Here is a 71,076-nt window from a genome sequence, read left to right on the forward strand (position 1 = left end):
ACAGAGTGGAGAATGTGAGTCATGCTTTGAAAAAGGAGGAAGTTTGGTTTTTGTTGGCACCATTTTTTAATACAGAGAGAAAATGATACGGCTGTAGTGCCGTGTTTGCCTTAAGCATTTGTGAATAACATTGTCTATGCCTTAGAGAAACGTTTCCAAAACAGAAAAGGAAGAGCTTTTAGGTTACAACTGTTAATCCTTATGCCTCAGTGGTAAGGAATCTAGGAGAAGTCTAGCAGAAAATGTGTACTGTCATGAAAAACTGCTAAAGTACCCTAAAATAAAAGGCTGCACTTGGAAGACTGCTGATCTGGGGTGGGGAGTGGGAGGAAAATGCAAGAAGGTGAGGTAATACTCATGTGTGTGATGGGGACACTTGCACAAGGCTGTTGTTTTGCCTTAAGAATAATAAACCTCCATGAACCAGCACAAAGGTAGAATCTACTGGTGAAGTATTCCCATATTCTGGAACTTGCTGGGGTCTGTGGTTACTGTGCATCTGTCTCCAAGCCCCTGGGATAACTAGTGGGACAAGAGATAAGTTACTCTTATCTCATGTTAAAAGCATGGCGTAGAAGTAGTTTTTCTGCCTGGCCGATAAGTATAATGGAGTTTAAATTTTAAGTGATTAGAGTTACCTTTCAACGTAACTGTTGAAAACATCACTATGTGAGAAAGCCACTCTGCAGGGTGACCTGGAAAGGCTGCAAGAGTGGGGTAACAAGAACTTACGGAGTTCAACAAGGACAAGTGCCAGGTCTTGCACCTGAGTAAACCCAGTCCTGGAGTGCAGCAAAGGCTGGGATCTGCCCTGGGAGCAGCTCTGCGGAAAGGGACCTCTGGGTCCTGGTGGACAGCAGCTCAGTATGAGTAAGTGTGCAGCTGCTGCAGAGAAATCCAATGGGATGCTGGGGAACATCAACAAGGGCATCACCAGCAGGGATAAAGATGTGATTATCCTGCTGTACTCAGTGCTCATCAGGCCACAGCTGGAATACCGTGTTCAGTTTTGGTCCCCACTGTACAAAAAAGATGAGAGGTTCAGAAAAGGGCCACAAAGATGATTCAAGGACTCTGAAGTCGTGTGAAAGGCTGAAAGAGCTGGGGCTGTTCAGCCTTGAGGTCCCTTCCAACCCGGAATTCCATGATTCTGTGAAAACCTAATTTAAATGGGAACAAGTGCTGGGGACAGTGAGATGAAAGAGGGAGCAGCAGAGAGCCAGTATAAGGGAAGAATAAAAGCCTTTGGCTTGGTTTGCCTAGCAAAATAGAAGCTCTATTTCCAACTCATCAGAAAAGAAAGCAGGAAGAAAAATGTAGGTAGAAGTCCAAAAATGACAATTACAAGCTCTTTAAAGAGTTCACTGAGCGATCAAAGAGCCACAATTTAAAAATCAAGAGAGCAAATACATTGCCAGTTCCTGGTTTATGAGAGGACTGGAGAGAGTGATTCACAATGAAACATGAATAGCCAAAATGGGGAAAGCAGGAAATAAGAGTGTTGGCATAAATGAGACGTTATGAGAAGCAGAGTAGTTATTGGAAGTGAAGCACATCAAAGAAAATCCATAGCTGGCAAGACTAAATCCCAGCAAACCTTAGTAATAGTACAGACACATTACTAGATGGACATGATTAAAATGTCAATAAAGATGCAGAAGTGTCCATTGAACACTTATGTTCTATGTTTGCAAAGAAGCAGGAGGATATGTGGGAGGATTACTTAACAGTGATGTGATAAATTTCAGTCCATTAGTAACCAGTGAAGCTCTTCTAGGGATAACTGTGGCCAAGTGGCTCTGAAATAGCTGCCCTTGTCTGTTGACATTCATCTTCAGTAAACTCTGATATAGCAGGGCAATTCTATAAAGCTAAAAGGTGCCAGGTTGATACCCGTCTTCAGTTGTATGGTATGCAACCACTTCCTGGCTAAATACCAAAAGAAATTATATATGGCTCATTAAAGAATTAGTAATGCCAGTCAGAGGTCTAACAGAAATCTCATTTCATGTTTCATGAAGACACCAAAGAATTCCATTTCCTCTGGAAGGTGTAATAAACTGTTTAAAGGATTTTGACATAGGACTGCCACATAAAGCAGTCAGATGCAAAGCCACACAGCTTAGGTATGCATGTGTATACAGCGGAAGAAAAGCATCGTGTTGTGTGTTCTCTAATGGCCTACAGTCAGCCTTTGCCCCTTTGCAAAGGGAAGGCATCCCTAGGGATATACTGGAGCCTTCTTGACTGCTGGAGACAGATGAACACAGCACCCTCATCTCCACATTCTGAAATGCAATGCAGAAAAGAATGGAAAAGGGGAGGGACATAAAGATGTAATTTAAGCACTGGAGGAGATGCCTTAGAATAGGCACTGAAGAGTTTGTAACTTATTTAGTTATAAAGAAGATAAAGGTATGGCTTGATAAACAACCTGTAAGGGGTGAATACTGACACAAAAGCTCAAGGTAGCACCACAAGTCAGGGCATGATCCATTGCAGGCTACAGGCTGCTGATGTGGACAACAGCCAGCCTTGGTGATGGGATGCAATGGAGCAGCCTCTCCTGCTCCCCAAAGCAAAGGGGATAATGGTAACTGCTCGAAAGGGGGGAATACCTCCTGAAGGATGCAGAGGTGTCACCTGCCGGATAAAGGAAATCATAATCTGTGAATACATCGAGGGAACATGAGTTGAATATACCACAGATAGATTTCAAGGTTGCTGCAACATCTGGCCAACAAGCCGGGGAAGGTGTTCTTGGGCGTACCAGTCACCATGCTGTGTCACATAGAATCAGCCAGGCTGGAAAAGCCCTTTAAGCTCATCCAGTCCAACCACTGGCCAGCACTGCCAAGGTCACCACTAGCACATGGCACTGAGGGCCTCGTTTCCACGGTGTGTGAACACTTGCAGGGACGGTGACTGCAGCCCTGCCCTGGGCAGCCTGTTCCAATGCCTGAGCACCCTCTGGGGAAGGAATTGTTCCTCAGCTCCACCTAAACCTGCCCTGGTGCAACTTGAGGCCGTTTCCTCTTGTCCCATCCCTTGTTCCTTGGGAGCACAGCCCAGCCCCTCCTGGCTCCATCCTCCTGTCAGGCACTTGTAGGAAGCCATCAGGTCCCCCCTGAGCCTTCTCTTCTCCAGAGTGAACCCCCCAGGTCCCTCAGCCGTTCCCCATCACACTTGTGCTCCAGGCCTTGCACCAGCTCCGTGCCCTTCTCTGGCCCCGCTCCAGCACCTCAATGTCTGTCTGGTAGCGAGGGGACTCAGCCACGCTGCTCCTCACTGGAGCCAGAGCAGGCGGGGCAGCCATTACCTGGGGAACGAGCTCCTGAGGGGAACCTTTCCTGAAGGGGTCACGGCTCAGCTGGAGGAGGTGCTTTAAGCAACATAAACCACCGCGGTCTGGAGAAGGTGCCCCATGGGCACCCCAGTGGAACCTGTCCGTGTCCGTTCAGCCTCACACACGCGGGTCTCGGCCCCGGTTCCCTCAGGACGAGCTCCGCCGTTCCCGCCCGACAAGCCCATTCCCTACGGGGGGGGCAGTTTACCCGTCCTCTCCCGCCTCCCCCCCGTCCTGCGCGCCGGGTGGTACGCGCCGCTAGCCTAGCCCCGCCCCGCCGGCGCGGAGGAGCAGCCACGTCTCCAGCCGAGGACCGGCCGGGAAGGGGCGGGGCCGCGGCGCCCGGAGCGCCAGTCAGCAGCACATGTGGTGCCCCCTCTCCGCCAATGGCAGAGCAGCTCGGTGAATCATGCACTTCCCATTGGTAGCAACAGCGGTAGAGGGAGGAGAGCGAGCGGCGTGATTCTCATTGGCTCGGGGGCTCTGTTGACAAACACCGCTCCTTCTCTCTCTGGCCAATCAAAGGGAAGAGTTGGGCGGAGCGGCGTGGCGCCGAACCAATGAGCTCCTTCCCCGCCGCGAAGGGGCGGGCGGTGGTGTGAGGGGCGGTTGCGCGCGGAGTGCCGGTACGTGGCGGGCGGGCGGGCGGGCGGGGTTGTGGTGCGCGCCCATTCTGTGGCGGCAGCGGCGGCGGTGGCGGTGTTGGCGGCAGCGTTCATGTCCTAACGGCGGCCGAAGCGGGGCCCCTCCATGCGGGGGCCGCGGTGCCGCAGCGCTCTGGCCGCCTTCACGGTGCTGGTGCTGTTGGGGGTAGCGGCGGGCGGCCCGGAGGCGGTGCCGCCGCCGCCGCCGAGCGATGTCGCGGCTGTGGAGGCCGCTTTCGGGTTAGGGGCGGCCGCCGCTCCCGCCGCTTTGCCGGCCGGTTCCGCTGACGTGACGGTGGAGGATGATGAGGCCGGCGTGGCCACCGCGGCGCCCGGCGAGCAGGAGGCTGAGGAGAGCGGAGAGGCCCGGACCGGCGGCAGGTGGGTATCGGTGACTGGGATGAGGGTCGGTGCCCGGGGCTGCGGAGCCGGCCTCCGTTGTCCGGAGCGGGGAGTCAGTGTGTAGAGCGGCTGCACATGGGGTTAGCGCCCGGTTTGGGGGTGCTTGGAGCGGCTGGTACCCATGCGACAGTGTCCGGGGTCAGTGTCTGAGGGAGCTGGGCGGACTGTCAGCATCTATGAGGCTGGGGGGGGGTGTATGTGGAAAAGGGGCTGCACGGTCGTGTGCAGGGAAGGGTCGTGCAGGAGTGAGCGCGGAGGGGAAGCAGAGCAGTGGGAGAGTTGGGGTATAGGTTGTTCGTAATGGGAGTAGCGCGTTGGGAAGGGGGTGCGTGGAGAAACGAGGGTGCTGCGAGCTGGCTGAGCGGTGGGGACACGCGGGGAAGTGTCTGAAGGTGGAAGGAGAGGTGCAGGGCAAGGGGTGGAAGAGATGAGTCCCGTGATGGGGCTGGGAGTAGCGCTGCAGGGATGGGCAGCATGGACAGGGGGGCAAGGAGGAGGATGTAGCAGTAAGGAGAGGGTACTGCAGGACCTTACTCAAGGTACTAGTTCCTTTCAGTGGTTGTTAGTAAGTAGAAAAGGTGCCTTAATTCTTAGACAGATAAGATGCTGGATGTTATGCTAAGTGTCGTCCGGCCAGTCTGCTTACCCTGGTAATAGTCTACTTAACCGGGTAATGCTAAGTCCCTTCCTCAGCTTGTTACCTGGTGGCAGTGCTGTAAAGCACTGCATCTGTAGTCTAAACTCTTTCCAACACTTGCAACTCTCAGTTGTTCAGAACATCGTATCCCTTCGTGTCATCTTTTCTTCTTCTTGTAAAGAAAATGCAGTTCTCCTGTTTGCTTAGTGGTTAAACACAGACATTGGTGTGTGGTTGAAGGGAAGCCAAGCATGCAAGACAAATTGCTGAACAAGTTTCAGACTATAACAAGGGGAAATAAAATACTTAATAAACACATGTGGCAAGAAGCTCTGGCACAAGGAAGATTTTAATGAATGACTCAAGTGCAGAAATGTTACTGAGCTGTTCCCAGGCTGTTTCTGAATTGGCTGAGAAAGATGAGGTGATAAACCACAGTCAGAGTTTAAAGGAAGAAGAGCATGACTAAATGCCTACTATATTTGAGAAGCTATTCCGAAGATGAAAAGCCCATTCAGTTAGAAACTGGCTGATAACTTGGCATCCTGTTTTCTTTGAGGAAGATCTGTTAGCCTTTTAGCATCAGGATCATTCCTTTGTGTATCAGGTCATCAAATTCCTACCTGGTTTATTACAATTCTACTGTATTCAATTTTTAATGAGACCTTCATTTGTTTAGCCTTGGAAATGTTTAAAGATGAATTTTCTCTTTGACCACTAGAGCTAAGTAAAACACACTAAAGATGTTCAATGTGGTAATTTAAGCCTGAGATTGAATGTGGCTGTTATCTAATTGATTAGTGCAGAGAAATAGATTTGCTGTCATCAAATAGAAATAGGATGGCTGCCTGGCCATAGTATTAGCCTGCTCTTTTTTATTATTTCAGTTGTGAGATCTCTACTCACCTCAGGTAATTGTTCTTCAGCAATAAAATATCCATGTAATAGAACAGGTCAGTATAATCTGGAAAACCCCAACAAAACCAAAGCCCTGACTATTTTTGCTGTAGGCAAATGAATGTCATCATCTTGGGGCTGAGGATTTCTTTAGTTTCCTAGAAGAAAATATGAGGGTTAGTGAACTGTTGTGCTGTTTATGTACAAACATGCAGGTGTTGAAACTGGAATAGCTGTTTAGAGCTCAAGTCTGACAAACAGCCCTATTTGTGGTGTCCCAAATTGCTGTTGAGAATATTAGGGTTATTTTGCTGCTGTTTTAGGGTTTTATTAAACTGAAACAGTAATAGTGGTAAATGTTGTACCAAAAGGACGATGAGTTCTGCTTTTTCTAACAAAACCAACTGATTTGAATAAACACACATTTTTTTGTGCAGTGAAAGGCTGTAAATAAGCTAAATAAGTGCTCCTCCTCTATCCTGTTTACATCTTCGCTTGCAGTCTTAACCCTGTGCTTCTGTTGCTAGGTAAATCAGATACCTTCACTTCGGTAAAGTAGAACAGAGCCTGAGGCCATCCGATCTCCAAAAGTGGGCTGTGTTCATGGTGGGATATAAGCAGTGATTTTAAGGCCCAGGACTGGCCTTTTGTCAATGCATGTGAAAGTTTGTAGTAGATGTTTTTCATAGTTTCAAGGGGGAACCTTAAAACTGCACTTTAATAACAAGCTCAAGTCTGTGAGCAAGAGAGGGTAGGAAATGGTAAGAAAATACTTCATAGAGGCTGTTTGTGGATGGTTAGGGTGAGGGAAGTATGTGTTTTCACATTGACAAAGGGCAAATAAAATCTGACTTTATAGGATCAAGTTGGTCTCTGCCAGCTGCTGTGATTACTGATACCTTCATATTTCCTATATTCTATTGGCCCTTTGCTTTAGCCCTTCTGCTGGCCATCTGTAAGGGCCCAGAAGGGATTTTCTTCTCCAACACTTATCAATAGTATGCTCTGGAGCAGCAGCTTGAGGCAAGGTGAAATGTGCCTTCATCATTTTACTGGTGTTCATTTTTCTGGTGTCTGGTTGAGGGATCCTGGGATTTAAGTAACTGCCTAGTTTGGAGTGCTTCCTTTTTGTGTCTTTTTATTTTGTTGTGCTGTTATGGTCCAGGCTTGTGGAGACTATTGCAGTTCAGGGTTTTGTTGATGGGGTTTCTTTGTCTTCCCTAGTGTCTGTGTGATGTGATTCACTCCCCAGCGCAGTTTGTGATGTACTTTTAACAAATATCTTGCAATTTCAGGAATTTGATGCAGCTTGTTTCTATCTTCCTGCATTCCTTGGCATTATAGTTGTGACTTTTGACCTTTTTACCTTTGATGTTAAAATGGGTAATGCTTTGTGTGGGATGATATCTGAAATTGAGGTTTAATTTGGCATTGTTCTTAGAATACTTCTATATTGTTGGAAGCTGGCTTCTTTGATCAAGGTAGTCATGAAGCTTTATTCCAGTCAGGAGGTGGTGTTCATAAAGCAGTGATGTGGTATAGCTTTGCAGAGAATAACAGTGTTAACAGGCTTAACCAAACTAATGCAGGAATTCCTTTTCCTTGCAACTTGTTGATCAGGTGTCATAAAGTTGCATCCAGAATATTGCCAGTTCAGTTCAGTGGGAGGGAATTGCAGGTATAATCTGCAACTCTGGCCAGCAAAGGCTTGCAAAGAGATGGCTTGAACGGGTGGCTCTTTGTTCTACTGGTGCTGTAAGAAATAGGGATAATATGCTACAGTAAACTTACAGTAGCACTGTGGGGTGGCAAAAAGCAAGTTGCCTGCCTGTTCTTAAGCTCTGAAATAGTTTCTTGAAGTAGTTGCCTAAACTGCTTTTATCAGGATGTGTTAATTTAGTGCTTGATTAGGCTACTTGAAAGATGGGAAGTCTCTTGTCACCACTTCATAGTGTCAGTATGCAAAGCTGCAAGCAGGGGAATCTCACAGGAAAAGGGGAGAAAGTTGGAAAAGGGAAAAATTCATAGTGAGAAAGTGTAACATTAGCATGGTTCTAGGGCACATGTAGACAAATTGCAGATCTTACAGCCATTAGAGTTCAAGTGACAGGATTTTGACCCACTAGAATTAAACAGAGATTAGGAGAACAGATATTAAGACTTCATAGAAAAATAGAGTAAGTAACAAATCCTTACTCCTTATTACAAGAGTAAGGATTTTTAGCAGATCTTTTCTAATGTACGTGACTGTTTTTGAAGCTTAAGATGAAGATGGGACCAGAAGTATGACTATGTAGTTCAAAATGTACCACTCGTTAAAAAAGCAGAGAGAAATGAGTGTTTTTTCTTGCACCTAGTTCCAGTTCTAAAGGAACATGCAAGATCTATGTATAGCCAAGCTGCTCCTGTCTGTCTCATCACAGTGTTTGCTCAGTTAGGTGGTGTTTATGAAATAAAGTCCATTATAGAGCTAGTGGCCAAGGGGGCTAATAGGGTACCACTGCACTCAAAAGTCAGGATTTTTAGGCTATGTGGAAGCAGAGGGTTAAACCAGTTTCTCAAAGTGTTTACTGCTGGTACAAAGGTCCTCTCTAAAGGATGATTCCCCCCTTTCCTAATCAGCTAAACTTAAAAATAAGTGCAGTTACACTACAATTTGGGTGACCAGAGGTCACGATGCAAGTACCTGCCATCTTGGGTGACAGTGGTGAGGGTTAATAATGAGAGAACTCTTTGAGAAGGCTGAGGTTTGCATGTGGTTGGAGAGGATAATATGGAAAGGTAAGATACAAAGGCATAAAACGTTTGTTACTTGAGGGAGAAGTCAAGTGGGAAGAAATATAGGAATGTTTCTTATATAAGAATATAAGGAAGAAATATATAATATAAGGAAAAAATAGGAAGAGATGGGAAGGAAACATTTCACATGATTTTAGGATTTTTACTGCCAAAATTCCCTCTGTTCTAGCAACACTTCTACCCTTTTTATAACCTAGTTGTCAGCTGGATCGACATTTAAATAGACCCACTTGGAATAATATTTTTATGCAATGCTAAAAGGCTTCAGAGAAATTGTTTTACCACAAAGCAAACAGATTCTGTTAAATGTGTGTCCAAGGCCTTCAGTGTGCAAGCACTTGTTTACAGTGCTTGAGAACAGTCTCCTGCAATCGGGTTTATTATTAACCTGGTCCTGGTTTCTGTACAGTTGGAGTAATTGTATGTACTCAGCTTATAAAACCTGATGTATTCTACTGTTCAAATATTTGCACAATTGGTATTTTTTTAACTGTTAAGCTAAGGTTTTGGAGAAATGTGATGCTTGGCCACCTTCAGAAGTGGAGCCTCTATGTTACTTTTGGTACAGGTTAAAGATTAAATTAATTTAATTTAAAGATTTAATTTCCTATTTGTTAGCAGTACAGTGCTACAGTAGAGTATAAGGCTCTATAAAATATGTGGGTTACTTTTACGTGTAAAACTGCCATGTTTTACTTGACCTTTGTTATAGGTGATGTCTTAAGCCCCTATCTTTGAACATGTTTTTAAGATCATCATTTTAGTTTTTCCCACCTTACAGAGAAAGGATAGCCCCCCATCATTTCTTCTTTAAACTTCATCTTCTACACTGGTAACTTTGGACAAATGAACATATTTGACTTCAGTTCCACACAATAATTTAGTGTTCCTTATTGTTTAAAGTAGTGATTCATACATGTCTCTGTGTGCATTACTTCCCCCCACCCAAAACCAGTTAATCTCCCCATCAAGTTTATTGGCACAGTTCCTTATTCTCATTGAAATCAGTGTCTAGAAAGGTCCTTCTGGGTCACTAGATCCAGCCCCCCTTGATGCAACCCGTCTGTAAAAGTGATCAAGCTCTTCTTCCGCAGCCTTTGAAGATTGGGAGCCTGCTGCAAGCCAAAACTGCCAACATATCCCAGCTTTTCCAGGTCGGAATAAAACAATCTTCAGGAAAAATAAAAGGCCCTTCAAAAATGCCTTGTCAGTGTTTTGTCTCTGATGTGTTGTTTATTTTGTTTTAATTTAATGGCTGGATTGTAGCCCAACCAGAACTACTTATTCTGACTGTATGGCTGTGTAAGAAGCAAGATATACTAGAGCTGATGAGCTTCATGCACTGTAGAAATGAAACAGCTAGCCTGCCATTGACATGTATCCCCAGACATACAGGCTACCTAAAGGCTAAGCTGCATAAGGCAGTTTTCTTGCTTTCTTGTCTGCAGATGTTGGAGGTTGTTTCAAGTGCCCTGTGTATGCCTTAGGCAAGACTTGTTTTATTCTAAGACTTGTTAAATCTTCAGGATTTTCACGTTTCATCCAGAAGTGTTGGAAACTCAATTGCAAGTTAGTATTTCTTACATACTGATTTGCTGGGTTTCATATTTTCAGGTTTAGGTTGTTTTGAAACGATGTAATAAAGATCAGCATAGAAGATATTGGAAGAAATAGGATTTACACAGCTCATATAAATATCTCAAAAGATGATGATCTCATTCGGTGCAACACCTGCATTTTGGGAGCAAAAAGTCAACTATTTTCCCCTGAAGCAGAACTCTGAAAGCATCATGCATCATGTGAATTAGCTTGTGACATCCAGCCGGAGACTTCAACTTTTCTACTCTTGCTTGTTGGTCTAGGTAGAGCTACCAGTGAAACTGCTGTTTTGCAGAATACATAGACTTAACTTTAAAGTTGGAGTTGCACTCTCTTAAATATAGAAGGCAGCTAACAGAGAAACCCCATGGCTGTGGTTTTGACTGTGAATGCTTCTAACTTGCAGATCCCTAGTAATTATCAGCACTTTGGATGGACGAATTGCTGCCCTGGACCCAGAAAACAGTGGGAGAAAACAGTGGGATCTGGATGTGGGATCAGGTTCTCTTGTATCATCCAGTCTCAGTAAACCAGAGGTAAGGCTTAATCTCTCTTCTGACTAAATCTTTGCAAAGAGAACTTTCTGTGAACAAATGAAAGCAACTTCCTCCATATGTGATAGGTGTTCACTAATGCAGCAGACTTAGTTTGGGTCAAGTTTGGTAGCTGTTCCCAAAATTTGTTTTATGAGTGCTTACATCATGTTGCCATTTCAAACATGAGTGTGTCAGCATTTTAGTCTTGTGACTGATGGTATGTGATAACTACCAAACTAGATGATGTAACTGAGTTTGGGAATTGTATATATTTCCTGATTAAAAATAAGTTACTTGCAATTTGAAGCAAATGAAAGGATCATCTACTTTGTATTGCTAGAGTATGCTTTGGCAAGTACTGGCTTCTTTTGTTTTCCCTCAAGAAAAGTCCTTGTGACTTCATAAATAAACAAAGGATTGTTTTGTCTGTTTGGTTGGGGTTTTTTGTATATATACTAGATAAGCAGCCTATGAAATAGAATGAGTTAGCAATGAAATGGAGCGCTGAAGGTCATCCTGAAGGACAGAGTGGTAAAGGGTTACATCACTTCTTGCTGATGAGCTGTAAGAAGGAAATTTAGAGGTAAAAGTTTCTTGTTCGGTGCTATTTCCACCATTAGTTTGATGAAACTTAGAGTAGAAATTGGAAGGAAGTCTTTTTCCCTCTTTTTTTTCCTGTTCTGAAGAAGTGAGTTCCATGAGTCATTCCCTCCTAGAGTTAAGAAGAATAAATATACCAACCAAGAGGTAGTTTGTGGCGATGACAAAGTGCGTGGTCCACTGTCATGGGTGGTTGGGTTTGATGACCAGTCCTATATCATGCTTTTTGCATGGTGAGCATTGGAAAACGAAGGTTGAAATCAGGGGTATTCAGACTGTGTGAGCTTCTTGCTTGTGGTTCATTGTTGCTGTCTGTTTACAGACCTCTGTTTTGGTATCAAGTAGTTTAAGGAACGACGGTTCTGTTGCTGTGGTAGTGTATGTATGAGAGCTAATAATAAGTATCTCAGATTGCAACAGTAATGTGAATACTAACTCTTGTTTCTCTGAGACAGAATTTTAGTTACAGATGTAACTCTGTCGAACTGGTGCTATTGTCTTTTTGTGTTTAAGGAAAACTACTTTAGGAAAGAATTTTCTTCCCCAAAATATGTTGCAGAGCAGAACTGAAAACAAACCAAAAACTGTAAAGAGAACTGTAAAAAGCTCTGTAAAGAGGAAGATGTCAGCTATAAACTGGAGTCCTTCAGAGCTGTTTCAATACAGATACTTAAATCTTTGGTCCGTTATCTGATGTTGCAAAGAGTTTCTGATGACCACTGTGAAAGCAGAACCACACATTTGAAATATGTGCAAATTTAAACTTAATTTTTCACTACAAATTAAGACATAAGTGCAGATTTATGAAGATTTTGAGAATCCAGGCACTGGCTTCTAACTGGTGTGTTGAATTTTGATCTTTTCCAGTGTGGTATAACTGTAGAAACAACAGGTCTGTCCTTAGACAACTATTGTCATCTGTCTATGCAATATTTAATTCCCTTTTGATGGGTACAAGTTGGTTGGTTGTGGGAGTCATAAAGCTACAGTTTAAAAGAGTGCTTGTTATGCATATAGGACGTTTTCAGATGGGCTTTCAAACTGTTTCATTTATACAGCCATGGCCAAACGCACTGATGGGTTTTGGCAGTTAAGTTGCAGAGCCCATGAGAGAACTAATTTTGGAAGTAAAACTTCATTCTGGCCTGTTAGAAGCCGTTGAGCGTTATGAATATGGGCCTTTTTAGACTTACTGTCATGTAAACAAATGCTGTTAAGATAAGGCAGGATTTAACAAGAAACAAGTGATGAACACTCCAAATAAGCTTCACTTAAACATTTAAATATTTAATTTAAACATTTAAGTTTAATCTGCTGTCAATATCAGCTGAAAGCTTCCATGCAGTGAATCTAGAGTAATGTCACTCATTAAAATTGGCCTCGTGAAAATTGTTGGGACAGTTCTGGTTTGGGTCAAAATAGTAGATGAATTAAAGCCTCAGAGTCTGTCATCTCCCTGCTCAGCATATTTTCTCTCCAATTTAGGCATGTGGCATGTTAATTTTTACCCTCTCAAACTAAGTTGAGGCTTTTTCTTCCTCTTCCAACATTTTTGAGGTAAAAAAAGTCCGTGTGCTTGCAACCACAATATTATTTTCATCATAAACCAGTATCATTATGTAAGCTGTCAGCCTTATATTTTCTTACAAGAAACAGCAGATGAAAAACTCTTTGCTTTACACTTGCAGTGTTAAAGATTTGTGCTCTTTCAGAGTGAGGGAAGCACATGCGGCTGTGTCTGAATTGTTTTGATGTGGGTTTTTTTACCTGCCCTGGGTGAGAGTGCAGTGAACTGTAGTTCCAGGTCCTAGTGCAAAAGCAGTAATTGAATGTCTTTTAAGAAAAGACGTGAGATCTTCAGACTTCCAGTGTTGAATAGACCTGTAGTTATTTCCTTTACCTAACTGTAAAATGTCAACTTGGTTGTCTGGAGCTCATGTGTTAATTAGGAAAGTGAGGTAGTAAAATTTCAACTGTTCCAGCAGCTCTGTCAAACACTTCAGATTCTGAAACTGCTGCTTAAGACACTGACAAGTGAGATATTCATTATTTGTCATGTGAGCAGATCAATTAGAAAGGAAAAGCTGCTGAATTGTGTGTCTGGGTTACGAAAACGGTAAAATTCAATCCTTAACTCTAAGCTCCAACATAAATAATCATGATCAGGGCAGCAGTGCTGAAAAGTTATGACTCTGCATTTCAGTCTTGTGCATAAGAGTTTATAAACTGTTTCCCTATCCACTGGGTCCTTCTCTGTAACAGCTGCATGTTTACAACTCCGAGATTTCTTGTTACTTGCGCTCAAAGATTGCCAATTGAAGTTCAGGGTAAAGTCATTGAATCTCAACTTTTAGAAAAGGGAGCTTACTTTTAATGAAACCACTTTAATTTACTCTTTAAATTTAGCTTTGTAATGAATACATTGTACTTAGACAGACAAGAATACTTCTGGGAGAATGAGTCTGTTAAATAATGATGCTTAATCATAGTGAAAAGGGAGAACTGCCTCTCAAGTAGTGGAAATAGTTCATAGCACATCATTATGAGACTGTTGTTTACTAATGAGTGTGATGCATTCTCTTACCTGCATAGCTTTACACTGAGTTACTTAATAGGCTTCTGTCTTTTATGAGGATCTATTATAGAAGAGAAGTGAAAGTGTGAACTTGCCTGTGTATTAAAATGACTAGCCACTAGTGGCTAGCGTGACTGATGGGACAGGGAGAGGCTGGAGAAGAGATGGAGACAGGAGAAAAGCCTACTGTGGGCTGGATAAATGGTGGAGGGAACTCCTGTGAAAAAACTGGTAGCTGATCTCTAAGAGAAGAGTGAGGAGGGTACTTGGTGGTGATGGTGTGAGAGTAACAGCTTAACAATACATTCACAGCTCACACATTCCCTCTGCACTGTCAGGAACCCTGCAGGGAGTTCAGCCCGGAGGTGCTGCTCCAATTGTGTCAGTTTCAGTGCTCTGGGCAGAGGATACGCTGGGTTGTACTTGGTAAAAGTAACTACACTGACTCGTGATTTGGCTGTTACAGACTAATCCCTAAGTAAGCATCTTACTTCCTTGAGTGAGAGTTTGGGGATCATGGGGCAAAAGGAGCTTCAGTCCACAAGGCTGACATTTAGAGCAGTTGTAGTGAAGATACCACTGTATCCTGGAAAAATGAAATAATTGGCTTATGTCATGTCACAAATCCTGTCAACATCCTTATCCCTCTAAAAGCTCTCAGTAGCTTCAAATTGCACTCATATGTATTAAATTCTGTCCATTTTTCATTGCGATGGCCACATAAAATCAACTTTTCTGCAAACTTCAGTATCTGTATAATCTTTTTTGGACATAGTTGGCATGTTTTTGTGGACTAGCCCAGTATTACATGTTTTCCTCCAGAGAAATGTGGAGATGCAAAGGAGTTTTATACTGAAGTCAGCTGAAACTAATTGCATTGTAGGCAAAGTGAACTCACAGATATCTTTAGCAGATTATTCCTTTTCTTGCCCTTTGCAGAGGCGCGTGCTTTGAGCAGTGAGTTGGGAAAGGATTTTAAAATCTCCAAAGCTCAACTAGTGACAAGATTTAATGTACAGTGTGAATACATCTCTTATTTTTTTACATTTTTTCCCCCTCTTTTTGCTTACCCTTTATCAGCATCATAAACATTTTCAATTTTTCAATTGAAAAGAAATACTAAATTCTGCTGTGAAGTATCCAAACACCTGGGAATCTATGTAAGGTATTCACTACCCACACTTCCCTGCACCTTGGATAGGACAAGCTCTGTCCTCAGTCAAGCCAGAGAAGATCCAAAAGCTGTCCTGGATTGCTTTGGAAGCATGGGAAAAACAATCAGCAGCTCTCATCCTTTGGCCTCTTACATTCTGGTGTAGGAGGAATTGCAAAACCCACACTGAAGTGGGTCAGGCCAAGAAAAGAGGTTGAAACACCCTCTGAGGGGCTCCAGTTGTGATTTCTGGATTCTTTTATGTGCCCTCTCATAGTTAGGGGAGGGTAAATAATTTCACAGTCTCTTTGAAAAAGGGATCTTGTGACATCAGTTTTAGGAGTCTCACCCACCACTTTAGGGCACCTCTGCAGCAGCGTTTTATGAACCTCAATAAAAATGAGGGTTTTGTTTGGTCCATGCCTTTCTACTTCAGTTAGTTTTCAGTTAAGTCACTGCCTGTAAATATCATCCAACAGAAAGCTGAGATATGTTTGTTTTCAGCATGGGTGGGGAGTACTTAAGCCTGTCAGTCAGACTTGTTTGAGTATTTTCACTTAAAAGGTTATTGTAACAGCTGTTGAATACAGTGCTGAATATTATTGATTTCTATTAAATCTCTATAAATCTCTTCTGACTCTGCCAACAGTCACAGGACAAAGAGGAGATTCATTGCAAATTATATAAACATCCTGAGAAAATAGAAATTGGACCTCAGAGCAGCCTTCCAATAGCTGAAGGGGGCCTACAAGGATGCCAGAGAGGGACTCTTCAACAGGGACTATAACAATAGGACAAGGGGTAATGGGTTTAAACTGAAACAGGGGAAATTCAGGTTAGATATAAGGAAGAAGTTCTTTACTGTGAGGGTGATGAGGCACTGGAACAGGTTGCCCAAAGAAGTGATAAATGCTCCATCCCTGGCAGTGTTCAAGGCCAGATTGGACAGAGCCTTGGGCAGCATGGTCTAGTGTGAGGCATCCCTGACCATGGCAGGGGGGTTGGAACTGGATGATCTTGAGGTCCTTTCCAACCCTAACCATTCCATTATAAGATGGCTTTCTGTCTGGATCCTGCTTAAAAATGAATGGCTCTGTCTGGCTCACAAGCGTTCATCTTAACTTTTAATGTATTTGTGCATTTTAAAACATCTGACACAGGACACATCAGCAATGGAAGCAATCTTTCCTGCATCTTCAGTGGCTTGGAAGGGTCTTTGTGCACTGTACAGGCTGCTTGCAGGAAGAAGTCGTGTGCAGTGGGGTCAGACTTCTATATAAACAGAATAACAGATCAGTTCTCTTTAAGCATCAGAGTGTGCACAAAACTTTCTAAAGCAGAGTTTTACTTAACAGAGTGAAGAATGAAACTTTTAACATTGTCTACTAAAACTAAAATTGTTTTCCAGCTTTCTTGGTTGTGATCAGATGTAAAACCCCAAGTTGCCACTCTGTTCAAGCAGGCAGATTGTAAATCAATGGACTTCAGGTGACTAATATAGTGAAAATCTATTTCCTTGCAGGTAAGGTGTTATAATTTTAGTTGTCTGGAAGAGTTCCCTGTGTCCTGTAGCTGATCCTTGTTTTTGTGTCCTAAGCATCACCAGATGCTCTGATAGCTAGAGGTATCATTCCCATGGAGAAAAACTGGGGCATTATCCAGTTCTCTATGGTACAGGTTTTCTATGATAGATACGGAATTAAACTGTACTAAATGAAACACAAGATGTGGGGATTGATAACAGTTTTGTTGAAGGTGGGAGGTGATCAGTTTAAATCTGGGAATACCCTGTACTAAAAGATCCAGTGACAGGTTATCAGCTGCCATCTCAATTCCTCTGCAGGGCAAGGAAATGTGATCCTGTGCTGCCTGCGGGTAGAGAGAGATTAGTGTCTTAAATGGTCCTGGAAAAGCTCATAATGAATAAGAAGTGAGCGTCCAGAATTGTACTTCAAAGGAAGATAAATTCTAATTACAATGGCCTTATTAGGGCTATCAAGGAGAGTGGAGCCTGTGTTTTGCAAGCAGAGAATGGATGTGACTGCTCTTTAACTACATAGATGTATTATGATCCCTGATGGCACAAGCAGTTGTTTTCATTTCTGTTGCTGGAAACACGCATGGAGTTCATGGCCATGGGGAGCTGGCAGGCTTGGGAAACCTGCTAGAGAGACCTGTGGATTTCTGAGTACAGTTCTTTGCTGCTTTCTTGGTGAAACTAAAAAGTGTCATTTGTAATTCCCCTGAAATAAAACGTCTGATGTTTAGTGGACAAAAAGTCATCAGCAAAAGACTGAGAGTTTTAAAATACTGGGATTGCTGGAAGCTGTGCTTTTCTGGGAAACACAACCCAACTTTTCAGTGTGAAGTGGTAAACCTGTGGAGAAGGGGAATTGCCGATGGGCATCTGAGCTGAGTTAGTGGTTAGTATGATGTAGCATCATCTTTTTTTGAGGTGACAAGGAAGGCAAAGTGGTCTTATGTATTTATCAGAATTGCATGTCTTCAGAGCCAGTCAAATTTGTTCAATGTTTTGTTCAATTAAAAACCCAAAAGACTTCCTGCAACTGCAGCTTGGTGGTTTTCTTGCTGACTCTTGATGCACTTAGAACTGGTGAGAAAGTGCTGGTGTGTCCTCTTGCTCCTACTGCAAGGATGTTTGGGAGGATTACAACTTGCAGTAAGAGATGTGTAGGAAGCAACAGAACAAGATCTTTTGGCTTGTGTGATATTGGAGCTCTCAACCCCGGTCCTCACAAGTGATGCTCTGCCTTCAGCACAGCCAGGCAAGTTTCTCAGAGTCACTCTGGGCTAATGGTTATGAACAACTTCTATCTGTCACACTCACAGACATGGTCAAATGCTGCAAATCTTGGAAAGGATGTTTACCACCAGCTCAGTCTCTGTCATTTGGTTATTTTTATAGTAGAATCGTAGGATCACTTAGGTTAGAAAAGACCTTTAAGGTCATGAAGTCCAACTGCTAACACAGCATTGCCAAGTCTACCACTAAGCCATGTCACTGAGCCTTGTCCGCACATCTCTTGAAACACCCCAAGGGATGGTGATTCCACTGCTTCCCTGGACAGCCTGTTCCAATGCCTGACCACCCTCTCAATGAAGAATTTGTTCCTGATCTCTAGTCTAAACCTCCCCTAGTGCAGCTTGAGGCTGTTTCCTCTTGTCCTATCATTTTTTACTTGGGAAAAGAGACCAACCCTCACCTCACTACAGCCTCCTTTCAGGCAGTTGTAGGGAGAGATAAGGTCCCCCCTGACCCTCCTTTTCTCCAGGCTAAACAACTCCAGTTCCTTCAGCTAATCCTCATCAGACCTGTGCTCTAGACCCTTCACCTCATGGGTCAATATAAAGCTCATGGGTGAAGATAAGGACAGGGATGGAGCTTGTAATTTAATTACGTACAGTACCCTGTGTGTTTTTGTATTGGGTGTTAAGCAGTTCTAGTGTTTACAGATACTAAAATGGATCAGCTCAAGTAATGGCTAGACAAATACCTGTTTCAGCACAGGCAATGGATACCTTGGATATTTGGAGCTCAGCTGCCCAATACACAACAAAGTGATTACTCTGCCCTAAAGCCTTTTTGAACTTCTAGTCTATATCTTTGTAAAAGAAAATGCCTGTTTCAAGCACTAAGCATTTTGGCCAGTTCAGCAAATCATTCCTCTCTCAGCAGCACAGCCGCTGACATCTCATTTCCGACTCCTTCTGGACTTTGTCCTCCATATGCAGGTAACTATTAATCTTTCTGTCAGAGTCACTGCGTGTTTCCTGCACTCTACTTTCTTTGCATCCTTGAAAGAGGAGACTGTGCACTTGCCGTGTTCCATTCCCCTCCTGTATCAGACTCTCTTTTCCTATAAGAGTTTCCCTGTGACTTAATTTTTCAAGAGACATGGACTCTGTATCCATATCTAAAAACCCTCCCTGTCCAGGCAGGGCATGGGAAGGAACACACAAAGTCCAATAGAGATCAGCTTAAATCCTGGACCCCCAAGGTGACGTGGGCTTCTACTAGTGCGTATTCTTCTTGTCTCTGAAGAGAAGCATCTGTCTGAGAAGCATCCTGGCTAGTGCTATAAGAGTCCAGGTAATCTGCAAGAGAACTTTGATGGGGTTGTCTGGAGGCAATGGTGGTAAAAAGCGTTGTTTTAAAACATCCTAATACTGGAACAGTACTGGGGTGGGTTGACCCTGACTAGATGCCAAGTGCCCACCATGCTGCTCTGTTGTGTTGCACAGAGGAGAGAAAATACAACAAAAGGCTCATGGATTGAGATAAGGACAGAGAGAGATCACTTGCTAGTTACCATCACGAGCAAAATAGACTCAGGGAAATTCGTTTAATTTATTCCAATCAAATCAGAATAGGATAATGAAGAGTAAACCCAGATCTTTAAACCCCTTCCCCTCTTTGCTCCTTCCTCCTGGGCTCAGCTTCACTCCCAAATTCTCCACCTCTTCCCACCCCGTGGTGCAGAGTGATGGGGAATGGGGGTTGTCTCTGTTACTTCTTCCTCCTCAGGGGAGGACTCCTCACACTCCTCCCCTGCTCCAGCGTGGGGTCTCTCCCACAGGACACAGTGGCATCTCCAACATGGGTCCTTCCCGTGGACTGCAGCTCTTCACAAACTGCTCCGGTGTGTGTCCCTTCTACCATACAAGTACCAATTTTGACATGGTGACCAACAAGCTGCTGTATAGGGCCTGTTTCTAGAGAGGCAAGGTTTAATTTTCCTTGCTTATCTCCCTTGTGCTGTTAGTTTTAAGGGGTTGGTGATGGGCTCAGCAGCAGCAGTTTGTCTCAGAAAGGACCACTCTTAAGTTCCAGAAGACTGTTGCAGTTTTCTCTTGTTAATAAAACTTGCCACATTGAGGGGGGGGGGGGGGAATGGAATAATGTCAAAATAAAGTCTTTCTTAAAGCACCGTGCAGGGTTGTTTTTTTTATTATTATTAAGAACAGTTTTTAAAAGTCTGTTACCATGGCAGCAGAGCAGGCTGGCATCTCTGTAGTCAAAACCCCAAGTCTTGTTTGACTATGATTAAAGTAACGGTGGTGTTTTAGTTTGCTAATCTTCAGAAGAAGGGTCTGTGATTGCACAGCAAACAGTACTGGGGACCTAATCTCATTTGAAGCTGGGGTAGTCTGGTTAACACGTTGTGGTTCCTCCAATTCCCTGCTTGGCTCTTCAAGGGAGAGCAGAGGACAGAGTTGGACTAATGGCAAACTCAAGCTGAACAAGATACGGTGCCCCTGACACTGGAGAGTATAATTCTGAAGCTGCTGTGCTGCTGTTATCTGTTGCTCTTTACGCTGTTTATGTAGTTTTATCAGGACCCTGGTAGCTTACACCTGATCGGATCTTAAGATCTGAAGTTAAAGAATCATGACAGAGAGGCCAACTGTAGTATTTTATTACAGTTGTTGGAAGCACTTTGCAGGTGTTGCTTTGAGGGGAGAGAAAAAAGGGGTTTTCAAACAAGTTTTCTAGTACTCATTCAGGCACAGGAGTACAGCATGCCTTCATGTGCTCATCATACACACAATACAGCGTCATGAATGCTGAGTTTAAGCCTTAGACCAGTCTTCTCTAAGCAGTGAAAAATGAAATAGAAACTACCAGCTTGTGGAGTATGGGGGATGGTGAAAGGAGAAGGAAGACTGTAACAGAGAGAAACTTCTGTCATAAGGACCTTAACATGGGCAGGAGCAGGGCACCAGGTTTGGTCTCCTGATGGCTCCCCTGAACTGTGTTACAGGGTGAGCTGTACAGCCTGTGGTAAAATCATCTCGAGGTGTGAGAAACATGTATGCTCACTGTTGCTATGCAGAGTTTGTATGCCCTTTCAGTGTGTCACACCCCAGCTCACATGAAACCTACTTCTTGGCTTCTCTGATGTGCCGCTCTGGCACAGGCTGGCTTTTACTTCAGAGGAGGAAGGCTACCTAATCCTGCCTCTATAATCTGCTCCATAAAACACTGATTTATCAGATGTCCAAGTGCAGCCTTTCTCACGGTTCTGGTCTTAAAGGTGGTCTGGGCACATTCTCTGGTTAACAGAAACAGGAGGAAGCAGGGAACAGGTATGCCCATTGTAAACAAGTGTAGTGCTGAGATCAGAAGTGATGGCATTCACAAGAAGGAAAGGTTTACTACACAAAACAACCACCTGCCTGTTGGTATTTCCTGTTTCAGCTTGCTTGTTGCCCTTTAACATGTTTCAGGAGGTTATTTTACTGATATAAGTCATAGACTCCCCTTTGCAGTCTATTTTCTTCTTCCTTGGCTGGTTAAACAGCACTGGATGCTCTGAAGAACACTTTGCTTTTTTACAGTGCTTTAGACGGTGGAATATCTTAACAGCCTTTGTTTTCCAAAAGATTGTACTAGTGCCTGAGTCTTTGTTCTCTTCTTAAGGATATGGTGATGTTGTGGGCCTTGCAGAAAGTTTGGAGACAAGTATCTCCTTAGACATGAGTTGTCCCCTTCGTGTCCCCAGTGTTCTCCTGTAATTAGGGCTTACCTGTTAGTCATAACACACTGTCATCCTTGTAGTACCCTGTACTTCAGGATTTCTGCAGGTAGCTGAAGGGAAAATAGATAAATCAACATCCTGAAATCCAAGCTGAAAAGGAGAAATAACCTCTTAGATTGGAAGTCATAAACCAGTGCATCTGTGCAGATACCTCCCTATATGCATACAAAAAGCAGACAATAAATCAGTTCCAGACCATCCTGAACTAGGGACATCTCAAGACCCTGCCCACTGGGTATATATCTATGTATCTATCTAACCTGAAAAGTCTGTAAGCATTTATAGTAGGGTTACCTGTATCACTGTATGCCTATGCTTTTTGTTTTTAACTGTGGAACATACAATGATTGCTTTCTCTTTCCCAGATTTGTTTGTTCCCAGACTCTTATTTCTACCCTTTAGAATGAAGCTGCCATATGTGGCTTTTAATATGTTGCTTGGGTTTAAAAGACAGTTCTGACTGAAAAGAAGTAGCTTGCTTAAGAACATGTCTGATGTTGGCTTTGATCCTGTTCATTACAGTGATCCTATTGTGGAGATAATCATAGAAGAAGAACATTGGTACCCTTATGATTTATGATCTTACAGGTCAGTATAATTGGTAACTGGGGATGAAAGTCTCAGTTTACTGTTTGAAAACCACAGGCTGAAATGTTAGAAAAACATAAAGACATAACACTTCCTATTGTAAGGAAAATGTTTCACCTGTGCTTAGTTATTTCCTTGGAGTTATTGGAAAGTTCAGCCCACTGAGGATGCTAATATTGACTGGTCTGGCACCAGGCTTGTGTCAGATGTGTCTGCCTGCGAGCAGGCTTGATTTTTGATTCATATGATAAAGAGCGTTAGGCATGGGAAATGAATATCACACTTACTGTTAAACAGCTCAGGGAGGCTCTAATACTTCAGCTTGTTTTGATCTCTGTTTACACACTATTTCCTTTCTTTATTCCTTTTTTCCCCACCGCTTTAACCCAGCAGCTTTCTTCCTGCACCCATCAACCTGCTGTGGAACCTCATCATATACAGTGCCCTCCTTTCCAGTAAAGTCTAGACAGCAAATTCCCTGGTAGCATATGCCATTTCGGATCGTTATGCCTCTTTGCCTTTTTTTTTTTGTGAAGGCTTTTTAGTAACTGCATTACCTCACCCGTCGGCCTGGAGATTGAGCAGCCAGCGCTGCTGATAGGGCTGCGGCACCCCGCGCCGAGCCAATGGAGAACTTCAGCTTCAAACTCTTCACCAGCAAAAGAGCAGCGTCTCATTTAGGGCTCGAGAGTTAATGTGGGGTTGGGTTTGTGTGGTTGGTTGTTTTTTTTTTTTTTTTTCAAGTGTTACTTCTGAAAGACAAGCCACTTAACAATTATGTGCCATATTGCTGACCAGTGAAGCTGAACAAATAGCTATTTACATTGACAGATCAGAGGAATGTGTAAGTGCATCGTGGTAACCTACATTTTCTGTGCCAAGAGATTTGCAGCTGACTGCCTGGGTGACTCACTCCTTGGATTAGGAGATGAGGTAATGCTTTTGAGATACAGGGTGATGTCATTCCTTTACCTGAGCTGCATGCCGATGCTAGTTCTTAGTACTTTCAAGGAAAGTCCCTTTGCTGATTCTGGTGTACTAGAGAATGAGCTGCATAACTCAGACAGGGGTTGTTATTATTAATGCCTTTCTCAAACCTCTGGCAAAAACTGCTCTTTAAAACATGTGGCTACAAATGCTTTTTGTTATGTGGGCACCTGCAACTATGCACATTTGCATACCTACCCCATGCTTCAGATGAAGCTCTTAGTAAAAAAGACGTTTGTGGTAATCAGGTGCAGTCCCTTGTCAGCACCGTGTCACTTAATCCCATTCATAGATAGATTCATCTGAAAAGGTGATTTCCCACCCCATTGTTCTGTTTCTGTTGTGAAATACCACCTTTGTGATGGTTAGTAACCCAAAAATCTAGCTTGCACTTACAGTCAGTTTAACCCCATCTGCTTGTACTCTGGCATTGCTTTTCAGTGCAATAACTCATTCTGCTGCCCGTGTTCTCTTTCCTAATGTGTTCACTGACACCACTTGTGTCTTTTCTCAGCTTTTCTTTCCCAATGTCGTGTAGGACATGCTGCTCCCGTGGGCACCCTGAAGCCTGGGAGCACGGGCAGGTGATCAGCAGAGCTGACTGAAACAGCCTTGTCTGTCCTATGCAGCTTGTGGGGACCAAGGGTTTAACAGATGAGCAGGCAGTGCCCAGTGTCTGGGAACATTGGAAGGCATACAAGTCATGACCTCATTTGATCCATATCTTGGGAGTACACAGTGGGTTTTGCTGAGTGAGCTTCATGTGTGTTGGGAATCTGGGGGTGTGATTCCCAGAAATGGTCAATATGTTGTCTGTTGTTTGCTAGTGGATAGTCTGCTACTCAGGCTGTTGGAGCAAGAGCTTTGGGACAAGGGAAATGCTTAAGGTGACGTGTGTCATGGTGTCTCCAGAGCTTGCAGTTACCCTCCGGGTCTTCCTTGCTCAGCAGTGATTCCTGGGCGGTTTGCATCTCCTGTCTTCACAAACTGATGGGGTCGTCTGCAGCCCTTGGAGCACACCACATTACAAATCCATTGCAGTTGTAGCTTCCAGCAAGTGTCTCTGAAAGTCTGAACTTGCAAGTGGCTGTCTGGCTGCCACTGGCACGTGTGTAGTTTGACCACACTATATGAATTTAGCTGACTGATGGCCAGTAGAATGTTTTCAAGATCTGACTTAAAGTCAGTTGGTGGCTGGGATTGCCAGGCTTGGGCTCTCTGTGCTGGATCACTGGTACAAGAACTGGTTTAGCTTTTGTATATTTGGAAAGCTGCTTCTGAAAATAACCTTTGCTGCTAATTCTTATTTCTATATGGAACGTCTCAACACCACCAGGTGTCTGGACCACATGCAGGAAGAAACTTTACAGAGGATTTAGAATCATAGAATAGTTACGGTTGGAAAGTACCTTAAGATTATCCAGTTCCATCCAGTTCCATCACTGCCATGGGCAGGGACACCTCACACTAGACCATGTCGCCCAAAGCTGTGTCCAGCCTGACCTTGAACACCACCAGGGATGGAGCCTTCACAATTTCCCTGGGCAACCCATTCCAGTGCCTCACCACCCTCAGAGTAAAGAACTTCTTCCTTACGTCTAATCTAAACTTCCCCTGTTTAAATTTGAACCCATCACCCCTTGTCCTGTCACTACAGTCCCTAATGAAGTGAAGAGTCCCTCCCCACCATCCTTGTAGCCCTCTTCAGGTTCTGGAAGGCTGCTATGGGGTCTCCAAGCAGCCTTCTCTTCTCCAGGCTGAACAGCCCCAACTTTCTCAGCCTGTCTTCATTCGGGAGGTGCTCCAGTCCCCTGATCATCCTCGTGGCCTCCTCTGGACTTGTTCCAACAGTTCCATGTCCTTTTTATGTTGAGGACACCAGAACTGTACGCTGTAATCCAAGTGAGGTCTCACGAGAGCAGAGTGGAGGGGCAGGATCACCTCCTTCGACCTATTAATGCAAAGTAACAGCTGCACAGGCTAAAAGTTGTCATCAAAATGATGCATTTCTGAAAGAATATATTACAAAGCCAATTTATGGTATTACTGCTATGTGTTGAATGTTTTACCAAGACGCTCCACCATGGTTACAGCTGCAACTTTGGCACTGGCATCTTTTGTTTTTCAAAAGGTGTTTTCCAAAATCCGCGTGCCTTTGTGTCTCAGGATCACAAGGCTGCTCTTGAGTAGGAATGTTTGTGTAAACCTCACTTGTTTGCTTTATTTTTCCACTGATCAGGTGATTTCTACAAATGACCCCTCCCCACACAAGTTCTTGCCTTTTTCGTTGGTTTATTTCTGTAAGTGGATGTACAGAGCTCTGTGTGTTTTTTCCCTCCCCAGTAGTAGACCATAATGCAGCATTTCTTGTGCATCGCAGATCTTGTGCAGTGGATGTTTGGCCATTTTTTGCCATAAGGTAAATACTTGGGGGGGGAAAGGGCATACCTCATTTTGGTTTGTGAAGAGCTTTGCAGCTGCTCTCAGGGGTTTATTTTGATCATCTCTTCAATCACACTTTGTGCTCCTGAGAGGAGATTTAATTGTCAGTCTTCATGAGGCTCCTCAAAGCCAGGACTGGATCCTTTAGGGATGTTCAGTACAGCCATACAGGTAACTCACCTAACTTTTCTCTCTGAATGAGGTGCAAGAAGAGATATTAGTCACAACATGCACCCATGTACAAGAGCTGTCTTTGCCTCCCTGTTTGGGTGAATCCCAACTTTGCTTAATGCTGTTTGCTCGTCTGTGACCCAGTTAGAGGAATAAAAAGTTTCATGTTAGAATTTTAATCATGCAGATGTGGTTTCAGATCCTCACAGTGGTTCAGAAATAATAACCAGAAACCTTCTGGATCTTTTGTAGGGCTTTGTAATACACATCTGTGCCTTGGAGTCTGAGCAGGAGTATTTTGTTTGAAGTGGCTAGTATGCATGTACCAAAAGTAGCCTTTAAGTCCCAATGTGTAAAGTCTCTGAATTTAATGTAATTACGTTGTAGGATACTGCCCAAATGAACAGGGGTTCTGCAAAAGCATTAAAATCTTCCATGTTAATCCATATCCTCAAAAGCTAAGATCATGTGGATTACAATTCCTCACTGTTGTTGAGGGGCACAGCCACTGTGGCTCCACAGTATTAGTTATGGTCTATCATGCTGATAATGAGTTTCTTAATAAGTCCCTTAGTACTCATTGACAATGACTCATGCTTCCGAACTAGGATCTCCTTGAAAATCTCAGCATAATGGATGAGATGCTGTATCCTGGGGAAGATGATTTTTGACTTGTGTGCTTAAGAAAAAGCCAGGCAGATTTTAAAAGAACAGTGTATTTAAACATAAGGAATTCTGGGGAAAAGATAGGTTGGACTGTCTGGAAAGTCAAAGGTGAAATATGAGCTCTGGTCTCAATGATAACTGCACTCTCTGCTTTACAGGAGGATATCCTAGAGTAGTCTTTAATGGTAAAAGAGTTCACAAACAGCCTCAGGTCTTCATTTAAAACTGAATTCAGTCTCCTAATCTAAGGAGAGTGACTGATTCTGTGCTTAGCAGTAAACTAGCCTGGGAAAAAGCAACAATGAAATAGAACATTACCTCCAATGCAACTGTCTTGAAACTATCATGAAGACTCTGCAAACCTTGCACTTTAACCAGTGACTGTCTCTTCAAGAATGCTTTTCTCCTGTAACATATTTTCAGCAGTTGGATGAATGCTAATCTGTCATCTGATAGAGTTTGAAAATGCTTTGTTTGAAGTGGAAGAAGTGTCACACACTGAGCTGTTTGGTTTTGGGTGTTTTTTTTTAACTAAGAAGAGTGAAATATGGATTTGATTTGAATGCCTGAAACTTTTCTGTCTTCAGTATAATTTTGAAATATGATACTCTGGGTTATGAAACCATAAAATAAAATCAGAGAATCATCACAAACTGGTTTGTGTTGGAAGGGACCTTAAAGCTGATCCAGTTACAAGCCCCTGCCATGGGCAGGGACATCTTCCACTAGAGCAGCTTGCTCCAAGCCCCTGTGTCCAACCTGCCCTTGAACACTGCCAGGGATGGGGCAGCCACAGCTTCTCTGGGCACCCTGTGCCAGCGCCTCAGCACCCTCACAGGGAAGAGCTTCTGCCTAAGAGCTCATCTCAGTCTCCCCTCTGGCAGGTTCAAGCCATTCCCCTTGGCCTGTCCCTACAGGCCCTTGTCCAAAGCCCCTCTCCAGGTTTCCTGTAGCCCCTTTAGGCACTGGAGCTGCTCTGAGGTTTCCCCTTAAGGAGTTTTCTCTTCTCCAGGCTGAACCAGCCCAGCTCTCTCAGTCTAGCTCTGTATGAGAGCTGCTTCTGTCCTCGCAGCATCTCCGTGGCCTCCTCTGGACTTGCTCGAGCAGATCCTTGTCTGTCTTGTGTTGGAGGCCCTGTGCTGAATCCACTGCTCCAGAAGGGGACTCAAAAGAGACTGGGATATAATGCACTGTACTGCCTTATACAGTGTTTCTGTTTCCATTTGTGATCTGTGTGTTTTGATAAAATTGTGGTTAAATGGTAGCTAACCATCCATTCAACTCTTTTAGGTATTTGGAAATAAGATGATAATCCCTTCCTTGGACGGGGACCTATTCCAGTGGGATCGGGACCGGGAGAGCATGGAAGCAGTTCCTTTCACAGTTGAATCTCTTCTTGAGTCATCCTACAAATTTGGCGAGGACGTTGTCTTAGTCGGGGGAAAGTCTTTGACAACCTATGGGCTGAGCTCATACTCAGGGAAGGTAAGAGCCTGAAAGTTGCCTTGGGGCTGTGTGTTCCAAGCATTGTCTTACAAACAGGTTGCTTTTGAGATTTAAACTGCAGTGCAGCTCCAGCATGGCACAAAAGAGCAGAATCTGAGCTTCTTGGGTAACAAATGCAGTGGGATGGAGTAAGTTTAACAGTGCAATTAGATGGTGTGTCTGAACCCCTCCCTGCAGTCTCCTCCTGCCTGCAAGTTCCTGCTGTGTCCCCTGTGCTGCCTTGAACACATCTCACTCTTCACTAAGCTGATTCAGCTTGCTAACCCAACAGAAAACTTCGGTTTTGATTGGATTAGTTTTCTGCTGGGTTAGCTGTAGCTCAGCCAGGGGTTGGGCAGCACCAGAGCCAGCACAAGGGAAGGGACAGGGGTTTTGTAAGCAGAGGTGAGTGAGGGGAAAAAAAGGATGACTCCTTTCTACCAAGCCACAAGAGGAGTTCAGCTTTGTCATATAGCTCTGCCTGAAGTAGACTTTGCTGTTCAGCATATCAAAGAAGGCTTTAGGTGACACGCTTTTTCACAACTGATTTCAGATTTCTCCAGAACTAAGGAAAACAAGAAAAACATTCATCATGTGCAAGAGTCTAAGACTTGTAGTTATTGTCAGCGAGTTTACTATCTCTTGGGAGAAGTTCTCTTTACGTTTTAAAGTCATACACAGAAGTTATAAACTACTTGCTGTCTGACTAGATCAGAAGGTACTTTTCTTCTGAAATCCATTGTTTAAAAGTTGTGTATTTTGAAGAAATGTAGAATCAAAAAAGGCTAGAAAACACACGGGAATGAATTTCATTACTCGGAGTCCTAGAACTGACATTTCCCTCCTCCTTAAGGTGAGATGTCATTAAAATGCTTGTAGATGATTTTGCAGTGAAAAGCCATACATTTGCTAAATCACAAAGGTGGGTGCAGTTTAAAACAAGTTAAAAAAGAAATTCAGTTTAAAAATGTTGAACTTCCAATATTTGCTTTCCACAAACTCGGGGGTGGGGGGGTTCATTTTGACCATACATTTTAATGTTGAACACTTCTCTGGCACGGTGTGGAGTGATCACTAGTGATAAAAGAGCATAGACCCATAACAAGAGTTCATGAAATCGTTTTGATTTGTTCACTGCTAGCAGAGGGCACTGTGTACCAATAGACTGGTCCTCCCCCAAGGCTCAGGAAATGGGAGTTTCAATTTCTCTTTTGATTCCTGGCTTATGTTCAAGGTAGCAAAGGTGCCTTTTACAGGAAATAGTGCCTGACTCTTCCTTGTTAAGTTTGGTCGGTCTGTTGTCTGTGAGTTGTTGATCATAGAATGGTTTGGGTTGGAAAGGACCTTAAGATCATCCAGTTCCAACCCCCTGCCATGGGCAGGGACACCTCACACTAGACCATGTCACCTTGAACACTGCCAGAGGTGGAGCATTTACCACTTCTCTGGGCAACCCATTCCAGCACCTCACCACCCTTACAGTAAAGAATTTCCTCCTTTTATATCCAATCTAAACTTCCCCTGTTAAAGTTTGAACCCATCACCCCTTGTCCTGTCACTACAGTCCCTAATGAAGAGTTCCTCCCTAGCATCCCTATAGGCCCCCTTCAGATACTGGAAGGCTGCTATGAGGTCTCCATGCAGCCTTCTCTTCTCCAGGCTGAACAGCCCCAACTTTCTCAGCCTGTCCTCATACAGGAGGTGCTCCAGTCCCCTGATCATCCTCGTGGCCTCCTCTGGTCTTGTTCCAACAGTTCCATGTCCTTGTTATGTTTAGGACACCAGAACTGCACACAGTACTCCAAGTGAGTTCTCACAAGAGCAGAGTAGAGGGGCAGGATCACCTCCTTCAACCTGCTGGTCACGCTCCTTTTGATGCAGCCCAGCATATGGTTGGCTTTCTAGGCTGTGGGTGCACACTGAAGCTGGCTCATGTTCAGTTTCTCTTTGGCATTATGACGTTGATTCAGACTTCCTGCAAATGTGTTCAGCTCCCTTTTCAAGACACAGTTGCCCATATAACCCAAATTGTGTTTGAGATTGGGATTGTTTAAAAGTCTGTGTGACTGTGAGTGTTAAGTGAGTTCTTCTTTCCCCTTTAATAGCTGACAAAGCAAAGGGTGGGGGGGGAAGGTTCTGCACTGTTTTATAAAAATCAGTAGTACTTTATTTGAAGCTAATAGAGTTATGCTGAGACAACCATGGCACAAAAGCAGAATTGCACTGTAGGTCTTTCAGACATGTTCTTTTGATGCCCATAGAAACAGTGGGAAAGAGAGATCTAACATTTCTTGCTATTAGAAGTTGAAATATGTGCAAAGTATAGTCCATAGGTACTCAAAATAGCCCAAACTTTAGACTTACTGTAATCTTTTGAAAAGCCTAGTTTTGAAAAGCCCTTATCTCTTAAACCAGGCTTTTCAACATCCCTTAAGTCAAGCATGAACATCACAGGGTTCTAAATTGCCCATGAGCCAAAAACGTGTTGTAAGGATTGTTAGCTTTGAGTATTGGCTGTTCATTATGTTGGTTTGTCTTGAAGTTCTTCAGATCTTGGAAGCAAGTGTGAGTCTCTCTCCCTGTCTCTTAGGTGAAGTACATCTGCTCAGCTATGGGCTGTCGCCGGTGGGATGATGATGAAACAGAGCAGGAAGAGACCCTTCTATTACACCGAACCCAGAAAACAGTCCGTGCTGTTGGACCACGCAGCGGCAATGAAAAGTAAGTGTGAGAGTTGTCCAGAGACAATCCAATAGTTCTTAATACATAATGTTTTAAGGACTTGACCTTCTTTTTGCTCTCCTTAGACTAGGAATTGCACAAGGGAGTTTAGGTTGTTAACCGAAGGAATGCATGAGATGGTTGGCTACTACCTGGCCCCTTTGCTCTCAGTGCTTTTGTAAATTGCCTTAAACTTCAGTTTTCTATCTGATTAAATAGAAAAGGTGGGTGTACATGTATTCCTCTAAATCAAAATTTGCTTTCCTTGTCTTTGCACCCCTTAAAACAGTTTGTCACTGCTCTACTGCACAGGGCAGATGTCACTAAGATTTGTTCTAACTCTATGTACAAAAGGAGCCGGTTTAAAAGTCTTCTTATGACCTACTGATTCAGTTGTAAATTCTTCACCTACTCATGGTAACTCTCACTTTTCTACACTTGATGCCTTTAGCTTTCGTTTTAAGTTGATATTTTAACATGTATTCAGTCTTCTTACTTTTTTTAGCCCCATTCTTAAATCCACTTTGTTCATTCCACAACGTAGGTGGTCTGTTCTTTACAAGCTGTGGAGACTGTGATTCAGTCTGTGACTTCCCCAGTGCTGTCACTTGGAAGTCTGAATACATCAAGATTTCTATAAAAACACAGACATGTATCCTACTTAAAAAAAACAGCAAAACCCACTTCATCAAATACAGGTTTAAAAGTCTGGTTGTCATACAGAGATACAATAACAGCCCAACAATTTAGTGGAAAAATAGCCATTCCCTGTTCCCCTGCTCCCTCTTCTGTTTGCAGCAGGATTTGACAGGTTGTGCATCTGTAATGTATCAGAGAACCTAATCGGAGCTCAAATAGATTAGCAGATTGGATGTGTGTAAAGAGAAATTCTGGGTCCTGCGGCTCTTGGAGACTTAAATCGGCAGGGAAAGGCACGTCATGAAAATGTGCTTTTCCTTGGTGCATCTCTTTCAAAACCATAGTATCACATCTTGTGCACCAAGAACAGGGATGCTTTCCTGGTGACCCAATATGGCTGCTATGGGATTTACAGCGGGTTTAATCCGAAGAAAGAACAACTTCTAAAAAATCAACTGAATCTAAAATAAATTCTTTAAGGAGACAGTTTGGGCTCCTGGTGCCTGCCAGACTGGTCCTAAGAAACTTTGAGTACCTATGCGTACTGTTCAAGAAGTATTTTCCTCCTGCTAGCCGTTCAAGACACAGACTTGCCATTCTTTCCCACCTGGATCCTCTCTACAATGCTGGGTTGTATCATGGGGGAAAAAGAGAAAATAATTATCCTTCCTGAGAATAATGTTCAGTTTCTGTCCTAATTTGTTGGTTTAGAAAAATTACAGTGCTTTTGGCTACACAAGACAACTGTTCCTTATACCGTTGTCCTTTTTTGGTGTCAACCTATGGGGCACGAGCGGTCCTGATTTCATGAAGTGCCTGTCAAAGAGCTCCTGTGTTAGGCTGTGTGGGGGATTAAAACAACAGAAGCAGCATTGTCTTTCCTTCATTGTGAAAAACCTTACATTTCAAATTAAATATGCTTTAGTAATGAGGAGAAATATGTCCTGTGTAGAGTGCTGCTTCCTAAATCATAGAATGGTTTGGGTTGGAAAGAACCTTAAAATCATCCAGTTCCAACCGCCCTGCCATGGGCAGGGACACCTTCATGTTGCTACATGTTTTCCTGCTACACAGACCCAACTGTACTACTCAATGATTTAAACTGCCCTCTGTATATACGAAGCTTTTAATGCCACTGGACCTGCTTCACTTGCTCTTTTCTCAACTCCCCCTTTGTGTTGGGCAAGATTTCTTAGCTTGTTTGGTTTGTATTCCGGATTAGCACTCCCCCTCCTGGTACAATTGTGTTCGTCTGACAATCTGTGAGTTCACTGAAAATACGAGTAAAAGGCAGGTAATTCAGTTTGAGTCTTCTGAGTGGAGGATTTGGGGCTGCCTTGGAACATATAAGTTGTTTCTACAAAGTTTTTCTCTCTTTCTGTAAGGTGGAACTTCAGTGTTGGTCACTTTGAGCTGCGCTATGTCCCAGATATTGAAACCAGAGCTGGATACATTGAGAGCAATTTTAAATCGAATATGAACAAAGAAGAAACAAAAATCATTTCAGATGTGGATGAGCAGGAAGCTATGATGAAAGACACAGTGATAAAGGTCTCAGTAGCTGACTGGAAGGTGATGGCTTTTAACAAACGAGGAGGACATCTGGAATGGGAATACCAGGTAGGGAAAAAGATGGAGTATTAAATGTTATAAAAGCAGAAGTTGTGCAGCATCATAAATGTTGAACACACATCTGCTTGCACTTTTTTAAACTGAAAATCTGACTTTGAGCTGCTGTATCTGTTAGAAAAACTAAAAAAAGCAATTCAGCACGTTGGTTATCATTAGTTATATATAATATCTAGTTAATACAACATTAATGTTCCAGTTCCCTCTCTCTTCTTCAGTTTTGCACTCCAATTGCCTCTGCATGGCTGGTTAAGGATGGCAAAGTAATTCCAATCAGTCTGTTTGATGACACAAGTTACACTGCGAACAATGAAGTACTGGAAGATGAAGAAGATCTTGTGGAAGCTGCCAGAGGAGCCACAGAATCCAGCGTCTATTTGGGTGAGACACAGACTGCAGCATTTTCTGTAGTAAAAGGTTACTCTTTTCTCTGTTGAGGTTGTAGTAAAGCAGATCTTTCTGTACTGGTAGATTACAGTTAAGAGGAGCTGTAATGTGCAGTTTGATACTCTGTATAGTGAAGGCTCTTTAACTTAACCCACATTGCTTTATAAAGCCCCCAAATTTGACATATATATCCCAGAAAGGCACTTGACTTGATATAGAGACTTTGATAAAGTAAAGATGTGTTTTCATCTCTTCTTAGTCTGCTCTGGTCATCTTTGCTGTTGCCATTCAAAGGCAAGAGTTCTGTGTACCTGTTTTAGAAAGTGCAGTATACCTTTGGCTATGGCGGAATTAATGAGTGTTTAGCCTCAACTAAAACATTGATTTCTTTTTTCCCATTTTTTCCTCTTTTTAAAAATGAAAACATTTCAAAACCATAAATCTTTTCCATTTGGATTCCAAAATGTTCACTGCTTTGTACTTTCAGTACATTGGAGAGGATAGAAAGTCTTGCAGTTTTTAAATATAGGGTTATAGCTAACAGTCTAACTGCTTGGTAAGCAATAAGCAATATCTCTCTTCAGCCCACTAATTTGTCATTATGATTTTTCCCCTCTACACTGATTACAGTAACTTACCATGAAGAAATTTCAGTTAAGGTTTTGTGTGACTAAGTTTTCATCCAGCTGTCAGAATTCATTTGATATGGTTTGTGATAATTTGAAATAGAGTGGCCCCAGGTCCTCCTTCCTCTCTGGGACATAAACGTGCCTTGGTTTGCTAATACTTTGTTTGCCTTAGCCTTTTCCTATAATTCTTTACACCTTGTAGCCTTCCTTTTAGTGGTTACACAAAGAAGCCAGATAGAAACCTTGGTAATGGCTGCTGAGGGGTAATCTGTACCAGCATTAACAAGGGAAGTTTGAAAGAAGTCTTACCTATGCAAAGCCCTTAAAATTGCTGGTATTCTTCTGTAGCAGCAGCTCTCCAACAGTGAAAATCAGATGTTCTTATCTCTTGCTTTCTGAGAGCAGAGGCAGCATACTGCTTGAATTCACCCACCCTATTAAGAGTCAGTATCTCAGGTTCTCAGAATATAAAGAAATATGTTCAACCATGTATTTTAACTGGACAGTTTTATTCTAGGCATGAAGAGAACCTTAAGACTAATACGAGACTAATACGCTCTCTGGTTTATTACTCAGGTATGTACAGGGGCCAATTGTATCTCCAGTCATCTGTCAGAATTTCTGAGAAATTCCCCACCAACCCAAAGGCTCTGGAGTCCAGGAATGATAACGCAATTACTCCACTTCCCAAAATCAAATGGAAGCCTTTAATCCGTAAGTAACAATTGAGAGTTTCGTTTTCTGTCTAAACTCTGAAAAGACAGGACATCTTTCTGATTTCCAGTGTGTTTCAAACTAGTCCAGCGTTTCCAGCTGCAAACCAGTTCAGGAACTCTGTGCTTTATTAATTGTTTATCCTTTTCTAATCTAATGTTTAATGTCTTTTTGTCTTGTACTATGGATGTAACAGGATCTTTTTTAATAATGAAAAGTTGGGCCTTCTGAAAGAGGAAGATGTTTTTTGCAGTGATGTGAATATGATTGAATTACTTGTCCAAAAATAGTATTTTGGCAAGGGGGAGGGGTGATAAGTAACTGTTAACTTAAAATCCCCTTCTTAATGTTTCCGCGCATTAGCTTTGATTCTGACAATCTGGTCCAAGAGATGTTTTCTAAGATTATGCCACTGGAATTCTCATTAAAATAATATCAAATAATATAAGTATTCAGCTCAGAATACTGTCTTTTTTATGCTTAGATTCTCCTTCCAGGACTCCAGTGTTGGTGGGGTCTGATGAGTTCGACAAGTGTCTCAGCAATGACAAGTATTCTCATGAAGAATACAGTAATGGAGCACTTTCAGTTCTGCAGTATCCATATGGTAGGTGGAAGTTCCAAATGTTGAAGTGTTTCAAATAGCCTAATTTACCCATTTATTATCTGTGAAATTCAATAAATGGCCATTTGTTTGATCTCAATATGTGTATCTTTTTTATCATTTAATGAGCTAGGAAATTACTGCCTAAACTAGGACAGCGAAATGGTGTGTGTACAATTAGTGCCACACAAAGCACTTCAGAGTGCTGGAAATTGTTGTTGCAGAGGTACTGTGTGTACTGCCATTGCCACTGGTGGCTGGTCCAAATGGAAGAAGATTGTGAATTTGATAACAGTCTATAGAGACTCATCCTGGCAATATAAAGTTTTCCATATGGAAGATATTCTGGTTTAAAGCTATGAGTGGTCAGGCCTTCCAAAGTGGTAAACTTTTGATGTGAGACCGACTTGCCATGGAATCCACAACCTCGATTAACTGAATTTACTATGTGCCATTTAAAGTTATGGGGCACATAGACAAAAATACCCTCCATGTCTATTGAGAAAACCTGTTAATGAGAACACAAAAATGTTTTGTAGTTACCTACAAGTAAAAATCTATGCCCTCCTTGTGTCTTTTATCCACAGATAATGGTTATTACTTACCCTACTACAAGAGAGAGAGAAACAAACGTAGCACCCAGATCACTGTTGGGTTTTTTGAGGATACAAATTACAAGAACATTCGTAAAAAAGATCCTGTTCTGCTGCTTCACTGGTGGAAAGAAATTGTTGGCACCATTATCTTTTGCATTGTGGCCACAACTTTTATTGTGCGCAAACTTTTCCATCCCCATCCCTACGGCAGAGTAAGTATTTGTTTCTGAATCCTAAGTACAAAAGGTGTTACTGCAGCCTTTCCTTTCAGTTTTGAGTCTGCAGTGAGTAGCAGTAATAACTACTGAGATGACAGAATCAAAAGCCTAAATTTATTGTTTAATCTATCCATGAAGGCTGTCAGCTGCTATGTATAATTTGTTTAACTGCTTCAGCAAGCAGATTAGACTGCTTCAGCCATGCCTGATGTCTTCGGAGATATTTACACTGTGCCATCTTTAAGAGTACAAACTGGTGTCAAGTACTTAAGGAATTGAATGTGTTTGGTTTTCGTTCTTGTTTTGGCCATCCTTGCTAGCTGCGGAAGGAATCTGAAACACAGTGTCAGACTGATAGTAAATATGAGCCCACTTGTGGAGATGTTCAAGAGAGCAGCTGGAGTGATGTCAAGAACTCTGGATATGTGTCAAGGTGAGCTCAGTTCAACACAACGTGTACAGGGCTTGTATTCTATGTGGAGGGAAGAGTAGGTGTTCACTTGTTCTTTTGTACTCTAGTCCTCCACCTTCTCAGGATGATTGGCAACAGACATAAAGAACCCTGTCACCCATTATTGATGGGAGATTGCAGTTATGATTAGTCTAAGCAATCCCAGGGAGTCTACAGGATACCTGTGATCAGGAATGTTGCTCTCCTATTTCGTACTGATACGTAAAATGGAAGATTGATTCTTGAAGGTTATGACTAGTGTTTACTCCCTCTGTTTCTGTGTTTATGGATTAAAGTAGAAAAAGGCAATTTCAGGTGGAAACATGGTGCTCTGCAGAATAAGCAGACTATATTTGGAACACATCTTTGTTCCTGCTGCGAAGGAGTTGGTTAAGACAGAAGGGTGTATAGGGGAATGTTATGATACTCTGGTTAAAATGTGACCATCTCCTGAACATTTGCAACTTACTGCAAGTAAGAGTTGGAGTATAGAAAATGAGGAAGAATGAGAAACGTAATGAGATTTAAGAACAGTAATGTTGCAGAAGGGATGTTTAGAAGACTAGTTGCAGAAATAGGTATTTGGGGTGGGGTTAAAGGCACATCATGACTTAGAAAGTACTTAGCTGACAGCACTTTGTTTGGGTATAGAAACTCAGGCTACATACTCATGATCCATGATCCAGTATGTACCTAATACTCTGAAAAACTTCTTCAGTTTGTCATGTGCATGCGTAAAGGAACTTGCTGATTATGCCTTTATTCAGTGTCTGTCACTACCCAGCATCTTTCTTAAGTAGGTAACCATCTGGTTGCCTCAGTGGGTGAACAGGAAAAAAAGATAAGAAATGCTTCAAGTCGATTAACATGTTTTGCCTGTACAAAAATATTTCACTTAGTCATAAGTTATTTTTCTATCTGTACTAATGCATTTTTCTTGTCTATCCTCCCTTCCTCACACCTCCCTTCTCCCAGATATCTAACAGATTTTGAACCAATTCAGTGTCTGGGTCGTGGAGGCTTTGGAGTGGTTTTTGAAGCCAGAAATAAAGTGGATGACTGCAACTATGCTATCAAAAGAATCCGTTTACCTAACAGGTAATGAATGAGTTTGTTGAGATACAGAAGTAATGAATGAATGGTGGGATCCCATCCTACACTGAACCATCTGTTCCCGAACTGATGTCCCAGATATTTTGTTAGGATGAATGACATACTTTTTAAGGGGGGGGGCTGGCTTAGTTTTGGCACCAAGAATTTGGCATGTGCAATCACAGCAGAAGGGTGACCTGCCTGGCTAAAATACTTGCGTAGCAGGACACTTGTGAGGATGCTCCGGCTACATGGGAACTCCTTTGATTTCCTTGATGAATAGAGCCTTTGATAACAGGACCAGTTATTTGTAGCGCTGTTAATTTGCTTCTCTCCTTCCTCTCCTTACCTTTCCTGCTTCACCTTCTCTTTCTTTTCTCTCTCCCTCACCAGCTTTTCTGATTCCATTTGTCCGTTTGTTTCATTTTCCGGTCCCACAACCCCTACCTTTTCTTTCAGTCATAGGTGGTCAAGCCAAGCTGCAGAATTACCCTACACAGAGCTTGCAGCAGTTCCTTTTAGTGGGAGATGGGAGACACTGCTTCTGGATATCTCAAGTTAGAACAGCAACAGGCAGGCCAGTAGAGGGAGGGGGTAAAGCTATCACATCTAGAATGACTACTTTTTTGAATGCATTAAATAAGTGTGACTATTTAAGATTAAAGGTTTTGTTCAGAAATTTAAGGTAGCCTAAATTCTTCTTTTCCAAGCATATGCAAATCCATTAAATAAAACCATCTGACTTCATTTGATCCAGTTTCAGTCTTAAGAAGAGAGATTATTTACCTCAATAAATAGCAGGCTACTTGCTTTCCTGTGCATAGAATGGAGATAGTCTTTATGCAGTCTCCTTATGTTATGCCAAATACAAAAGAAATACTAAGGTATTGCTGTCTGTCTTCTTTTGTGTCAGTGTCTTCTACATCCCTGTAGACTATTGCTGTTTAGTGGTGTTTTTTCTATCCTGTAAACAGCTAAGAGCAAGATGAACCTTTTCTTCTCAGTTTTGCTGCCTGTAATTTGAAAAGGGATGACTAAATACTTAACCATTATGAGCGCACACTGCTCCTCCATGCCTCTAACCTAAAGGAGTTACTCTGGGGAATTTGAGACATAGCTTTGATTAAGTTCCTTTACAGAAGTTTATGTACTCTTCTGTTGCTTTATGTGACCACATCTCTATTTTTCTCCTCACCCCACATTGTAGGGAACTGGCTCGTGAAAAGGTGATGCGAGAAGTCAAGGCCTTGGCTAAGCTTGAGCACCCAGGTATCGTGCGGTACTTCAATGCGTGGCTGGAAGCTCCACCTGAGAGATGGCAAGAAAAGATGGATGAACAGTGGTTAAAAGATGAAAGGTAATTCATGGGGGTTTTTTAACAACTGAGTTTGAAGTTGTGCATCAACAGAATTGCAGAACTGGTAGATGATCCAGGAAGATGGAAAGACTGTGTAGGAAAGAGATAGTTATTAACTTGTGTCAACCTTTCAATTGAACAAGGTACAAATATTTCACTCTTGTGCATAGTGTCTCTTGATTTATCATAGAACCATAGAATAGTTTGGGTTGGAAAGGGCCTTAAGATCATCAAGTTCCAACCCCCTGCCATGGGCAAGGACGCTTCACACTAGACCGTGTCGTGCAAGGCTCTGTCCAGCCTGACCTTGAGCACTGCCAGGGATGGAGCGTTTACCACTTCTTTGGGCAACTTGTTCCTGTGCCTCACCACCCTCTTTGGATCTTTTGGTGTCCTCTGTTGTGTTAAGGTCCTTCTTTCAGCTTAGGAAGCATCTTGCTCCTAATTTAAATTCTGTCATTGAATCTTTGGGTGGTTGGAAGGTTGGAGCATTGCTACTGTGGCTCAGTTTTAAACTTCGGCATCTCTGTTCTCTTTGTTCCTTTGCACTGCTTTCTTCCTTTTTGTTGGCTTGGTTTAGATAGATCTGATTCAGTACTCCAGTGCTGCAATGAATTTATTTTAGCAGAAATAGGAGGGATAATCAGAGTGACTATTTCTAAAGCTTGGTAGGAGTAGGTTAAAAATGGAAAACTGGATAGAAGAGTTGGAGGATGTTAAAAGAAAGGAAAAAGTGGGTGTATTTTAGCTGTTAAAGAATGAGGCCTAATACAAATAATAGTGGTCTCATAATAACATCTTTACATGCCTAATGATTTTAGAATGCAGTGACCTTTATATTTCAGGCATCAAATTAACATTTTGCAGCTGTAATTCTGCCAAGGCACTTTAAATAGTCATTGCAATGCATGTTCTATAGGACTGATTTTTTTCCAGCTGAAGAAAAGCCTGATTGCACATTGGGAATCCAGGCAGCAGAGCTTGGCAGATCTTCCTTTATCAACACTCAATGAGAAAGCATTATTCTTCTAAGAAAAATGCATGCTAAATCCTGGTTATTAGAGATTCCCACCCTTGGGAGTCATTTACCATTAGGGTATGACACGGTTCTCAGAGGTAGCAGTTGTTAAAACCTGGGCTTCTGAACATGCATCTTTAGTGGAATGAAGTTCTGTAGTATTGACCTCTTGATTTTGTTCTTCCAGCACTGACTGGCCACTCAGTTCTCCCAGTCCAATGGATGTCCCATCATTTAAGATCAGAACAGAGCCATTTTCTACAAAGGAGCACGTTGAAGTTATAGCCACTTCATGGGAGAGGGTAGGTTCTGTGGGAATACCCTGTGGTCAATTTGATGCATCTGGAAGCCAGTTTTCTCCTCTGGAATTTTCTGAGACAGACAACAGGGACTTACACCGGTCAGAAGATCCACTCTTGAACCTTCAGGACAGTGTCCTTACTGGCTGTGATGTAGAAGACAGTACTATCAACAATAACGAGCTGTGTGACTCCTTGGAAACATGTTCCTCAGCTGTTCCTGTTGTACACCTGAAGGAGGGGACCTCCTCTTCTATCGTGTTTGAGGATTCTGGTTGTGGAAACGCTTCTAGTAAGGAAGATAAAGTCGGTGTTTCACACAGTGAGAGTCTTTCTGAGGAGAAGGCCAAAAGTACAGAGGAATCTGATAACAAGAAATCTGCTTCAGGAAGTCCCCTCTCTGTTTCTCCACCAAGGCCAACAAGTTTAAGCCTGGACCTTTCTAAAAATATTGCAGAAAAAGTCAAACCCACCTCTCCAAAGGTGTATCTTTACATCCAGATGCAGCTCTGCCGGAAAGAGAACCTTAAAGACTGGATGAGCAGAAGGTGCATGATAGAGGAGAGGGAAAGGACAGAGTGCCTGCAGATATTTCTGCAGATAGCTGAAGCGGTTGACTTTCTGCATAGCAAAGGATTAATGCACAGGGATCTCAAGGTTTGTATTCATAGGTTACTGTAGGAAATGGGTTGCGTTTTATTTTATTTATTGGCCTGATCATCACTGAATGTTTGAACTTCCCAAATTCTGCTTGTCACTGGTTATCTCACTGCCTGTGTCCTATAGGCAAACATTCTCAGGTTTACTACAATGAGATTATCTTTGGAGCCGTCATTGAATTATCTGTGCCTAGAGTATCATACTAAGGTCTCTAGTGCTTTAAAATTCCCCAAAGCACATGGATTGATTCAAATGGCATCACAGGGTAGCTGTCTCTCCACTGCGTTACAGACCTGAGCATCACCAATTCCAAGTTTGACTGCTCCTGATACAGCCATGCCAGGCTGCTCAGCTCAGTGTTGAGGTCTGCTTTAAATTGAGAGATCATGAGGCTGTGGATACAGGTAACATGATTTTGGGGTGTGGGAGTAACATGGCACTGAAGACAAATCCTGCTAAGGTAGTTGACTCTTAGCAGTGACCTCAGCTTGAGTGTTACAAAGGCTGAGTTAACATCTGTACCATAATGTGGAGGTGCAGCGCTCCAGGAAATAAGCATTAATCATTCCTTATTGCAATTAAAGTCTTTCTTACAGCAAGACTTCTTGTACCTGGCACACATCGGTTGCATTTGGTTTATGGCACTTTTAATTCAGGTTCTTTATGCACGATTGTTCATTGCTAAGCTCTGTGGCAAAGAAAACTATTTTGGATCCTGTTCGACCATTTCAAGTAGAGCAGATTCTTGGCAGCGTTGAGTGCAGTTGGATTCGATGATCTTTAAAGGTCTTTTTCAACCTAAATGATTCTATGATTCTAATTCTGGTATTTTCCATCTTCTTTCTATAGCAATACTGCCAAAGAGCAGCATGTTAGAGAAAGTAATAAAGTATTACTGCTGTAGGATCGAAATGTAAACTGTCTTAGGGTTGAATTCTGAGTCAATGCCAACTATCACAGTGTGGGTTTCTGAAGGATTCATAATCTTCTTAATGTCCGATAACATCCAGACAGTTAAGACTGGGAAAGCTGTTTTTTTTACCTCTGGCATTTAACATAACCGAAGTCAGGAGTAACGTTGTACCTTTCCTTTCATTTTGCTTCTGATCTTGTGTTAGTGCCTAATCTTGCTGAACTTCTAGCACTGGAAGCATCAGTATGTGTTACCAAATGCCACAATTCAATTGAAGAGCGCAGCTAAAGTTAGTCTTAGCTCTAAGAAATGGGTTGCTTTTCCCAAATGGGGGAGAGGTAGTTCCTGTTTCTCCTTCCTACTTTGAGGAGGAATTAGGACCTCCCTCTGTGGAGTTAATACTGAAGTTATTATAACTGCTGTTGATGCTTCTCAGATGTTAATCATTTGGTATTGGTAGAGATGAAAGATAATGCCATCTTAGATGTGAGATCACTGAAAGGATACTTCAAAGTTAAAACAACTCACTAACCCATCCAAGTATTTCCTTCTTCATCAGCATTAAGCAATTCCCTGGAAGCAATTATCTGTCAAATCTTCAGTGCTTAAGAAACTGACCAGAAAAGTAATTAAATCCTCATACTAATATGTTGCTGGGCATGTTCATAAATAACCTTTCTTAACAATACTGTCAGTTGTGACTCTGGAGTCTTCCCTCCGATCACTGTTCAGTAACACTTACGTAGATCTTCACTTAAAACAATCAGCACTTGTCTAGCTTTTTGTTGGAACAGCTTAAAAGTTCAATGCTGGCATCAATTTGAACAAGAGAGTTTATTTTGCTTACTTGGTATAACCAGCTCTGAAATGCTCTCCCTGAATGAACAACTTCCTGCTTCAGAAAGCTTGCCATACGTGTATAGGTCCCAAGTGTCCATTGTGTATTAATTTGGTCAAACCAACAGTATATTTAGGGATTTTCTATAGTTTTCAGAAGCCCCTTGGAACAGATCTCACCTAATTTTGTAATATGCTGAAGAGATTGGTCATCCATCCAATCCAGCACTAACAGGCAGACAACCTGCAAAGCTGTTTCATCTTTGCTAGAGGCAGAGCTGGCTGATAGCAGAGGTCTCATCTTGCTCCCATTGGCATGAACAAAGCCTGCTTGGTCTATGTGAAAATAAATCTATATGCATGCATATAAAAAGCTTTAAGAATATCTTTTAAATATTGAAATGAACAGTGCACATTGAGATGTATTAATTGGGCTCCTGCTCAGCAGAGGTACCATAAGAGCAAGGGGGCAGGAGTTTAGGCAAGTGAATAGGTCACAGTTCAGGTTCTTTTGAAGTACAGAAACAGAAGTCTTGTCTGTCAAGTGAATCAAGCATAAGCTCTTGGTCATGCTTGACAGCTCAAAAGAAACTATGAGGTTCAGAGAGCTGCAAGAACTGTCTTAGATGTATTTTGCAGTGTTAATTGAATTAAATAGTGGTGTTCCAAATGAATGAGTAACTTACTCCTGTCTGTGGAAAAATGGGAATTGTTATTCTGACTGAAGAATCAGGAGAGAGCTAACTTTATGCAGATAACTAAACTGGAGGGTAGTTGTATTCTCTTGATTTAAATCAGAATTGCATGCACATGCCTTAGACTTCCTTTTTCCTAATGTGATCTTATTTTTGCTGGCACTTTGCGAGAGCAGAGAACCTAAATCTCTCCTGTTTAAATTTGAAGAAGCTCTTCCCTGTGAGGGTGCTGAGGTGCTGGCACAGGGTGCCCAGAGAAGCTGTGGCTGCCCCATCCCTGGCAGTGTTCAAGGCCAGGTTGGATGGGGCTTGGAGCAAGCTGCTCTAGTGGAAGGTGTCCCTTCCCTTGGCAGGGTTTGGAACTGGGTGAGCTTTAAGGTCCCTTCCAACACAAACCATTCTGTGATGATTCTATAATCCACTCACCTTAAGTTGTAGAAACTATATGCCAGCCTATTCAGGGTCTGTTTTCAGGCCAGAAAAGCCTGAGAATTAAACTTTCCTGTTGAAGAGTTTCACTCTGTGAAGCAAGACAGATCTTGTTGACTCCTGATGTGTTTGTTGGAGGAGGCGGCGAATGGAGATCAAGGCAATGGGATACAAATCCCTAATGGAGACATTTGTGCCTTGAGCATTAACATTCTGATATAAAGATTTTTAACAACGTGGGTGTGCAGTCAGAGGGTGGGTGCTGTATAAATGCTTCAGAGAAAGCCCGGAGATGCCATGAATTCACAGGGTAGTAGCTTTTGCGCACTGAGCTGTGACTCTGAAGGGCATGATATTCGTTACAGGAAACTACAGCAGGAGATAAGACCTGGCTCAGAAGGCAGTTTGAGAGGCAGGATGTGGGCAGTGTGGAACTAACAAGTTTTATCTGATTATTTCTGTAGTGCTTATCTCAGAGCTGGCCGTTGCTTGAAAAGAAAACCCACCCAGAAGCCTTTTTTCTGCCTTTCTCTCTTGCACAGTGTGCGTTTGTCTTTAACTGAGGAAGTCAGGTGGACTTTGAAATAGGTCAGCTTTGTAGTCCTTTAATCTTGTGGAAAAATATTGCCCTCTATCTGTCTGCCTCCTCCTGTTCCAGGGTTTATGTCAACAAAGCATGGACCATGTTCACCAAGCCTCAAAGGTCCAGGAGCCCTGAGAGGAACGTGCTCAGCACCACCTGCCTCTTTACCACACCTCAGCCCTTCCCCTGTACATAGAATAATAGAATAGTTTGGGTTGGAAAGCACCTTAAAATCATCCAGTTCCAGCCCCCTGCCATGGGCAGGGACATCTCTCACTAAACCATGTTACCAAAGGCTCTGTGCAGCCTGGCCTTGACCACCGCCAGGGATGGAGCATTCACAACTTCCTTGGGCAGCCCATTCCAGTGCCTCACCACCCTCACAGTAAAGAACTTCTTCCTTATATCTAACCTGAACTTCCCCTGTTTAAGTTTAAACCCATCACCCCTTGTCCTATCACTACAGTCCCTAATGAAGAGTCCATCCCCAGCACCCCTATAGGCCCCCTTCAGATACTGGAAGGCTGCTATGAGGTCTCCATGCAGCCTTCTCTTCTTCAGGCTGAACAGCCCCAACTTTCTCAGCCTGTCTTCATACAGGAGGTGCTCCAGTCCCCTGATCATCCTCGTGGCCTCCTCTGGGCTTGTTCCAGCAGCTCCTTGTCCTTCTTGTGTTGCGGACACCAGAACTGCAATAATCCTGCTGCTTCTTCCTGCAGGATCAGTCTGTTCTCCCAGAACTTTGTGTGCCTGGCTTTATTTGTAACTGAGGTGGAGCAGTCATGTCTCAAAGCAATAGTCATTCATTTGGTGTGTGCTGTTTTATCAGCCAGGATGCAAATCTCTTGAAAAACCATCTCTGATATGCACCATTAGCAAGGGGGCATCTCAGTTCCAGGCTGTCTTATCAGTAGCTTAAGCCAAAGGTAGTGGTACCTGGCAAACAAGCTGGTACCACCAGCCACATCATCACTGTTAAGCCACATCGTCACTGTTGCTGCTGTTACAGATTGCACAGTTCTTGAGCTTCCATCAAAAATAAACTTGTAATGGTTATGCAAACAGATATTCCCACAGTTACACTGCATGGCACCAACTGACAAGCAGACCTTGTTCCCAGATTTCCACTGTATCTACAACTTAATGTTAAGATGACATGCTGTGTGCTGCCGAACAAGTTTAGCACTCAGAGACTACAATAAAAAAGACTTGGAGTTAGAACCCCAGCATCTGGTGTGAATTTGCCATGTGATGGAGAGTTGGATGACTTATCTGTGCTGTTCCCAACAGCTGTTGATTTCTGTGTATGTTACTCAGCAGACCCATGTAGTGCCAGTAAACCTCTATGGGATGACAAGAAATGAGCAGTCTGAGTTTTGGGAAGGGAGACTGTTTAATGCAGAAGTAATTCCTTTCTTGTGAATAGCTAAGATTATCAGTTGGTGCTGCTCACCTGATGTTTAATGAGTGGTTTTAGCCTTGACAGCATGATTTATCTGAATTAGAACAAAGTGCTGTATCTTCTGAAAAACTGAGACTTGTTTAATACTTACTTTTTCTTTTCTCCTTTTACCTGTTTGGTTTTGTAGCCTTCCAATATATTTTTCACAATGGATGACATAGTAAAGGTTGGGGATTTTGGACTGGTAACTGCTATGGACCAAGATGAGGAGGAAGAATCGGTACTCACCCCAATGCCAGCTTATGCCAGGCACACAGGACAAGTAGGGACCAAACTCTACATGAGCCCAGAACAGGTTTGTACTCTGTGCTCTAAAGTTGTATCTGGCAGTGCCTGGAAGTCACCTGAATTCCTGGGAGCTCAAAAGATCAGGAATTCCTTCCAGTAAATTGTTGCAATCAAGTTAATTAAATTCTTCATCATCAAAGTAGAGTTTTGAACTAAATTGAATTCCAAAATTAATATTTTAATGTATGCATTTATTATAGGGGAAAAAAGTGAGTAATGATTTGTACTTGGACGCTTTCAGTTACCTTGTTTTTCATGTACTAGATAACTGTGTAACACCGAATTTAATTGAGCAAGGACACACTATTGTGCAAGATAAGTGGGAACCTCTTGCTTTGCATTTGGGTCTGTAAAGAGGAGCTGGTGATCAGGACCTTCCTCACTCATGTGCCTGTCCTCTAGTTTTCAGCTCTGCATAGGGCTAATCACTTCCATATGTTAACTTGAAAGGTGTCGTTTGTGTTGTACATAATCACATACAGTGAGTGGCTTGACTGACCTAACCCTCATTTTGAATTTCCAGATCTGTGGGAACACCTATTCACACAAGGTGGATATCTTTTCTTTGGGACTGATTCTCTTTGAGCTGCTTTACCCTTTCAGCACACAGATGGAGAGGGTCAGGGTATGTATATTTGTTGAAAGCGGCTATTTGCTTAGTGAAACAGTTGCAAGAGGTTCTTTTCACTTTTGACAAGTCTTGCAATCAGGAGCACAACTTCTTTATCAGCCTTGTACAGACCCCTGAATCACTGAAAATAAATTGCAGTCTTCCTAATGTGTGCAGTTGAATTGAGGCCTTAATTTCTTTACAAAGCTCTTCTGTTGTCAAGCCAAGTAAGAGAAACTATTGAACTAGGATAGCCAAGAACTCAAGCAACAAATATAGCTTGTGACTTTAAGCCTGCGAGCTTGATTTACATTCAAGAATTGGAACCATGCTGTGCATTTTTATTTCTTCCTTCATTTGCATCTGCAGTGCTTTTCCACTCAGAGCATTTAGTGAAAAACTGCTGTTCCTTTTCTTATAGTGAGTCTTAGCTGTGAGTCTCGCCCAGCTTCAAGCACAATCTTCCCAGTAACTGGTTACCTTCATTGCGTGAAACGTGAATTTGGGAAGTTTGATGGTGCATTACAACTCTTGCTTGCTGTTAAAATGGATGCGAGATCCATCTTGCTCAGGAACAAGTTCACAGAGAACAGGGGCTGCAGCCTCTTGTATGTGATGACCAGTGGCCTATGCAAGAAAGAGAGAATCATTATAACTTGTATTTAGAATTTATATGTGCCTAGGAGGGGGGTAAATTCTCATGTGAAGATGGATTGCTTTCAGCAGAGATGTAACAAGCAACTTGAACCACACCATGAAAGCAGCCTGACCAAATACTTCACCTACACTGGCATTGCATTCTTTTGCTTAAAATGCTCTGGGGTTTTATGGTACAAAAGAGTCTAGTCTATTCAAGGAATGGCAGTGCTGAATTTGAGCCCCTTGCACTGAAACCAATTTCAATGTCCTTAAAATCAGTTTTACTGGAACCCATACCCCATAAAGAGCTATCCTCAATAGGCCAGGTTGACGGGGCTTGGAGCAGCCTGCTCTAGTGGAAGGTGTCCCTGCCCACGGCAGGGGTTGGAACTGGAAAAGCTTTAAGGTCCCTTCAACCCAAACCATTCTATGATGAAAACACGCTGAAGTGAGTAAGGTAGCCTGGTGCAACTAATGGTGTGGCAGAACATGGGAAAAATAGTGTCACTAGGTGGAGCTGATGTGCTGGTTATGAAAGAAACACAGAAGGAGACCAGCTGCCTTGCAAAGGACACAGAAATACAACGTGATCTGCGTTCAAAACTGCTCATCAATCAACTCGTTAGTCTATAAGAGTTAAAGACTAGTGCTTATGTTGTTGAGACAGATCTGGTCAGTTCATGTGTCTTCATACTGGTGTAGATGATCTTAGGGATTATGGGTGGTGCACAGATTCGTTGAGCCCAAGTGAGAAAGGACAAGTTTGTGTATCTGATTTAAAACTGCAGAGATCAGAATTCTTGTAACACTATTTCTAATGCAGGCTGCATACCCAGGGAAGCAGAAACTGGCCTATTTAAGCATGTTGTGATTTTTAACCACTGCAGCAAGCCTTTAAACCAGGCCAGGCTGGACAAGGCTTGGAGAGACCTGGTCTAGTGGAAGGTGTCTCTGCCCATGACAGGGGGTTGGAACTGGGTGAGCTTTAAGGTCCCTTCCAACACAAACCAGTCTGTGATGCTGTATCATTTAAACAAGTCTTTTCTTCCATCAGGCTGATTTGTTTGCATAGTCTACATATCTTTTAAAAATTATAGAGTAATAGTAGTGGAGAATGGTATTTTGGAAAAGTTACATGTTTTTCTTCATATTCTTGCAGACCTTAAGTGATGTTAGAAATTTGAATTTCCCACCATTGTTCATTCAGAAATATGCACAAGAGGTAAGTGCATCTGATGCTGTTAATGGTAGCTTTTTCTTTAATAAGTGTTGCTTTCTTCTTTGCTTTTCAATTGCTTTGTAGGTAAAAAAGGAGGGGGGAAAAAAGAGCTTTTATGTTATTAAGATTCCTCTCTCTATCCCTGTACTTTTCTCCTTTTCGAAGCTATAACATTATACAATAATGTGGATGATGATATTTCTGTCACACAATTTACCTCCAGTAACTATACCTGACTTCCCTTTGTCATTCATTTCACATACATCCTGACATGGTTTCTTGCAACAAGTCCACATTCACACAAAGTGCTGAGTTCCAGACAAATAAAGGGGAGACTATAGGTAGCACCATGGCTGTGTGAGATCTCACGACAGAAACTCATATCTCAAGTAGGAAATCATATGAGCAAATTGTGCTGTGTTCTCATTAGTGGGATTTTTAAAGTGATGCGGTTGTGCACAAAGAGGAGGTGATGTACAAAACCTCTCCAATAAGAAGCTGAGATGCTTTCAGGGTTCATGGTAGCTTCAGACCAGCAGCTAAATGAGACTAGCCTTTCTTGGTTTATAGCTGTAGGCTGCCTAGGGGAATGTGATGAGTAGGACACTGATTCTAGTTAAATCGGAGAGAAATATTCAAACTACCTGTATATTTAAAGGAATACCTCTAATTCACTGTGAAGAATTCCTGCCTGCCTTAAAACATGGTGGTTTAAACTTGAAGGTGTCCCTGCTTGTGGCAGAGAGATTGGAACTAGATCATTTTTAAGGGCTCTTCCAACCCAAACCATTGTGTGATTCTATGAAGCAAACAATTACTCACAAATTATATTACATATGTTTTAAATGTTTTTTTGATTGCAAATAATGGAAAGGTTTTATAACTATTGAATCTTAGGTCAGATTTGATTTGCCAAATTGATTGTTGTCCTTGACGATAAAGACAGTTTAACAGATGCCCAGTGGTCTGTTTTCATCTATTTAATGCACTTCTAGCTACTGTGCCAAAGCAGTAATACCCAAATTACTCAGATAGCAACTGGGAACATCATCTTCTTGTTCATACAGAACATTAAATAAGAAAGAATGTTTGAATTGGTGCATGTAACACTTACGCTGCGTTTTCTTTTAGTACACCATGGTGAAGGACATGCTCTCTCCAAGTCCCACTGAAAGACCAGAGGCTGCAGCAATCATAGAAAACCCTGTATTTGAAGACTTGGAACTCCCACCAAAACCAGTGCTTAGGCAGAGGTCACGGACAATGAGTTTATCAGGAAACAAACATTCCAGACAACCAAGCAAATAACTATCCTCAGGATCGCTTCTTCCACGCAGCAGGTTTTCCAGGGATTGTTCAGCAGAAGGATCCTATGATGCAGAATGTGTATCTTTGGAAATAGTTTACTTCAACTTTTGGGTTTTGCCATGTTTAGCGTATAAGACGTGTTGGACACATTTATGGTTTCCTTTGACAAGCCAACGAGAACCAGTAACCACGCTTTTCACATTCCATTCTTCTTACCTTAACTGTCCTAGGTGGATGGGTCCAGCTACTGTGCTTGCCAATGGTGTGCTCCATTATCCTTTTTTGGGAGTTTACTGGGGGTTGTTTTTTGAAGCTTGTATATATCAGCTTGCTGGGTAAGTGAGAGATCTGTAACATGTAAATAGAATGAAAATCCTGTATTTTTATAGAGCAAATTACAGTCTCTAAGCCTAGTGAGTATCTCTCCGGATCACTTGCTCTTTGGTGAAATGAAGAGGATTTTGAAATGAACTATGACTCCACTCTTTGTTCCTGGTGGCTAAACTGGGAAGCTGCACTATTTTTAAAGCAAAAAAAAAGTACCACAGTTGTACATACTGTCACTCTCCATAGCCAGTCATTAGAAGAAATCATTTCATAGTTCTGCACTATAGTAGAACTTAGGGAATGCATTTTATACAGATAAACCTGTAGAGAAGGAAAAGGAGCTTTTTTTGCCATTCAAAAAAGGAGGTTTTTTAGGCAGTGGTTGAAAGAGCCATAGTAAAACTGATGTATGAAAATGTTGTGATTCTGCAGACTTAAGCCTAATGAAGTCATACGTGTCGTATGTAACCTTGTAGATTTTGTACTTTTTAAGGAATCAACTGGTAGGCTATTCGTGTAACCTGCTGATTTAACTGCCTAATGCCATGCTTTTTATTTCTCCCTGTAAATATGGTAATTTTTATTTATAAAATCCAGAATCAATCCATTTGGGTTGGTGGTGTACAGAACGCACTCGCTGCAGTTGTTGAGTGCATTTAATTATTGTGACTTCTTTCAAGTCTAAATGATTTAATAAAGTTTTTTATTTATAAAGGAAACCACTTTAGTACTCGCTTCTGTTCAGAGCCAGCTCCGTGCAGGCTGCAGATGGCAGCCAAGTGTAGCTGGAACACAAGGAAGGGAACTGCATCTCTCTTAACTTGCTTTGCTTTCCTGTCTCCTACTTGCCACAGTGCACGTGATGCTGCAAAGATGAATATGCTGCTTGGAAGTGAGATACTGCCTGAAGAAAGAAGAGAACTGATCTCTCTAAACTGAGTGGATTACAGAGCTCTCAGCTGTTAACAGAGGGATTGTGGTGATAGGACAAGAGGTAATAGGTTCAAACTGAAACAGGAGAAGTTCAGGTTAGATATAAGGAAGTTCTTTACTGTGAGGGTGGTGAGGCACTGGCGCAGGTTGCCCGAAGAAGTGGTGAATGCTCCATCCCTGGCAATGTTCAAGGCCAGGTTGGACAGAGCCTTGGGTGACATGGTCTAGTGTGTGGTGTTTCTGCCCATGGCAGGGGGTTGGAACTGGATGATCTTAAGATGCTTTCCAACCCAAACCATTCTGTGATTCTATGATAAGAAGGGATAGTTCTTGCACTGTTAGAACTGGTTTTCTATCAGTGCATTTTCCTGGTTTACAGGCTTAAATCTCTTAAAGTTGTAGTCTCTGAATTCAGTTTCTTAAGTAGATGTTGGATTCAAGGGATCACTACTGTGGTGTGACGCTATGACTAGCAATTAAATCAGCTGATACTCTGCAGCTTTATGATATGGCAGAAGTGGATTACAAAGGCTCTTGGATCTAGATACTGACTTGTCCAGTTGAAGCCAGAATGCTGCAGTATTTGATCAAAAACAGAACTTTATGGAGTTTAGCTGTGTTAAAACAGAAGGCAGTTTTAAGTGTGTCTTCCTCCTTTGAATTTCCCTGTTAGCATCAGCTATAAATGCACAGTTAAATGCCAATCTTTGAAACCTCTGAAGCTTCTCTGCCAGTTCACTGATTACAGATGGAGCACAGGAAATGAAGAATGTGGTATTTTTAACTCCCTGTGTATGTGTGCTGGATGTAAGCAGCTGCCTGTTCCAAGGACCCTGCAGCATTTCAGTATCCAAATGCCATATATGCTCACACTAGGTATGTCTCCGTATTCTGGGATGTTACATTTACCCTCAAAGGCGTGTACAAATCCCACCCTGGACCATGCATACCCAGTCACAAAAGCACCTGGCCATGCTCAGCTCTTCACTGTCCATTTCAGTGAGGCTTTGCTTTTCTTAGCACTGAATGCTGGAGTGGGTTGTCCTTGTCTTTCCTCCTTTTTGCTCCAGAAAGTCTTTTCCCTACCCAGAGAGGTTTTCCTCTGAGTTCAGAGGCAAAAAAACTGAGTTTTCCTCCAAGTCTTGCCTGCAAGTACCCATATCCCTGCCTTTGGCAACTCCACTTGCTCTGCCCCATCAGTGGGAGAGAGGATGCTTCTCTGTGCTGAGAAATATCCAGCTGGGCTTCAATACCCCCACCAGCTCAATTTTGCCAGCTTTTCAGAACCAGGCTGTCTGGAGGATGCACCTCTCATGTTGTTTTCCTTCTTTAAGTCAGGTTGCAATTATACTACACTTCCATGTTCCATCCCTGTCCTGCTGGATGTTCTTCAGTCAACTCAGACTGAATGGTCAGTCATGACTGAAGGCCTTGATCTCATGTGCATTTACTCTATGCTCACATCCCAAAGGGAAAGCCATGAAGGCAGGCTTCTCTCAGCTCTGTATGGATGACAGCAGCAGCTTTCTACCTTGTCTACTAGACCCCAGTCTTTACATAGCAGTCCTGATATCTCATGGACAGGTTTATTTTCCTTCTTTCAGTTAATTAACATCTAGAAACCAAAAATCAGAGTGGCTCAGGTCTTCCTGTGGCCATGGAAATCAGCGTGTACCTTCCTACCTACGCTTTGTGGTGGGACACCTGAACATGGAGCTGCCAGCTTAAAGCCTGGCAGGAGGGAGCTCTGGTCACAGGCTCTGCAGCATTCCTACAGCCCTGGGGTCCCAGCCTCTTCTTGCAGAGGTTGTTGCCTGTCCCTCAGCTCCCTCCCGTCATAGCTCCTGGGGCTGAAACACAGTTCTTGTCCTGTTTTATCAAAATGAACTGGGTAACAGAAGCAAAAATCCACCCCTGTCCACCTTTGTGCCCACTGGATTTAGGTGCTTCCCCCGAGAGTAAAGGCAGGATTGTGTAGTTATTCTCCTTACCGCTTCCATGTTGTTACTGGAGTCGTAGGAGCTGGGAGACCCACTCCAGGAAGAGGAGTACCAGTGCTGCAACCCCAGGTCAGGGCTGTTTCTTCCACCAGGCTCTTGAGAAAGACAACTTCTGATGCTTGTACCAGGGTCTTCAGTAGCTGCACTGCTCCAGGCAGTGCTTTTTGCTACACCTCTGAGGACAGTCCTCTGCTGCCTTTGAGCTGGAAGAGCAGAAGCACTCAGGCTTTTACTAACATCCCCCTTTATTTATTAACAAAGTGATGTTCTTCACCCCTCTGAGAGCTTCAGTCTGTTAGTTTTAGCATTAAATTTTAACCTGGATATCTTTCTGCTGTTTCCTGTGCTTCTCAGGCTGCATAAGCCTTGCCTGTCTCAAGTAGGTGAGCAAGCACGCGGAAGAAGCTGTTTTACAAACCATCCTTCAAGTGTTTTGTGTCCATGGAAGATCAGTCTAAAAGCAGGCTCTGAGTGCAATGACTCCCGTGTAAAGCAGGGTGAGACCCCATCAGAACCATGCCAGGAGAAGCAGTGGCTGTTGTATGAGTGGTCTGTGATCCTGTGGGCTCAACTCCTGCTTTTACTCACAGCTATGATGCTGCAGAGACATTCGGGAGCAGGCCTGTCTTTTCAGGGTCATCCTTTGGTAAGGCAATTCATGGTCCTCCCACAGGCAGCCAGTGCTGTTTAATGCTGTTTGAAGTCCAGACAAGCACTTGGGAGTGGTAAACGTGATCATTCCCATTCATCATCCTTTTCTTATGGCTGTATAGTCCAGCAATACTCCACAGTATTACTCATGGCAGTAAGGCATAGACATCACAGTGCAGAATACGCAGTAATTCCTCTTCATGTACCCTTTTTGGCTGCAGTCGGTCACCTGCAGCCCCCTTTAAGCCCCATGGGCACTCAGTGCTCTCAGCATGGGCACTTGGTGCTCTCAGCAAGTCTTACTCATTCGCTGGGGCCTGCTACATAGGATATTCCCATCCAGAATTCGTAAGGACACTCACGGGTATTTCACAGAAAGCCACTGAAAGCTCTGAACCTCTCAGAAGGGAGTTGAACCCTGAGCAACAGCCCAGACTGCAGAGTGGTGCCTTTGTAAAGAGGTGACCTCTGCTCCTTAACCACATCCCTCCTAATGCCCATACACAGACTGACACACAGAGAATTACTAAAACCAGTCAAATCTGAGCAAGCTGCTCTAGTGGAAGGTGTCCCTGCCCATGGCAGGGGTTGGAACTGGGTGAGCTTTAAGGTCCCTTCAGGCCAAACCATTCTATGGTTCTATGAAATCTGTAATGTAAGCTGCAAGGTGAGAGCTACAGCATCTTGAGAAATGAGAAACACTCTCCCACCTTACAGTGCAGATCACCAGGAGGTACATGGAGACAAGTTCACATTATCATGCTGATGTTGTTTTCCCCTGCATGAAGGTTGAATTTGTCTTAGGAAATGCTTATTAAAAAGTAATTAGGCAGGAAGGAATTAGCTCCATTAGTTATAACAAGTTGCCCCTAAAATACCAAAGTTCCTTGTTTACAAAACTGTGGAAGATGAAGAAATGCACTTTTGCCCTATGTCCCCACCTGTAATATTCCAGCCCCTCCTTCCCCTATTTTCCTACCCATTATTTTTCCATTAGGATGTGCTCTGGCACTTTCTGTACCACCACCTCCAGCAGCTGATTCTGAATCCCCGTTATTTGGGTTTGCCTTTCAGGGCACCATTGGGCACTGGCACCGTAATGCTATATTCCATGTCTGGAGCAGTCTTGGAAAATGTGGCTATGGAAACCATGTCTTCTCCAGTGTCCACTTGAGACCTCTGCCTGCAGATGAGCAGCTTCTTCAGAGCCCGTTGGAAGTCCCTGTTCAGGAAAGCATAAAGCATCGGGTTGATAGTGGAGTTGCAATACCCCAACCAAGTGATGATCTTGAATGCCTCAACCAAGACCGTGCTGGTGGAGTCGGTGCCTCTTGCTGCGAGCCAGACGTTGAGGACGAAGTAGGGCAGCCAGCAGAGCACAAAGACTGAAATGATGATGCTGATGGTGCGTGTGGCCTTGTTCTCCAGCTGCAGGTGGTTCTGCCGCTTGCTGTTGGGGTGGTAGTGGATCTCCAGGGTCTGAGACATGATCCGAGTGGCTTTGAGCCGCGAAGCGCGGTAGATGAAGAAGTACATGCTGCACATGACCATGAAGGGAACGAAAAACGCCAGAGCAGAAGCCACGATGGCAAAAATCCAGTTGGTGACAAAGATGCATTCTCTGCCTGCATCAAAGTCCACCCCGGGGATCTCGTTCCAGCCTTGCATGACAGGAAGGAAGGAAATGAGAGAGGAGTATACCCAGACCGTGCAGGTCATTGCGATGCATCTGTGCAAGGAAATAGGGAGGGGAGAGAGGGTATGAGCAATTTTGAGTTGAAAACACGCAGTACGAGTCAATCCCCATGGTAACCCATGTGGGATATCACTGCTCTGCAGTACCACAGGGCCTGGAGAAGGGAAAAAGATGGGGTACAACAGGTCCAGACATGAATATCTGTAACAGTGGGGTAACTTTGTCTGTGCTTTACAGAACTGGGGTCAGCCTAAGGGATGGCTGAAAAAAATGAGGAGAAACGGTTTCACAGAGGATTTCTGGTTATATTTAAAACAACTGCATGTAGATTTTCCTGTTTGGTTTCAGCTTGGGTTTCTAGCCATTATCATCTGAGCAGCAATAGGGTGGAGCTGATGGGCACGTGATCCTCAGGACCACTGCAGCGCTTGCTCTGCACCACAGCATGATGTGCAGCTCCCTCCTCATCTTAGGGACCTATGCTCCCAAATAGCACGCAGCAAGAGTTACAGTGGGAAAAACTTCCCCAAAAGAGCCTGAACCCACCTGATAAAGCACTCCAGATCCAGTGTCCTCCCTTAGACAACTTTTCCCCTCTTGAGTCCTCATTTCAATGTTTCACATAAAACCTTGACAGGAGCTTATAAAAACTCATCCTATTTTCTCTGCATTTCCCCCTATGAATCAGAGTGGTTTGTGTTGAAAGGGACCTTAAAGCTCATCCAGTTCCAACCCCCTGCCACAGGCAGGGACACCTTCCACTAGAGCAGCTTGCTCCAAGCCCCATCCAACCTGGCCTTGAACACTGCCAGGGATGGGGAAGCGTCGTCATGTTTCAGGATTTACTTTGCACACTATGATTCCTGCAGTCTCTTTACTCCAGCTCCCTCTCGTTTGCATGATGTTAGGTTTTCTCACCTTGTTTCCAAGTTCTCTGTCTCACCCTTTCTCTGGTTAAACCTCAAAATCCTGCCTGAGATATATGACTATCACTTCAGAAAGCATCATGAGTTGAAGAGGTGGAAGACTACTGCTACATGCATTCTTCTGGGTGTCATTTCACCTAGTCCCATTAAATGCCTGCAAGTTGTAGGTACAAGTCAGGCCACATCACTTGTTTCTACCCCATTTTGCAACCCATCCTTGGCTCAAAAAAGTCCATTCCCATGAGCACCACCAAAGCAGCTCGGCTGCATTCCCCTTTTCTCCTGCACCCTGTGAAGATCTTCTGCAAAGCTTTAAATAGTGTAAAGATCCTTTTGCTACATCACTCTGCTTTTGGGCAGCAACTGTTAATAGTTCATTTGGTCTTGAGTCAATATGGGCCAATATAGATCAAGATAGGGAGGGACCCAAAGTGATGAGCAGCACCACTCACCTGCCACGGGACATCCTTCTTGAATAGTGGTAGGGGGTCACGACGGAGCAGTACCTGTCCAGGCTGATGAAGCACAAGGTGACGATGGATGCGGTGCAGAACATGACATCGAAGGAGATCCAGACTTTGCAGAAGAGCTTCCCAAACAGCCACATCCCCGTCACCTCGTAAATGATGCTGCGAGAGAAAACAGGTGGGAATCACAGCTGGAAGGACTCAGTGCATGCATGTCTTCAAGGCTAGGGGTGGTAACACCATGATTTAACACAGAGGTACTAAAGGTGGGTTTGCAGCTCAGAGAGCAGGGATTCACCCTCAAAGCGCAACACATGGCACCTTGGTGAGGCATGGCTAAAGAAGACCAAACCCATGCTTCTTGCCTGCACCCTATTGCAAGTAGATGCCTTTAGGGAGGTGTTTTGCCCCCCCAGACCTCCCCAAATTTATATCTGCACAGCTTTGTCTATCACAGCTTTTCCTGTGTAGAGCAGGCTTTTATGATTTCCACCCAGGTCCTGGGCCATGGAAGATGCTCTCTCCTCCAAGAAACTCAGTTTTCATCTGGTCTCATGCTTCAAAGCTAACTCCTGGTTAAAACATTAAATCCTAGGAGGAAGCCCATAGAGCCTGCATGTTACGTAGCTCCCAAATGCCTCAGCGAGGTGAGCACCCCACCACAAAGCAGACATTACACCAAAATCATTTCTAACAAAGTCAAGAAGGGTCTTTAAGAAGTGAGCAGTGAAGGAAGGAGTGTATGGCAGCTGTAGGAAGGCTGGTGCACGTTTCTGTAGCATTCAATTAGATGCCATTCTCTTCCTCCTTCTTTCCCCTGCTTTCTGCGGCTCCTGGGGTGCTGCTGAAACAAGCGTTGCGTGTGAATTCGATGTGAAAGGCTGAGTGATGACTTGGTCCTGCAAAGCTTTAATTATCCTGGAACTTCACAGCTTGCTGGGTAAATACAGAGGAGGTGGTGCTGCTGTGCTGCAGTGCATGCAGGTGGGCTCTGCCAGGGCACAAGGAGTCAGCTTGAGGGCAGAGGAGTTAGAAACCAGTGTCTGCTCTGCATCTGATTAGCAGTGATTCATTTCAGTGACTTGTGAAGGTCGTTCTAGAGCACAACACTGGGTACAGTGGTGATGAAGGGCCCCAGGAGCTTCTTGTTATATAGGATGCTGCACAACAATCCAGGCAACACCAACCTATAGCAGAACCTGTCCCTGCGTAGATGCTGGTGTGTCTTTGTGTTCCCACTGTGAACTGCTGGGATTGCAGTGCAGCATTCCCACCTTCCCAGGTACCCGTGGCACCACTCTGGGGACTGATCTGTGGACACAAGCATGTGGATTTCCTCAGCTGAAAAGTCCCCCATCGTGGAGCTGGGAGCATCTTCTCCCCGCTGGGCACAGAAGGGGCCATGAGTCTGAAGTCACTGAGACTCAGTTACTGCGTGAAGCAGTTGTCTTCCTTCTCTTCAACTCCTGATGTTTTCTGGAGGGATAGCCATGTATCTCAGGCAGGATTTTGAGGTTTAACCAGAGAAAGGGTGAGATAGAGGGTTTGGAAACGAAGGGAGAAAACCTGACATAATGCAAACAAGAGAGAGCTGGGTACACTGGAGCATACCCAGCCTCCACATGGGCAGCATGGAGGGTCCCACTGCACGCATGTAGAAAGGTTTCATGGCTCTTTTTACAGATGAGTCCCATAGAAGTCAAAGCATGGGGCCAATAATGGACTTGGGTGCCTTGTTCCCACTCCTCAGAAGCCCTCTTATCCCCAGAGGTGCTGCAAAGCCTGTGGTGTGAGCACCATGGCCTTCCAGAAGTAGACCACGCTGCTGTCATGAGCATCCCTGCACACGGATTCCTATCTCCCATCAGCACGTATCTGGTGGGATGCACTTGACCTGGCAGATGTTCTTACAGCTCAGGGTACCTGTGGATGTGGTTCCAGGATGTGGTACCTGTTCTCTCTTCTCTGATGTAAAAGGTCTCTGTAGCTTGGACACGGTGCTGGTGAAAAAGGAGTAATAAAAGCCCAAAGAAGCACACAGCATGAGCAAAGTCACTGCTGTGGTTCACTTTTGCTTGCAAAAGAAGAGAGTAGCTGGAAATATTCAGCCTGGAAATAGCTGGGCTGGCTGGAGTACCCAGACAAGAGCCAAGCACAGCTGAACTGCTCCTGCACACGAGCCAAACCAGAACAAAACAGAAGTCTTATTCTTATGAAATTTAGGCACCAAGGGACAGCCTGGTTTTCCTTTTCTGTCACGTTTTCCTGGGTCAAACTGGCTCCTATGATCATTTCTTTTCCTTCTGTTTGGCATGCACTAACACGCATCAGAACCCATGCATCAGTCCCATTTGTTATCCCCCTGCAGACTGTGGTTCTTCTAGGCTGTTTGATTGGCAAGGTCAGCAGCCGTCCCCACAAACCCCACTGTACATTGCCTGAACCTGAAGGAACAATCAGGATTCCATGTTTCACCAAGAATATGAAGAACAACACCTCTGCAACAGCCTTTCGTGGTCAGTAACATCAAATCATCCCTTTTCTAACGCTAGCAAGGAACAGTTTTACTTCTCCCTTCCGCTACCAGAAAATAAAAGATAAAGAAGTGTAAAATGGAAAGCAGAGAATTGAACTGCACTGATTTCAATAGTCATTCTTGAATAAGAAAAATGAGGGGAAAACACATGCTGTGATCTGCTGCTCTGCCTTTGAAACTCTAGAAGGAACAACACATTGTGCTTAATGCTGACACACCAGTCACAGTCCTCATCTCCCATTCCCCAAACACTCAGAGCACGCAAAATCCTCTAGCAACCCTGTTGACCCCACGTGCAGTGCAGAGCTAGTCCTGGAAGACAGGACTTCTTGCACTGGAGCCACCTCAAAGGCTGGATGCAGCCAGCATCCCTATGTAGCCAACAGAAGGAACACCTTTGGGAAGTCTCTCCATAAGTAGACCCACTATAAAGCATAGAGAAACTGAGGCATAGAAGCACATATAGACCCCAACCACCATTCAGCTCTTTGGAAAGCACAGCCCTAAGCACAGCCCACGAACTTCTATCCAGCTCTACCCAAGGAGCAGCTACTAAGCGAGGGGAAATGCCATTGCACACACACAGACTCCACCACCTGATCTTACCTCGCAAGCACTTCTTACCTGAAGGGCATGACCAGACAAGCTACAAGGAAGTCTGCCATGGCCAAGGACATGATAAACATATAGGTGACGGTGCGCAGCCTCTTTTCCACCACTGGGCAGATGAACACTATTGTGTTTCCCAGGAGCGTGATCAAGTCAATGAGGGTTAATACCAGGCCGATGACCACCTCCTGCAGGCCGATCCCTGCCAAGTTGCCACCTCCTTCCACAAAGGATGAGTCAGCAGAGGAGGAATTAGGGAGCCAAGTTTCATTTCTGTTCATCAGCATCTTCCCACTGTTAGAATCTGAAAGAGAGGCAAGAGGAAAAAGCAATAAATAATGACTTTAACGCATGTGCTTTGTAGGTCTAAGAAAGGAAGTACAGAAATAATGCTGATGCTTCATTTCCTTCAAGACAAATCCACACACCCATGGTTATGTCTGTGCCATCACTGTCCCATGGTGATCAGTCCAGTACAAGTGTCTGAAATCCTGAAGGTGAGGATAGACGTGCAGCGCTGGCTGAGGTCCTTCATGGCAATTAAAAGCCTGCCTGGGAATCGAAACGCATCATCAGTGAAGTGGGGTACAAAAAGAAACATCCTGAGAGCAGAAAGAGGACAGGTAAGCAACTGGAATCCAAAATGAAAGCAGCTCTGCTAAATCCCAACAGGCCATGTCCACAAAGTAGGGGGTTGGAACAAGATGATCTTTAAAGTCCTGCCCAACCCAAACCATCCTATGGTTATACGTTCTCAGCATCATCTTGGTCACGCACAGACCAAGTGGGGCTGCTTGCCCAGGCTGGATGATTTCAGAACCCCATTGTTCAGCACATGCTCTGCCCTGCATGGTCCTGGTACTTCTTTAGGCTCTGAAGTTCAGAGGTTCTTACTGCCATAGTGGGCAGCTCCATCCTGCAGTCTCAATGGCCATACACAGAGAGCTTAACACAAGTAAGCAAGTAATTGAGTCTCAGTGCCTTCAGACTCGTGTCTCCTTCTGTGCCCAGATGGAAGAAGGGGCTCCCAACTTCACAATAGGGAACGTTCAGTTGAGGAAATCCATGTGCTTGTGTCCACAGCTCAATTCCCAGACTTTAAGTGCATGGTGTCACAGGTACCTGGGAAGGTGGGAATGCTGCCCTGCAATCCCAGCAGTTCACAGTTCACTGGTGTGGCTGATGGGAACACAAAGACAAAACTTTGGGGGAAAAGGATATTATAGAAATAGTTCCGGATATCAAATTGTTATATCTGAATGTTGCCACATCTCCTGTGATCGGGCTCTGCTTCCACAGTGCCCTCAGCTCAGTCCCCATCTCCGGGGCATCACTACTGAGTGCAGCACAAGAATGGGTCAGGATCAACACCCATGTAATCCAACATGCCTTATCTCACAGCTGCCAACCTGTGCCTCAGCAGGATTATGAGAACAAGGCAGCATGCAGTAAGTTTTCCCCAATGTCGTTTTTCCTTCCAGCAGCCTATGGTCCTGAATTACCTCTAAAGATGCTTTTGAGGACTTCTAGATCATGAAGCTGTCCTGCTTCCCCTTTGGCCCATATCAACTTTTAGCATCCATGACCTCCTATCCAACAACTCCCACACCTCAGCTATGTGCTGTGCAGAGGAACACCTCTTTTTGCCTGTTTTGAGCCTGTCACCCACTGGTTTCATTTGATGCCCTCCAATCCTTGTATTGGATGAGGCATCCTGCATCCTCGTGTTTAGTGTGAGCCATCCCTGCCCATGGCAGGGGGGTTGGAACTGGATGATCTTAAGGTCCTTTCCAACCCAAACCATTCAATAGTTCTATGATCAACCTCCATCCACTCTCCCAGTGTCACTGGTGGGCTCTTTAATCTCCATCCCATCCCCCCTCATCATCTCTTGGTCATACTGAGGACCCTTTGCCAACTTGCTTATTCCTCATACAGAAGCAATAGAGGACTCCTGGTCACCCCTCCTGCTCCTCTGAGAGGAGCTGCAAACCATTTCCAAGAGGTGAATGCGCTGTGGATGTATATAAGGGCATAATGATGTTCTCTATTTTGTCCTGCTTGCCTTCCATAACGATCCCTAACATGGTTTGCTGCTTTTGATTGGCACTTAGCACCGAGCTGACCTTTCCACAGGACTGCCTATTGCATTCCAAAGATCTCTTTCTTGAGCAGTAACAGCTCAGAGCTCGATGCCTTAGAAAGAATAGATGCAATGAGGAAATTGGGTTTTCTCCATCTTCCCCAAACTCCATCACAGCTGCATTTCTTCTTCCATTTTAATGCTCAATGAACATCATTAAAGCTTTTCTGCAAGCCCTTAAGTCAGGCCTTGCCCTTCATGCCCCCCTTAACCTTTGTTTCACCTGCAAACATCCCCACTTCACTATTCACTATTTCCACAGTTAGAGATTGATTGAACCCCACACATCCCAGCCCCTATCCCTCTAAAGGGCCCTGTGACCTCTCTATCCCACACGGTAACTGGCCATCCACTCCCCCCCTGCACCTCACCTTTTCAACCCGTATTTATTCAGACAAGGGACTTCCTTCTTAACTGAGGACCACTGGGTTTCCTTAACAGCCCCCAACAGGAGGGACCATAATGAAGCTCTTCTAGAAGCCCAAGCAGACCACACCAACTCAGTGCTCCCCATCCACGTGCTCAGAGACCTCCTCCAAGCATTCCTCTTTGATGATGAGGCCCGTTGTAAAAGCAATAGGGACCTTTCCCATCCCTGCCAGTGTTCAGGGACAGGTTGGATGCAGTCTTGGGTGATGTGGTCTAGTGTGAGGTGTGCTCCATAGCAGGGGGTTGGAACTGGATGATCCTAAAGTGCTTTCCAACCCTAAGTATTCCATGATTCCATGAGACTGAGTCTATGTAATTGTGTATTACATGCACCCACTCATCCTTCAGAGTTCTCAGCTCCGTCCACTGACTTCTATTGACTTGCTGGATTTGGTAATTTCCTTCAAATTAAAAAAAAAACAGTAAATATTTTAAAAATTAAAAATAGAAAATAAATACAAAAGAAAATTTTAAAAGATGAAAGTTTAAAAGATTAAATTTTAAAATTAAAAAGACATGGAGAAGTAAAACTTTGAAAATAATAAAAGAAATTAAAAAATAAAAAATTTAAATTTCAAACTTAAAAAGTGAAAACAAAAAATAAAAGAACATTTTACAAAATCAGAATTTTTAAAATAAAATTTATGGAACTTAAAATTTAAAAGTGAAAATTAAAAAATTACAAGTAAAGGTAAAATAAATGTTTAAAATATTAAAAATGAAAATTTCAAAATAAAAATTCAACTCAGAAATAAACAAACAAAGGTGGCTAGGAAAAGAGCAGGGAAGCTGCACTCCTGTGCCCTCCTGTGCCCTTCCTCACTGGAGCTGGGACTTGCTGACCAAAGCTTTCCTGCTCCCCCAGCACTGAGAGCAAGCAGGTCTGTTGCCATCAAGCCCTGTGGCAGGCCCCTGGGCAGACACTGCTGAAAGCCCATGGGGTTTCATGTAGTCAGTGTCGAATGTTAAGGTTTAAACAAGTCTTTTGGCTCAAAACCATCAATTTCAAGTCAAGCTTTTAAAAAAAATCAGGTCTTCAGGTTTCCAAACATTAATGGCAAATTTTTGGTCTATGGCCTTGAATGATGCCAGCTGAGAACGCTGGATTTGTTCTGTGGGTTTCCAGAGGGAACACTGAATCACAGAATCATGGGATGGTTTGGGTTGGAAAGGACCTTAAGATCATCCAGTTCCAACCCCCCTGCCATGGGCAGGGACACCTCACACTAACCCATGTCACCCAAGGCTCTTGAACACCGCCAGGGATGGAGCATTCACAGCTTCCTTGGGCAACCCATTCCAGTGCCTCATCACCCTCACAGTAAAGAACTTCTTCCTTATATCCAATCTAAACTTCCCCTGTTTAAGTTTTAACCCATTACCCCTTGTCCTGTCACTACAGTCCCTAATGAAGAGTCCCTCCCCAGCATCCCTATAGGCCCCCTTCAGATAGATACTGGAAGGCTGCTCTGAGGTCTAAACCAAGAAGGTTCAGCAGTCACATCCTCCTCCTCCTGCAAACACTGACTGTGCTCACACTGTTAAGCATGCATCAGTGTTAGTACACCTCTAATTAAAGCAGATGATTACTTCCACGGCGCTGCTCTGGTGCTGGTCTGTGAACACACGCTGCCCTCCAACTTGAGGTGGAATTAGGACACAGCTATTGGTGTTTATCTTTGCAAGCTCTGAAATACCACCTTATCCATCAGCCTGGCGTAAAAGGTCTTTGCAAGTCAAGAACCAACAGCAGGTTGCTCAACATGGGATACACATAGGAGCAGGGCACAACAATACATAAATATAGGAGAAAAACCTGCCCACACTCACAATACGTTACAGAAACACTCTCTTGGCCATACTACTGCATGGATAACCAAAAAAACAGGCTTAGGGTTTGGAAATGAGACTCTCCTCATCTGACAGTCATGATTTTCCCAACAATAAATAGAAGGGATGCTTGAAACTCCAGGTTTGAAGCCCCATCCCTGGCAGTGTTCAAGGCCAGGTTGGAGGGGACTTGGGACCTGCTCTAGTGGAAAGTGTCCCTCCCCATGGCAGGGGTTGCAACTGGATGAGCTTTAAGATCCCTTCCAACCCAAACCATTCCATGATTGAGGGCACAGACAACAGGGTCCTGCTGCTCCTGGCTCCTTTTCAGGGATCCCCAGGCAGAGAGTCCCTGGAAGCTCATCCATAGTCCCTTACGGAGCCAAAAACCCAAACCTGATGTCTCCTATCCTTTTTGCCTCCATCTGGGAAGCCAGGAACTCATATCTCTTGCCAAGATGTGCTACACCTGAACTGCCTGGAGAATTGTCAGTACAGGAGAGAGGGGGATGATACAATCCTATGGAAATCTCTGGGACAAAGCAGGATGAGCCATCCTTCCCAACTTCAGTACTGGAGCTCTTCATTTCTCCTGTGAGCTGCAGCAGCTCACATGGTTGTGCTGCTGATGGAGCACAGTGCCTCCCTCCAACATCAGTCTTTCAGCCTTTTCTATAAGAAGCCCCCTTAAATCAACGGGATAAATGCCCAGTTGTGCCATGATATGGGATCATCCCAGATTTCCTGTGGATCTCAGATGCCTCAGGGTTTGCATTGTTATTAGGACATTACAGTTTTTCTTCCCTGCTCTCAGTCTGCCTGAGCAGAACTCCATCATTTCATCAGTTTTCCTTTAATATACAGAAAGTTTGACCTAATATATTCAGAAGATAAATCCAGAGTAAAAGGTGCATTTCATCACTATATGGTATCTTTTGCTGGCAGGGGAGGGGAAAAGGAAGCTCTGCAATCTCAAGGCTGAGTGCACTCTAAATCATAGGGGTACAATGGAAACTGGAAATACATTTGCTGCCAGACTCCACTGCTCTGCTAAACCAAGTACGACTCAGTGCACAGCGGCATACAGCCGTACCTGCCCCAGGACCTCAGGACACGCTTCCCTCCTCCCCTTTGCCACCAGCGAGGCTGCAGTGGCTCAGTAATGTGTTAGACACACTCGGAGAGGATGGTGCGAGGTGATGGAGGAAGAGGAACATCCCTGGGGATGCAAAACATGCATTCAGAGAGGGAGCGCAGTGATTTCCCTTTGCTCTCTCATCCTCTATCCAACTTTCCCGTTTGAAGGGCAGAGTTTCTCAGGGCATGAATGTTTTCTTTCTCCCGCACAAATCAAAGCAGAACAATTCCTACCACCTCTCCTGCAGCCCCGGGACTGGAAACACAGCCAAACACACGATCCTTACCTTCAAAACTGGCTGTGGAACGCTGGCAGCAGGCTTGAAGCAGCAGCACCCTGAGCCCGGTGCTTTTCCCAGCAGCAGGGTCCGAGGGATTCAAAGCAGATCACAGAGCTCCCAGATCCCATCCCATGGAGCTGCTCCAGCCTGGATCCACAGGATGATGGCAGGGCATCGCATCTTCACCCACACGACAGCGCAGCAGTTCGCCGGTGGAGCGGTGCCCCAGCAGCAGCGCCCGCTCTCCCGCAGCTACAGCGAGCCTGTCGCAGCCACTCCTCCGGGGAGGGACTGAAGCGCAATCACAGCGCTAAAACTCAAGGCAAAGTTAAACCCGTGCTGCGTATGCCGGGGTGCCCATGGGCGCTGGGGGAGCGACTGAGGCGGGGTGAGGAGCCCCAGTTCCTAGGTGGCCAAAAACCACGACCCCTGGGTTGCCAAAACACCAACCCTGGGTTGTAAAACCACCAACCCCTGGCGTGCAAACACCCAGCCCCGGGGTGTCAAATCCTACATCCCGAGGCCCAAAAAACCCCAAACCTTGGGGGGCAAATCCAGCAGATCCTGTGGGATAAACCCCAAACCCCCGGGGGGCAAAACCCTAAGGATGCTGGAGAGCATCTCCCCTGCATCACTCCGGGCAGGGGGTGTCGGTCCAGGGAAAGGGGTCTGTCGGAGGCAGGGAAGGAATGGAGGGAGCCCTGACCTGGGAAGGAGGAGATGCAGTGTTTGGGGAAGGGGCGTTCTTCGGACGTGGGGATACAGGACCTGCCTAGGGTGAGCCCACTGATGAAGGGGTCCTACCGGGAGCGGTGAGGGATAGAGAAGGGGATGCTGGGGGAGACCGGGGAAGGAGATGATGGGGAGAAGGATGCCAGGGAAGGGGATGCGAGGGAAGGGGATAACGGGAACGTGGGTACCGGGAAGGGGGGTACCGGCGGCAGCGGCACTTACCGGCAGCAGGAGCCGGCCGCAAGAGGAGCCTCTTCTCTTCCCCGCCCCGCCCAGCCGGTCCGGCTCCATCCCCGGCTCCATCCGCTATTCCCCGTGGAAACGCTGGTTTTAGTGCGTTCAAACCAGCCCTTCCCAGCACACAGCGGCTGTACGGGGTCGGATCGGCTCCCTGCTGCTGGAGCCAACCGGCGCTGTGTCCGTGAGGTAAACCAAGCCGCTAAACAAGCCCTGGCTCTAAGAGGAACCTGCTGATGGTAGCTCTGGGGCAGGGTTACCCGCGCATCCCCTGGGGGAGGCTGAGCAGGACATGGGCTCGGTATAAGAGGTGAGGTTCTTAGGTTTTATACCTAAGAAAAGGTATAAAATCTGGCTGTGGTGCTTGGGCGGGTGTCATCCGTAGCTCCTGTTCCAAAACAACCCCAAATCTCACCTGAATGCATCGGGCCCATGTGCTGGGCTGCACCCCCAGAGCATCAGCAGCAGCTCAGGGAGGGGATCCTGCCTCTCTGCTGTGCTCTGGGGAGACCCCCCCTGCAGCCCTGATCCAGCTCTGGTGCAGCAGCACAAGAGGGATGTGGAGCTGTTGGAGCGAGGCCAGAGGAGGCCATGGAGATGCTGCGAGGGCTGGAGCAGCTCTGCTCTGGAGCCAGGCTGGGAGAGCTGGGCTGGGTCAGCCTGGAGAAGAGAAGGCTCCTGAAGGGGAGACCTTAGAGCACGGGGGCTGTATCTCAACACTTAAAAGGGCTTATAAGATGAGGAAAGACTTTTTAGTAGGGCCTGTTGTGATAGGACAAGGGTAATGGTTTAAACCTAAAAGAAGGTCAATTTAGACTAGATATAAGGAAGAAATTCTTTATTATGAGAATGGTGAAACAATGGAACAAGTTGCGCAGAGGAGCTGTGGCTGCCCCATCCCTGGCAGTGTTCAAGGCCAGGTTGGACAGGGCTTGGATTAACCTGCTCTAGTGGAAGGCATCCCTGCTCATTGCAGCGGTGTTGGAGTAGATGAGCTTTATCCTTTAGATATATCCCAACACATGGTTGGTTTCTGGGTTGAAGTGAACGCTACCAGGTCATGTTGAGCTTCTCATCAGCCAACACCCCCATGTTCTTCTTGAGGCTGCTCTAAATCCCATCATCCCCCAGACTGTATTGATACAGCCCCAACCCAGGCACAGGACTTTGCACTTCTTCCTGAGCCCTCCTTTTTCTCCTCCTCTCTTTCTTCCTTAATTTATAATGCAAGAAAATAGTTCAAATAACCCAGAAGAAGTCACCTCTGTCCCTAGATTAGAGTTAATTGATCATGGCCATGGGTTGGAGGTGGCTGATGGGGACAGCTGCCACCATGTGCGGCACTGGAGGGTCTCTCTGCCCTCTCTTTTGCACAGGGCATTGCTCTGCCTTGCTCAGGCATCACGACCGTCCTCTCACTGTGGTTTGCTTTATCTTCATGTTATTTAGGCAGGCTGTCAGGCTTGAATAATGGAGCTCTTACAGAGCAGAGGATCACAGTAAAGGCTGGCAGATCTTCAAGTGTAATAACGCTGGTCCCAAAAACCTGACAAAGAAGCCAGCTAACAGCAAGAAGAAGGAAAAAGTTGACAAAGCTGTAAATGCTCTGTCAACCATTGGTGTTAATGTCATTTGGGATCACTATTGCCTGTTAACATATCACAAGCCATCAGAAAACATGGCATGGTTTAATGTTTATTGTGATTTCTAGGATATTGTCCAGCAGGGAGTTCTAGGGTATGGTCTCATGGGTTTGTTCTTACGTTATATGCATTGCTACCTTGAAAGGGAGGAGTTAGGAAAAGTAGAATTCAATTGACTTCCTGGTTGTAGCAGTAAGAAGAGTAATAGGAAATGTACATTCCAGAGGGGTTTGCATATCAAAAGCTGTTTGATGTCAGAAAATCCGAGCAGTGGTAGAGCTGTGCTCATGCAGCACCAAAGCCAAAGGTAGAATGCAACAAATCTCCTTCAACTGCCAAATAAGAGAGTGCAGGGTGTGGAATACTCAGAAAGCTCTGAGGCTTCATCTACACTTGGTACCCACTTGGACAACATCATTAAAACCACTGGGAAGCACGGAAGGATCTCAAATGAATGTGTTATGTTTCCAAGTGGAAGGACTTGGCAACATCTTCATTTTCACTTGTTCCTCCATTAGTAAGCACAGTGCAGGCTGTACCATCCACTAACACTTAGCTGTCATCTCCTTCTGCACTGGAAGACGAGATGGTATCAAATGATGCTGAGGACAATGTGGCAAAGGCAGACGTTCCATCATCACCTAATTTGTGGGAATTAAGTTGGTACTTTTGGATTTCTGCTTAATTCTCCTGATGTCTTGTGCACTTCTGGGCTTTTTCTTCAACCCGCTTTTGGTTTTCTTTGTTCAACGTACATCAGTCAGAGATGGAATGGTTTTAGACTGACTATGTGTAGTTTGTAAGTCATGTCAGTTCTTTCTGGAGGTGTTTGCTCCAAGGAGCATTAGTGCCAGTCACCATGGACTTCTTACTTATCACAACCAACCAGTTGCTAGTTTTCCTTGGTTGGTTTAGACAGCAAGGCTTTGGCAGTGGGGATGCTGCCATGGCCTACTATGACCCCATCACACCAGATTTCCAAATGCACAGAGAACAACGAATAAAAAAGGCCTATAAATCACATGGCATTGGGTAAATAGACCTGTAGAAGTGGCAGGTTTGGTTTTGTGTCTTCTCTTCCTCTGTCTGTTGAGGGGAAGCCTGTCCTGCTGGCAATACCCCTTCTCCAGCTCCTTTCCTATGGCAGCTGTATGAAAAGCACAAGGAAGAAACGGGCAATTGCTTTCCTGCCTGTCTTGATTTGTCCAGGGGTGAAACCGGGCAAACAGTTGTCTCTGCTGTTAAATCACTCTTTAATAACGCTGCTGATCCACAGGGCTCTGAGCAGGAGTCACCAAAGGTGCTTGCTCACCACTGCTTTCCTAGCAGCACTACGGATCAGAGGCAGAGGTGTGCTTCGTGTCAGGTGGCATTGGCATGCAGCGCTTGGTTTCAGGGTAAGTGGTGTTAGTCATCAGCCCAGGCAATGAGGTTCCCTTGACACCTGCTGTGCTCCTTGATTGTGCTTTCTAAACATCTTATGTGCTGTAGCATCTGAGGCATTTCTTGTGCTTGATGGATCCTCCCTGACAAATTCCCTTCTGATTCCCCCTCCTCAGGCCCCATTTGTTTGTATTTTCTTTTCCGGGTGAGATCTGTCATCTTTCTACCTTGATGTTTTCACTCATAGATGAACATCAAGGCATTGCCCCTATTGCCTGCCACAGGCATTCAGCTCAGCTGTCTTACACTGCTTCCACTTGCCTTTCCAACCCTGAAAGAGGTCTCACTTGTCTCCAATGGCTGCATAGGGTCTATACACTCCTAATTTTCCTGTCTCACTTATACCTAAGTTATACTCTGGATGTAAGTAGTACAGGTATTCCCACTGCTTTCCACATTCGGCTTCTGGTAATGCTTTCACTGATACACTTCTAACCCTGCAAATACTTCCATGCCTTTGTGTGTCATGCCTTAGCTGAACTGCAGCCTGTTCATTCTACTAAAAAATCAGGATCCTCCGGGTTTTCAAGGAAACTAGAAATCCCTCAAAGTCCCTAGTGAAATCCATGGGAATTACTGGAGCCTGGGATGGAGTTGATCAGGTATCCATTATCCATTAGTCAAGGCAGGAAGATGGATTTGTAGTTAAGGAATTATAGAAAGAATAAAAGAAGAGCAATCCCCAAAATTCCAGCTGTCTCAAAGAAGATGATCAAAGATGATCCAGGACTGGGAAACTGTATAAGGAAAGGCTGAAAGAGCTGGGACTGTTCATCCTTGGAAAAGAAGGCTCAGGGGAGACCTTGTCACCGTGTTCCAGTATTTAAAGGGTGGCTACAAAGAAGATGGAGACTCCCTTTTTACAAGGAGTCACATGGAGAAGACCAGGGGTGATGGGCACAAGTTACTGCTGGGGAGATTCCAGCTGGACACAAGAGGAAAATGGTTCACAGTGAGAACGATCAGCCACTG

The 71,076-nt window shown here is 44.1% G+C and overlaps 2 protein-coding genes across 2 annotated transcripts; one reads left to right on the forward strand and one right to left on the reverse strand.

Moving 5' to 3' along the window:
• Positions 1–3,969: 3,969 nt before the first annotated feature.
• Positions 3,970–51,133, forward strand: EIF2AK3 (eukaryotic translation initiation factor 2 alpha kinase 3). Its single transcript, XM_061466465.1, has 17 exons — positions 3,970–4,371; positions 10,731–10,860; positions 27,893–28,087; positions 30,678–30,808; positions 32,833–33,067; positions 33,295–33,457; positions 34,669–34,806; positions 35,291–35,413; positions 35,998–36,218; positions 36,545–36,657; positions 37,651–37,773; positions 38,975–39,124; positions 40,330–41,098; positions 46,148–46,315; positions 46,832–46,933; positions 48,717–48,779; positions 49,908–51,133. Exons 1-17 carry the CDS (start codon positions 4,097–4,099, stop codon positions 50,082–50,084), a joined length of 3,276 nt encoding a protein of 1,091 aa, XP_061322449.1. The 5' UTR covers positions 3,970–4,096; the 3' UTR covers positions 50,085–51,133.
• Positions 51,134–54,272: 3,139 nt separating this feature from the next.
• Positions 54,273–60,522, reverse strand: LOC133274995 (probable G-protein coupled receptor No9). Its single transcript, XM_061464665.1, has 3 exons — positions 60,245–60,522; positions 57,070–57,246; positions 54,273–55,724 (listed from the first exon to the last, which is right to left on the reverse strand). Exons 1-3 carry the CDS (start codon positions 60,514–60,516, stop codon positions 55,049–55,051), a joined length of 1,125 nt encoding a protein of 374 aa, XP_061320649.1. The 5' UTR covers positions 60,517–60,522; the 3' UTR covers positions 54,273–55,048.
• Positions 60,523–71,076: the final 10,554 nt, after the last annotated feature.

This window comes from Pezoporus flaviventris, unplaced genomic scaffold (genome assembly GCF_033815535.1).
Source record: "Pezoporus flaviventris isolate CSIRO_AGI_PZ_B2104156 unplaced genomic scaffold, CSIRO_AGI_Pfla_v1 ptg000002l, whole genome shotgun sequence".
Lineage (NCBI taxonomy): Eukaryota > Metazoa > Chordata > Aves > Psittaciformes > Psittacidae > Pezoporus > Pezoporus flaviventris.

Coding starts and splice junctions, on each gene's coding strand:
- EIF2AK3 (XM_061466465.1), top strand. CDS start 4,097: ATGCGGGGGCCGCGGTGCCGCAGCGCTCTGGCCGCCTTCACGGTGCTG. Junction 33,458..34,668: donor AGAATCCAGCGTCTATTTGG/GTGAGACACAGA, acceptor TTTATTACTCAG/GTATGTACAGGGGCCAATTG. Junction 48,780..49,907: donor TTCAGAAATATGCACAAGAG/GTAAGTGCATCT, acceptor GTTTTCTTTTAG/TACACCATGGTGAAGGACAT.
- LOC133274995 (XM_061464665.1), bottom strand. CDS start 60,516: ATGCTGATGAACAGAAATGAAACTTGGCTCCCTAATTCCTCCTCTGCT. Junction 57,247..60,244: donor TGTCTGGTCATGCCCTTCAG/GTAAGAAGTGCT, acceptor TTTCTCTCGCAG/CATCATTTACGAGGTGACGG. Junction 55,725..57,069: donor AGAAGGATGTCCCGTGGCAG/GTGAGTGGTGCT, acceptor TTCCTTGCACAG/ATGCATCGCAATGACCTGCA.